The 63,848-nt window shown below is 45.4% G+C and overlaps 5 protein-coding genes and 3 pseudogenes across 9 annotated transcripts in view; 5 read left to right on the plus strand and 3 right to left on the minus strand.

Annotated features, from left to right (window-relative positions):
- Positions 1 to 12,517: 12,517 nt before the first annotated feature.
- LOC117841821 (U5 spliceosomal RNA) lies at positions 12,518 to 12,627 on the plus strand (annotated as a pseudogene).
- Positions 12,628 to 14,952: 2,325 nt separating this feature from the next.
- Positions 14,953 to 17,036, plus strand: LOC117844874 (4-hydroxyphenylpyruvate dioxygenase). Its single transcript, XM_034725699.2, has 2 exons — positions 14,953 to 16,146; positions 16,617 to 17,036. The coding sequence occupies exons 1-2, from the start codon at positions 15,008 to 15,010 to the stop codon at positions 16,801 to 16,803; spliced, it is 1,326 nt and encodes a 441-aa protein (XP_034581590.1). The 5' UTR covers positions 14,953 to 15,007; the 3' UTR covers positions 16,804 to 17,036.
- A 523-nt stretch (positions 17,037 to 17,559) lies between these two features.
- On the minus strand, positions 17,560 to 18,366 carry LOC117853324 (urease accessory protein F-like; annotated as a pseudogene).
- Positions 18,367 to 22,815: 4,449 nt separating this feature from the next.
- LOC117853335 (uncharacterized) lies at positions 22,816 to 26,675 on the plus strand (annotated as a pseudogene).
- Positions 26,676 to 28,888: 2,213 nt separating this feature from the next.
- LOC117843772 (urease accessory protein F) lies at positions 28,889 to 30,347 on the minus strand. Its single transcript, XM_034724477.2, has 2 exons — positions 30,153 to 30,347; positions 28,889 to 29,848 (listed from the first exon to the last, which is right to left on the minus strand). Exon 2 carries the CDS (start codon positions 29,815 to 29,817, stop codon positions 29,038 to 29,040), a length of 780 nt encoding a protein of 259 aa, XP_034580368.1. The 5' UTR covers positions 29,818 to 29,848; positions 30,153 to 30,347; the 3' UTR covers positions 28,889 to 29,037.
- A 213-nt stretch (positions 30,348 to 30,560) lies between these two features.
- LOC117848488 (cullin-associated NEDD8-dissociated protein 1) lies at positions 30,561 to 40,835 on the plus strand. The gene is made up of 29 exons (XM_034729921.2): positions 30,561 to 30,790; positions 31,825 to 31,910; positions 31,995 to 32,164; positions 32,783 to 32,990; positions 33,539 to 33,704; positions 33,837 to 33,966; positions 34,171 to 34,285; positions 34,369 to 34,526; positions 34,624 to 34,747; positions 34,948 to 34,998; positions 35,081 to 35,163; positions 35,247 to 35,331; positions 35,410 to 35,511; positions 35,606 to 35,704; positions 35,782 to 35,892; positions 35,970 to 36,053; positions 36,134 to 36,274; positions 36,730 to 36,822; positions 36,948 to 37,069; positions 37,150 to 37,312; positions 37,394 to 37,630; positions 38,152 to 38,400; positions 38,488 to 38,673; positions 38,765 to 38,911; positions 39,019 to 39,135; positions 39,271 to 39,439; positions 40,042 to 40,119; positions 40,200 to 40,338; positions 40,486 to 40,835. The coding sequence occupies exons 2-29, from the start codon at positions 31,875 to 31,877 to the stop codon at positions 40,580 to 40,582; spliced, it is 3,660 nt and encodes a 1,219-aa protein (XP_034585812.1). The 5' UTR covers positions 30,561 to 30,790; positions 31,825 to 31,874; the 3' UTR covers positions 40,583 to 40,835.
- Positions 40,836 to 43,294: 2,459 nt separating this feature from the next.
- Positions 43,295 to 44,891, minus strand: LOC117848499 (auxin-responsive protein SAUR71). Its single transcript, XM_034729932.2, has one exon. The coding sequence runs from the start codon at positions 44,009 to 44,011 to the stop codon at positions 43,634 to 43,636; it is 378 nt and encodes a 125-aa protein (XP_034585823.1). The 5' UTR covers positions 44,012 to 44,891; the 3' UTR covers positions 43,295 to 43,633.
- A 14,724-nt stretch (positions 44,892 to 59,615) lies between these two features.
- LOC117844460 (SUPPRESSOR OF ABI3-5) overlaps positions 59,616 to 63,848 on the plus strand; it is a 7,754-nt gene continuing 3,521 nt past the window's right edge. For 3 of the 5 annotated variants that reach the window (XM_034725161.2, XM_034725186.2, XM_034725179.2), the window contains exons 1-10: positions 59,616 to 59,877; positions 61,103 to 61,229; positions 61,425 to 61,465; positions 61,698 to 62,439; positions 62,530 to 62,601; positions 62,688 to 62,780; positions 62,860 to 62,939; positions 63,309 to 63,453; positions 63,592 to 63,676; positions 63,753 to 63,844. In XM_034725161.2, the coding sequence (XP_034581052.1) occupies positions 61,182 to 61,229; positions 61,425 to 61,465; positions 61,698 to 62,439; positions 62,530 to 62,601; positions 62,688 to 62,780; positions 62,860 to 62,939; positions 63,309 to 63,453; positions 63,592 to 63,676; positions 63,753 to 63,844 (1,398 nt within the window). In that variant the 5' untranslated portion in view covers positions 59,616 to 59,877; positions 61,103 to 61,181. The remainder of the gene's footprint in view (positions 59,878 to 61,102; positions 61,230 to 61,424; positions 61,466 to 61,697; positions 62,440 to 62,529; positions 62,602 to 62,687; positions 62,781 to 62,859; positions 62,940 to 63,308; positions 63,454 to 63,591; positions 63,677 to 63,752; positions 63,845 to 63,848) is intronic. The other 2 variants (XM_034725172.2, XM_034725167.2) reach the window with 2 other exon arrangements.

The raw sequence follows: 63,848 nt of genomic DNA on the forward strand, positions 1-63,848 counted from the left end.
GGTTGTACACCTGAGTGGCGGTGACATACTTCCCAGTCCATTCCCACAGTGCCTTGGCCACCTTGTTCACATGCACATCCTTTAAGCCCTTCTCAGGCCGCACACCAGTGCCAATGAGCTCACACATGCGACGTAGCACAAACCCGGAGGTGGTAGTGGTCCACCTCATAGGAGGGTGAGGCACACCACCAGCAACTCCACCACCCTGTCCCTGACCACCACCACTAGCAGCACCACCCACAAGTTCCGCAGGACCACCACCCCAAGAGCCTGAGCAACAGCAACACCCACACCAGCCACAGCACCAACACCACGACCAGGCAGACCCAGGCCCGAGGCAGCAGGAACAACACCTTGACCAACAAGTAGGTGACCAGCACTAGCAAACCCAGCAGCAGCAGAACCAAAGAACACGTTCTTCTCAGCCATTGGCCTAGATAACCAATAGTATAGATTGCACCACAAACCATTAAGTACCAGACATATTATAGGTTAGGTCATTGCATCCCTTGTGTCCCCAGAGTAATAGCAATTTAATAGGCAGCAGGGAAAATATCAAAGTAACTAGAAGGTGATGAAAACAAAATAGCAACAACAGATACGCAGAAACAAACAGAATTTAAACAACAATAGATGCAGGAAGAAAGCAAATTAAATTAAGTACAGTTGAGGTCTCAGCAAGTTCCAGCCAGCATCACATCACTGCCACACCACCATTATTTCTTATAGTTCCACTAAAGCACACAAGATACTACATCCTAGAAGACCCCTTGTTCTGCCACATAGCTAAAGCCCACTCATTCCTCTTAGCACCCCAGGCCCTAGCTTCCTGTGACATGGCTTGTTCTGCCACATAGCTAAAGCCCACTCATTCCTCTTAGCACCCCAGGTCCTAGCTTCCTGTGACATGGCTTGTTCTGCCACATAGCTAAAGCCCACTTATTCCTCTTAGCACCCCAGGCCCTAGCTTCCTGTGACATGGCTGCATGAGTGGGTGCAAGCTGTGTTTCTGAGGGTGGTGGGGAGAAATCCTCCACTAGGATAACTTCATCTACCCTAAGCCCTAAGATCCAGTTATGCAGAATATAACAAACAATGTATGGATGGTATGGCTTATTGTCTAGCATTCGAAACCTACCCTTAAGAGCTCCAAATGCCCTCTCAACTGTTGTCCGAAGGGACGAGTGCCTTAGGTTGAATAGTTCCTTAGCATTAATAGGGGTTCTCTTACCCTCGAACTCTGACATGTGGTACCTAACAGCCCGATACGGAGGAAGGAATCCAGGTCGCAAAGAGTAGCCAGCATCAGCAAGGTAGAATTTCCCTACACATGAATGGATTTACGGTACATGAGCTACCTAGTGGAACAAAATAAAATAACTTGTGCCTGTAACAAGCTGGGTGGGCAATATACCTTGTGGCACCCTCAACCCATCATCCCGCTCTAGCACATCAGCTAAGACCAACGCATCGTGTGCTGATCCTTCCCACCCAGCAAGGATATAGGTGAACCTCATATCGAAATGAACAGCAACTAGCACATTCTGTGTTGTGCTGCTCTTACAGTCTCTAAAAGCAGCCTGCATCTTAAATGGCACTCTAGTAAGAATATGGGTGCCATCAATAGCTCCAATACAGTCCTAAGAGAATTAACATGCATGCATCAGTGTACCATGTATTGTGTAAATAAAAGTGCAGCAACAACGTACAATATAAACTACCCAAATACCTTGAAGTGTGGATTCCATCTCTGGCTCCTAAGGATTTTAGGATGGGTGGCACCATCAGGGGCTCTGATAATCTCACCCCTCAACTCCCCATCTACATAAAGCACTTGTGCAAAGTACCTACTGACTCTATGGATCTCCTAAAAGTGTGATGGATCACCCTAAATCTCTGGTCGTGTCCCACAATGTGGAGGAATATGGCAACCTATTCCTCAACACTAGTGTGTATGCTATCCTGTAGGAGGTGCCTCTCCCTAAACAGGTTAACCAACTGAAAGAAAGGAGCTTTACGCATCCTTAGCATGCTTACAGACTCAACATCTATGCAATTATATATCTTATCTAGGTTTGCCTTCCTCTAAGAATCGACCACTGCCCTAGGAACCCAAATAGAGTTCTCTTCCTCATCTGAATCAAACCTGGCCCTCCTAAGCCTAGCGTACAGAAATACAATGCATACAACAACAAGAACAACAACTTGTGAAGCCATCCTGGCACGGTAGTCATGCAACTCCATCTACATTATGGCATGTTAATAAATAAATTTTAAAACTTGAGTACTGAAATGGAATTGAAGACATCCTAAGGTGTGGCAGTATACAGCAGCATGTGTCGGGGATAGATCCCCAGTACCTGCAAGGAAGGAAGAAGACAAACTCCTACTAGGGTTTCTCTATAATGTTATTAGGACTCATACCATGTAATCCTATTAGGACTCTTCCTTGTAACCGACTAGTAATCCTCCCCTTGAGTATATAAAGGAGGACAGGGGTACCTAGATCGGCAGCTTAGACCAACATAGCTCAGAACCATCATCAATAGCCAACAATTAGGCTACACAACACCCAAACGCAGGGCACAATATACAACACCTTAAACAGGACATAGGGTATTATCCTACTCTGGCGGCCCGAACCTGTATAAATCCGTGTCTTGTGTCCTCGCTTTTATCATCAAGTTCCAGATCCAGCGATCCCCCACTGAAGCGTCCCCACATAAGTAGAGACTAAATGTGTTGCAAATATCAGTCCCAGAAGTCTGATAGCACATTTATTCAATAGATAATTAAGTTACTGTACAACTCCCAGAGGAGTGGGCGTGAAAGCCACGCAGCGATAAGAAGCAAATAAATAACAGCGGCTAACCAAGCGACTGTCAAAAGACAGCACTCGGGACTACACAGCAGCAGAAGCATCTTGTGAAGGCCAACACCACAGACAGCGTTGGGTGCGGACACAACCTCCTACTCAAACTCCTCGGCGATGAAGTCTGGGTCTTCCTCTGTAGCAACGAAGCAAGGGTGAGTACAAAAGTACTCAACAAGTCCAACCCCATCCACGGAGGGGGATACAAACAAGTATATGCATAGGATATAACAAGGATAGGCTAAGGTTCATTTGCAGTAAAGCTAGATTTTCAACACATGCACGGGTTTATTTTCTAAAAGAGTTTTGTAAAGCTTTTCTTTAGTAACCGAAACATTGAGTGGGGTTGATCCTACACAAAGGATCCAAATTTTATTGCTATCAGACTTCCCGTCTGCCATAGCTCACGGCACAACTGCCGGACACTTCCAAAATCCAACACACGCCATGAAACCATCCATTCCCAAGTGCTAGTTATGTGACCAAGCCGTAACTCGTCCAATGCCATGGACACGGCTACCCGGATAGGTTTTAACTCTGCAGAGGTTGTACACTTTTCCCACAAGTAGGGTACCGCAGCACGATCACCTTAGTGCCGGTGCGGATCCTAACAAAGCGATTACCCACCTTAGCTAAGACTGACTAGTCCACACGGAAGCACCCAAGGGGTTAACGACTCATCCACGAGACCGTCACCGGGACCTAAGTCACCAAGATCTTACTCCTTTTCCATGGGCTCCCGTTGCTCACCAGCACACCCGAAGACTAACAGTCCAGCTAGTGGGATTTATGCTAAACCGTTGCCCATACAACGGTCGAGTGATTGCACGATGGTTGAATTAGGCAAGATGACACATCAACTCGGTCCTTAATCATGACAAGATGGATATCTCCCAACTCTGCTCAACCACTAAGGTACGAGCACAACATTCTGGCATTTCACACAAGAAACACCCATCCATCTCATCGACACATTCCTTGCCTTTGAACCCGAAAACCCATTTTTCCCATTTGAACACACTCACGCATTTATTCTCCAAATAAACCATTGTAATCATGATTGAAGTCGAGTGACGAATTCCTAAGCATTCTAGCAGTAGTTATCATCTAAATAAAGCAAGTCATATTTAGAGATAAACACAGGACAATAAGGAATGTTCGTAACAATCAAGGGGTGGCTATCCAACCATGTCTTGCAATAAAATAATATGCATTTTATAAAATAGGCCGATAGGTTGTGTTTGATGGTGGATAAATTTGGCCGATGAGGTCTATTCCCCACCCCCTGAACGGCCATGGCTTGATGATGGGATTCATAGCCGACGCGAGTGCACGTTGGACATCTCCAAACTTTTGACATTCCTGACAACCCTTATAATATTTGAAACAGTCTTCGAGGATCGTAGGCCAATAGTACCCGTTGTTCCTGATCATCCACTTCATCTTATGTGCCGATTGGTGTGCTCCGCATACCCCTTCATGGATCTCTCCCATTAGAGTCTTGGCTTCTTCTGTCCCAAGGCATTTAAGAAGGACCCCATCGATCGTTCGGTAGAACAGATCATCTTCGAGCAGCACGTACTTGGTGGCGTGAAAGCGTACTCGTCGCTCCACCTTTTTAGACGGATCCTTCAGGTAATCGGCAATTTCTTTACGCCAATCGTCGGCTGCAAGTTCTAAAGCCATGGCGCCCAGAATCGGCCGATACCCAGATGCGTGCTGGGCGAGTTTGTTTGCTTCCTCGTTGCGGTCTCTTGGAACATGCTCGATTACTGCCGATTTGAATTCTTTTAAAAGCTGTACGCAATCTTCGTGATAGATTCTTAATATATCATCTTTGCACTCAGCCCTTCCGGTTAGTTGATCCACAATTAGCATAGAATCCCCGAAGATCTCAACAGAATCGGCCTTGACTTCTCTCAATAATTGTAAGCCTTTCAATACAGCTCTGTACTCCGCTTGATTGTTAGTGGCGGCGGTTTCTATCGGCAGAGAAAAATCATAGCTTGCCCCCCGAGGCGATATGAGGACGATGCCGATTCCTGATCCGACCCCGCATGATGACCCGTCAAAAAATAATTGCCAAGGCGCTAGTTCCACGAGGGCGATCTCCGGTCCACAGTGCTGGGCGACGAAATCGGCCATGACTTGACCCTTGACGGCTTTTGCCGATTCATACCGTAGGTCAAATTCTGATAAAGCTAAGATCCATTTACCGATTCGTCCTTTCAATATCGGCAGTGATAGCATGTATTTCACTACATCATCTTTGCATACGACTACGCATTCTGCCGACAGTAGATAGTGCCTGAGTTTGGTGCACGAGAAGTAAAGACACAAACACAAACGCTCTACCGGAGGATATCTTGTTTCGGCATCCAGGAGTCTTCTACTGACGTAATAAATTACCCGTTCTTTGCCTTCAAACTCTTGGACTAGAGCCGACCCAATAGCTTTTTCATCGGCTGATAAATACAGTTTAAACGGCTTACCAGTTTGAGGGGGAACTAAGACTGGCGGCGAGACCAAGTACCGCTTAATATCCTCTAACGCCTGTTCTTCCCCCCATACAAATTCCTGGTCGGGCTTCAACTTCAGAAGTGGCGTGAACGCCTGGAGTCGTCCAGATAGATTAGATATAAACCTTCTGATGAAGTTTACCTTGCCGATTAGAGACTGTAGCTCAGTTTTGTTCTGTGGAGCAACGACTTTGTTGATGGCCGCTATGGTCTTCCGATTGACTTCTATACCTCGTTCGTGCACCATGAATCCTAAGAATTGTCCGGCGGAGACGCCGAAAGCGCATTTGTTGGGATTCATCTTAAGACCATGCTGTTTGGTACACTCTAGCACCCTTCGCAAATCGGCCAGGTGTTCCTCGTGGCTTTTGGACTTGACCACAACATCATCGATGTAGATCTCCACCAGGAGGCCAATGAGTTTGTGAAAAATGTAGTTCATGGCCCTTTGATATGTAGCGCCAGCATTCTTCAAGCCGAAAGTCATCACCACCCACTCGAATAAACCAAGATGTCCCGGACACCTGAAAGCCGTTTTGGGTATGTCTTCTTCGGCCATAAGTATTTGATTGTATCCGGCGTTTCCATCCATGAAGCTAATAATTTTGTGTCCCGCGGCGGCGTCGATCAGTACATCGGCCGTAGGCATGGGGTAACCATCCATCGGTGTGGCCTGATTAAGATTCCTGAAATCAACGCAAACGCGCAGCTTCCGTTTTTCTTGTACACTGGCACGATATTAGAAATCCACTCGGCATAACGACATTACCGAATAAATTTTGCTTCAATTAGCCGAGTTATTTCAGCTTTTATGTCTGGTAAAATTTTAGGATTGCATCGCCGTGCGGGTTGTTGGTACGGCCGATACCCTGGCTTTATGGGTAGCCGATGTTCAACAATAGATCGATCTAAACCGGGCATCTCGTGATACTCCCAAGCAAAACAATCCTTGAATTCTCTTAATAAATTCGTCAATTTACACTTATACTCTGGGTCTAAATTTGCACTAATAAAAGTCGGCCTTGGTTTGGTCCCGTCACCTAAGTCTATCATCTCCAATGAATCGACCGACGTGAATCCGTGCCCCAGCTTCCCGTCTTCTCGGGCGAACTGATCCATCTATTCCATCTCTTCGGAGCCGACTGCTCGGATCGGCTGTAGGCCAAAATCGGTGACCTTCAGGAAATCGGTTTCCCACACCCTACCTGATATGCACCTGACGGTTTCGCAGCTCCATTGCTATGCGTCGGCTGTTGCGATGCTGTACGCGGAGTCGGCTTTGACCACCTCGATGTTATCGCCGACCCATTGTACGAGGCACTGATGCATAGTTGACGGGATGCAGCAGTTTGCGTGTATCCAGTCTCGGCCAAGAAGCATATTATAGGACCCTTTGCCATTAATGACGAAAAACGTGGTAGGAAGGGTCTTACTGCCGATGGTGAGGTCGACGCAGAGAGCACCGCGAGCGTTTGACACCTTGCCTTCGAAGTCTTTGAGCATCATGTCTGTCCTGGTTAGGTCGTCGTCGCTTTTCCCCAGCTTTCGGAGTACGGTATACGGCATGATATTGACGGCAGCTCCTCCGTCGACCATCAATCTAGTGAGGGGACGACCGTCAACATGCCCTTTAAGGAACAATGCCTTCATGTGTTGTCGTTCGTCATCTTCGGGTCTTTCGAACGTGGCCATCATTGGTTCTAAAGCCAACCGTGCTGTTTGTTCCTCTATCGCCGATACGTCCTGTTGATCGGCAGGGGTCATGAACTCCATCGGCAATATGAAAACCATACCGATCTCGGCTGCCGATTCATCACCCGCCGACTCATTGTTTCCCTTGTCGTTTCTTTTGGGGCGCCACACCCGAGGCCTCCCTTCCTTCCTGTCCATCGCGCTTTCTTCTTCTTGCTGTTCCCATTGGCGGAGGCGTTGGATTCTTTGTTTTTGTGATTTGGTTAAACCATCGGGGCACCACCTGGGGTTTATTGGCCTCCCTTCTTTCCCGGCGCGTTCCCATTCCGGCTCGCGTCCTAACGGGTTCTCGTCCGTTACCCGAGCATCGGCCATGTCTTCGAGCCGGCTGTGAACGCTGGCTTTGCTATTTGATTGATCATGTCGATCGGCCCTGCCCCCCTGCCTATTATGGCTTCTATCTTCTGACCGATCATATCGGTCGCTTCTGCCCCCCAGCCGATTACGCATGGGAGGGCGCTGATCATCTGGGTTGCGCCAATTCCTGCTGATCGGTTCTGGCCTTCCGTCTCTGGAGCGAGACCTGGTGAACGGTCGATTGCCTCGATAGGGACCGTTGCACTCCGGGCAAGTATCGGCCGACGGTAGCCTGAGGTTATTTTCCCAACAATGAATGAAGAATGGGCATCTCCAGTGCTCCTCGTGCCGACGCGTCGCTTCCTCTCGAGACCTCGAACGTTCATATTGGCGTTGGTACTTTTGGAGCAGGAACTGGGAAGTAATACGTGGCCCTTCTGACTCACCATCATCGTCCTCCATTCGTCGCTTTCCTTTGACGTCTTCAGACGTAACTTGATTTCTGGGATCGACAGCGCCACTCTTTCTGGCCGACTCGGACGTCAACACTTTTGTTTGGAGGGAATTCTTTCCCGTATCAACCATATTGGTAGAAAAGGGGTGTTGGTCGATCTTCATTGGTTTGGCCGATTTTGCCGGCACTTCAAATTTGAGTCTGCCTTGCTCAATGGCCGACTGTATTTGTTGCCTGAAGATTTTGCACTCGTTGGTATCATGTGATGTGGCATTGTGCCACTTGCAATACTTCATTTTCTTCAATTGTTCGGCAGAGGGTATTGTATGGTAAGGCGAGAGTTTAATCTGCCCTTCCTGGAGTAGAAGATCGAAGATTTTATCCGCTTTAGTTGTATCGAAACCGAATGCTTCCGGCTCCTTCTTGCCGAACGGGCATGATATCGGCTTCTTTCCCTTAATCCACTCTGCAAGTCCGATTTCGGCATCTTCCTCGTCCTCTACTTCCTCCAAGAATGCTACTTTCTTCTGGAAATTCCTTCTCGGATCGAACGGACGCACTTCTTGTCCGGACAATCGGTGAACAATCTGGCTCAGGCTCTCGAATTCTTGCAAGGCATATTTCTCTTTAATGTGTGGCAAAAGGCCTTGGAAAGCTATATCGGCCAATTGCGCATCGGTCAGAGCCAGGGAGTAGCATTTGTTTCTGATTTCCCGAAACCTCTGTATATACGAGGGTATCGGCTTATCACTTCTTTGCCGAAGGCTAGTCAAATCGGACAGCTTCATTTCATGGACCCCAGCATAGAAGTATTTGTGGAATTGTCTTTCTAGATCGGCCCATGTAATAATTGAGTTTGGTGGTAGAGTCGTGAACCATTGAAAGGCCGATCCAGACAAGGATGACGAGAATAACCGTACCCGCAGGGCATCTTGCGTAGCTGCCTCCCCGCATTGGATGATGAATCTATTCACATGCTCTACGGTAGAAGTGTCATCCATCCCCGAAAACTTGGTAAAATCAGGGACCTTGTACCGATGGGGAAACGGCAACAAGTCATATGTAGATGGGTAGGGTGTTCTATAGGTATAAGTTTGCACTTTCGGCTTCAAGCCGAATTGTTCTTGCATTACCTCTGCAATTTGCGCCGACCAATCTGGTTGTGGCTGGCGAACAATTGGCGGCGGTATCGGCACGTGCTGATAAATCGGAGGCTGAATAAAAGGAGGTTGATGAAAAGGTGGTATCTGAGTATAAGCCGGTGGTGTAGTAAAGGACGGCTGCTTGTATGAACCACTTGTTTCATCATATAGCATGAGTTCTGACGTCTTGTTGACCTCCGGAGCGATAGGCTGGTATGGTGGTATGATCGGCCGAGTGGCCGTTTGGGAGGGTGTCTGGAACGGAGGATTTCCTTGACTGACCGATTGATTCAAACCGGTCGTATTTAAGGGTGTCCCCCAGGGTAAAGGGATGACTGGAGGGAGCGGTGCAGAGGACAGTTGGATAGAACCATATCCCAAAGGAGTTGATGACGCAGAAGCACCGGATCCTCCGACAGAAGATTGGATCGGCTGTGAAGCCTGATAAGCCTGATTTGGTGGAATCGGCTGAAAATACGTTGGTCCCTTGTACCCTTGAGGTATACCTCCGGCGAAGGAGTTGACAACAGCATTGTGCACCATGTTTGAAAGTACCGGGGATTGATTGATGAAGGCGTGATGAAGAGATTGTTGAATCATATCGGACATTTTATCCGAATCTTCAGAAATTGTGATCTGACGGGGGGTAGGGAAAGGAGTTTTTTTAACCGTCTCCCCGCTCCTGGAACGACTGAAGGATTTCAAGCAAGTTTTCCGGACTTGCTCCAAATAATTATTCAGATCTTCCTTTTGGTCGTCCTTTAGATCTGCTTCCGTCACTTCGATGACGTTTTCTTCGGAGACTTCAGCAGCTTTCGACATGATAGCGGTTGTATTGGTCCCACCAGGCGTGCCAAAAGTGTGTTGGCGCTAGAAATCGGTTAACCGAATCCCGGCGACCGACACACGACCCGGGAGAATCTGCTTAGCTCCTGTTCGGGTGAATGCCCTAGTGCGGTTCACGCGGCGTGCCAGCCAATCTGACCTGTTGATTGGCAAGGAAAAACACGTGTCAGGTTCAGAAACTACGATCGGCTGAGTTTCCGATCGAGAGAGCTTATCGGCGAATCGGCCGATTTACTGTGATAATGAAATCGGCTATAAGACAGCACGATCCCTGTAGCCTTGTAGACAGAAAAATACTAAAGTAATCGGTACAAAGCTTGTGATAACAACACTAGGAAAAGATCTAATCGGCAACGAATGGATCTAACAACGGAAAGTAATGAAAGCCGATACTACCGATTCCTAGCGGGATAACTGGTGATAAAAACTAGGAAAACAGGTAAAAACCTATGAATCTAGTTGATATCGATAACTGATGAATAAATCTAAACGAAACAACAGCGATGCGCCGGAAGTTAAAGCTTAGATATTACTCGATAAACGGAACTTACAGAATCGGCCGGAGATCAAGATGATGCAGCCCTGCCAACCCGCACGAACTCGTGAGAAGAAAAAGTAATGGCGAAGTCGCCTGCTCGAAAGTAAGTACGAAGAAGAAAGTAACTTGTTGTATTGATTGATTGTCGTGTTTACAGATTTACAAAGGTAGCTATTTATAGCCCCGTACAGATAACTTCTTAACCGACTAGAATTCTATCTCTAATTCAAACAGAAAACAAATATCTACAAGCACAATTCGTACTAGGTTAGCTACCCCACGATTCGTGGGCTGATCTCCACCTTATCCTTCCACCCCTTTCCAAGCCCATACAGGCCCAATTAGTCCATCCTCCTAATCGGCCGATTTCTCATCGGCAAAGGATTGCCGATTGGGAGTCTGGCGCATTCTCCCTGAAGCGAAGCAAAAGCTGCCAGCCGATTCCTCATTATAACACCATTTGACCGATTCCCAACTGTACTTCTTCGATTTCTTTTCTTCTTGACGCCGATTCTATTGGTGACGAAATCCGGCGTCAACAGGGCGTTACACCCACCAACCAATGTACTACCTCAGGATACCCTCGGTAGGTTGCTGGGTATAAAACACCGACACCATGGCAACAGAGGGGTCATTGCCTTGGCTGCTACCAAAGTAGCCTCCCAGAGGCTCCTCCTCAACACATCATTGACCAAAAACACCCAACAAATAAGTGAATAGGTCCAACAGGTATCACTGCCTTGGCTACTACCAAAGTAGCCCCCCAGAGGCTCCTCCTAAACACATCATCCCCCAAAACCAGCCAGCATACAAGGAAACAAGTCCAATATGTATCATTGCCCCGGCAGCTACGAAAAGTAACCTCCCAGAGGCTCCTCATCAACGTCATCGAACAAAGAAAATCCCACAACAACATCATTGCCACGGTTGCTACCCAAGGTAGCCTCCCAGAGGCTCATTATTTCATAGAACAACCATATTAGCCTCGAGCAGGCTCCTTGTCAGCAACACAAACCGACATTAGAGACAGGTTCATGGCAACAAGTCCACATCCATGCGGTAACTACACATGAATTGTAAATAACCTCATGAATCGACTGTAGACAACAAGCCAAGGCATAGAAGCCAGAACATTGCAGCAAATAGACATGCAGATTTGGCGAGGATACCCCACTAATCACACAAAGAAACCGTAATATCAGATCCACTCCATGGGAACCCTAACCCGAGGGATTCCACCCAACAAATCGTAAAAGATCGAACAACAATATGAAAACTCCACCGTAGGAGACCCTACCCCATCGCAAACAAGACGAACCTCCACCCTAACTGTAAGAGGATAGTGGATTCGGGCAATACCTACACGAAGATGAAGACAACTATCGTGGGGAAGATGAGGAAGTAGCGTGTGCTAGTGGACAAGCCGAGGGACGCCTAGAACAGCAAGTAGATGAGGCATATCTGCTTGGTGGAGAGGAAGAAGCAGGTCACACCGGGGATAAAGATGTTGCTCAAGTTGCCGGGGATGAAAAGATAGCAGATCTGCTCGGTGACAAAGACGAAGCACAGATCCAATGTTCGTTGCTGACGGAGACCCAGCGCTTGCCGGTGAAGAAGTACGCGCGGCCGCCGTTGCAGGCGACCATGGACACCTCCGGATCAGGCGTCCCGCAACCAGCCGTGCCGTCGCCTCCGCCCTAAAGTCGCCGGGATGAGATGAGAGGAGTGGAGGAGTTGAGTGCAAAAGGGAGACAGGAGAGAGGAGTGGAGGAGTTGGTGGAGGCGGCGCGTCTGCGAGGGAAGAGGGCGACACGCCCGGGAGGCCACCACTATATACCGGCGGTGGTAACCCTAGTTGGCCCAAATTATGGTGCCAGGCCACGTCTATCTCCCGACTTCCCTCCGCATGCGTGAAAACACGCTCGCACGGGCTTGCACCGCATAAAACGATCGATTTTTGCGTTCCACATGATGCAGGCTGGCAGGTCATTTTTGCACCGCATGAGTCTAGTCCGGAAGACCGACCAAGCTAGTAAACACAGCTGGTTACACCAGCTGGATCTGGCCCAATCTCAGCCGCGGCGTCCCAGCTCACACAGCTGCGTGGTGAGCACAAAGCCAACTATTCTTTCAAAAGAGTACCGTGCGCTCGCCACACAAAGCAGCATACGCTTGTTTTTGGAGGGTACCCTCTCTCGCGAGTGGGTGCACAACAATTCAAACTTAAATTTTCTTCCGCGTTTAAAATTCGGACTCTTTTTTAGTCATAGCTCGTGAAGTTCTACACTGCTCTGTTTTTGGCTTCTTGCAGCAGCAGCATCTTTGATGTTTTTGTCACTCACGGGACGTCTGTTATTTGTCTTCTCATCACAATAGTTTTTCTTGCTGTTCAGTTTTGGCATCTGCGCTGCGATGTTTTCGTTGTCGCTTTTGCGGATGGGCGTGATGACTCAGCTTACGTGCACGAAGAGTGCGTCTGGGTTTAGCAGAGGACGAGACGCTGAAGCCTCTGGTTGAGCAGAGACGGTCAAACAGGGAACTGGGCAGCACAGCATGGGCACAGGTCGGATGCATATCCTCACGGGTCTGGATCTCGGGACCATCTGTCGCGTCACTTATCCAAATCAAGCGACGCAAACGTTTCGGTACCTTCGTTCAGTAGCATGATGCAGCCATTTAGGCATGTTTTATGTTTGGTTACCCAAAGTACGTGACATTTATTGTGTTGTTTGGTGGAGAAGGGACTGCACGCAGCATGTGGCACAATTTGAACTACATTTTTAGTCTACGCGAGAAAATATTGATCTACAGGTCACATGCATGAGCACAAGGTTAACTCATCAGTGTCCCTGCTTGAGGATTTGTAAGGTATACTACTGTTTAAAATATAAGAGATTTAGTTTGTGTAAGTGAAACTCGTCTAATTTTATCTAAGCAAAGTTAAAAAAAATTGACTGCGGATAAAACTATAATCCCATTGGAACGGAGGGAGTAGCAATGTAACAAACTAAAATCAGTATCTCATTTCTGCCATAAGCCCTAGCTCAAACTTGGCATGTCACGACTATAGTTTCATCACTTGCAAGACATTTGCTTGAGCATTGTAAGAGGATCTGGCCTCTGAGGTGTCTAAAATAGTAAAATCTAAAACTAATTATAGGTATGAAAATATCACCCGTAAGAAACATCATTATTAGATTCATTTCTAGTCGTGGTAGGTGGATGAAAGCCCCCAACAACAACAAGGCGTCATTACTTATTGGAACCATAATACCATATCCATTGTAAACTAGCTAAGTATTGGAAACTTGAAAACTCTATCAAAAGTCGTAATTAAGATATTTCAAAAAATTTGAAAAACTAACTCACCGTTCCCGCGCAAATTTTTACGGCCAAACTCCATCCCATCCATGAGATGCAAAAACACACAAATGTCAAACATATATGCACAAAGGACAAAAATAACATACTTTATTATTTTTCTTTTAAACCCAAATTTACCCTTTTCATCTTCCAAATCATGTTGAGTTTGAATTTGAAAGTTTATATGGCTCATCTTTGAGATGGTGAGTTCTTCAAGATTTTATAGAACTTCCTTATATGGGTTTTAACGAGGGTTTTAACACACATGACAAGTATGTACATCTTCAGCCACTTCGTGTGAATTGATTGTACTTACCTTATGCACTCATTTATTACACAAAACCTACCTATTGCGCATTATCGAATCTACTCCATTCGTCCCATGAAACAAGTCACCCAAGTAATTTTAGGATAGATTAAGGAGGTAAAATGAGCCCAATTGCGTCTATTTGTTAGTCATATTTGGTGCTAATTGAACTGATGCATGACTATATGCACATGCACATATGAAAAATTGAGTATAATGACTTATTTTTTAGACAAATTTTGAATTTCAGAATGACTTTTTTTTATTAAGGGAGTATCCAATATCACGCAGGAAGAGCAAGGCAAGGGGGGAATGATAAGAGCAAGTATAATGACAGGTTGTAAGTAGGCTGAATGCTGAGGTGGAGGAGAGAGGAGAGAAGAGAGAGGAAAAGCATGTTGTAAACTTACAACCCGTTTAGACACAAGAATCAAAAAAATTTGTAAGAGAGATAAGTATGCCTTGTATTAATATTGAAGAACTCACTAGTATATGGATAGGCTGAGAGGATAAGTATGCTTTATATTAATGCAGCCAGCAGCCGGCTGTATTATTAGCCTTGCTCTAAAGCCACAAAATCATAGTCACGAAATATTACCGTTGCCTCTCCTAGTTTTCACAATTCACACTATTACTCATAGGCTCGGGCTGTTTCCTTTTTTTTTCCCTCGAGAAGATGATAGTACCGGCTGTTGGTCCCTAGGCCAGTCAGCAACTCACCCACTTCACAAATATCCACCCACCAACAATCATAAGAAGGCTAATCCCACCCGCCACCACAGAATCTTTTGCCCACGTGGCATCATCTCGACCCTTTATTTACCTCACCCACACGGTCACACCCACCCCAAGCCAAGCGCAACTGCTGCAAGCAGACGACGCCACCACGCCCCCACACCCTCCGAGAGCCACGCGCCATGCCCCCGACCCCGACCCCCGCCGCCGCCGCACCGGGCGCCGCCGCGGCGCCGGCAGCGGGGGATCAGGCGGCGTTCCGCCTCGTCGGCCACCGCGGCTTCGTCCGCGTCAACCCGCGCTCCGACCGCTTCCACACGCTGTCGTTCCACCACGTCGAGCTCTGGTGCGCCGACGCCACGTCCGCCGCCGGCCGCTTCTCCTTCGGGCTCGGCGCGCCGCTCGCCGCGCGGTCCGACCTCTCCACGGGGAACTCCGCGCACGCCTCGCTCCTGCTCCGCTCGGGCTCCCTCGCGTTCCTCTTCACCGCGCCATACGCGCACGGCGTCGACGCCGCAACCGCATCCCTGCCGTCCTTTTCCGCGCCCGCCGCGCGGAGCTTCGCGGCCGACCACGGCCTCGCGGTGCGCGCCATCGGGCTCCGCGTCGCCGACGCCGAGGACGCCTTCCGCGCCAGCGTCGCCGCCGGCGCGCGCCCCGCGTTCAAGCCCGTCGAGCTCGGCCTCGGGTTCCGCCTCGCCGAGGTCGAGCTCTACGGCGACGTCGTCCTCCGCTACGTGAGCTACCCGGACGCCGAGGACGCGCCCTTCCTGCCGGGCTTCGAGAACGTGAACAACCCCGGGGCGCTGAACTACGGGCTCAGGAGGTTCGACCACATCGTCGGCAACGTCCCGGAGCTGGCGCCGGTGGCCGCGTACGTCGCCGGGTTCACGGGGTTCCACGAATTCGCCGAGTTCACGGCGGAGGACGTGGGCACGGCGGAGAGCGGACTCAATTCGATGGTGCTCGCCAACAACTCCGAGACCGTGCTGATCCCGCTCAACGAGCCCGTCCACGGCACCAAGCGCCGCAGCCAGATACAGACGTTCCTGGACCACAACGGCGGCCCCGGCGTGCAGCACATCGCGCTGGCCAGCGACGACGTGCTCAGGACGCTGCGGGAGATGCAAGCACGCTCAGCCATGGGCGGATTCGAGTTCATGGCGGCTCCACCGCCCGACTATTACGAAGGTGTGAGGCGGCGCGCCGGGGACGTGCTCTCGGAGGCTCAGATTAAGGAGTGCCAGGAACTGGGGGTGCTGGTGGACAGGGATGACCAGGGGGTGTTGCTCCAAATCTTCACCAAGCCAGTGGGGGACAGGTAAAGAAAACTGAACTTTTCCAGTATTTGCATTGCATGCCTGCATGTCGAATTCCAAATCAATAGGAACAATTTCAGGTTTGTAGTAGTCAACTAATTGATTGACTGCATGCATACTGTACAGAAAAGGTATGGGACATAAGATTCTCTTGGAACTCCTTTTGTGCCCTGATGCATGATGCATCTTTATGGAGATTGTGACAACTAAAAGGGATTGAAAGAAGGATGTACTGAGTGAAAAATCAAATGTTTGATTCTTCTTGCAAGCACACCCTATCTCTCAACTGATTACATAAACTAATTATCAGCTGTGGTCATTTGCACTTAATTTTTGAAGATTTTGGTTTGAGATGTCAGGGTTAATGCTTTAATATGGAACCCTGTATTCTAGTGTTTTCTGACTGCATCGATTGCTAATTTCTCTACTTCTATACTATTCTGGATCTAATTGGATCAGCTATGTCATCCAGGCAAACATTGTTCTTGGAGATAATACAAAGGATTGGGTGCATGGAGAAGGACGAGCAGGGGCAGGAATACCAGAAGGGTGGTTGTGGCGGTTTTGGAAAGGGAAACTTCTCGCAGCTGTTCAAATCCATTGAGGACTATGAGAAGTCCCTTGAATCAAAGCAAGCTGCTGCGGTTCAGGGATCCTAAATTAGGAGCTAGAAGAAGTGCAACAGTTGTAGTGCTTTGTGTTATGGAGCAAAACAAAAGACGTTGCCAGAAATGGATGTTGTAATTGTTGAATATATGAAGAAAGATCCTACAGTAAGTGTAAAAGGTGGAAGAGAGGGCAAACACCATAATATTGATAATGCATTGTTTAGCGACTTTGTTGTACTACAAGTTTGCATGAAAATAAAATGAGCCATGAGGAATGATGATTCTGTGCCTGGAGTAGATGCTTGTAATCACTTGATGCTAGTTTTTGTTTATCTGAAGCCAGTTGACCTTTGCTTCTCCCGAGATAATCCTACTTTCATATCCACTACAGCAAATTGCATTCAGCAAACAGAATAAGGCCATCTAGACCTCTGGCTGGATTTATCAGGTATTCACGTGCTCATATTAAATTCTGTGAGCTTGAATTCTGCGACCTAACTGCATTTTTGCTAGTCATCACTCATCATGTGCCATTAGAGATGTTTCATTCATGCAGAGTAACACAAATCTCTATGAAGGTAACCAAATATTTACCAGAATGGTACCAAAGCATGTCCAATGTGGCATGTATGCTTGAATTCTGTTGGAAGAGAAATAAAAAAGGGAGATGGTAGCAGACCTTATCTTCAGGAACAAGTTTGCTTCAGCTTATTCAAGCGGCTTATCAGCCACCAAACAGTATTTTCCTCTCACAACAAATCAGCCGTTTCAGCTTTTCAGCCGGCTTATAAGCTGAAGCGAACAGGCTCAAGACAGCCTGGAGAACATGTAAGCATGGCAGCCCTCAGTGACATCAAGCGGCATGATCCGGTCCAGAGAGGCAGTCTGTGATGCCTCAGGGACATCATAGTCCCTTCATTTCTGCACCATACTTTCATGATCCTGTGCAACCTGGTGCAGTGGTGCTGGAGCACGGAAGCAGCCAGCGGTCCAATCAAACCGAGCCTTGTTGCGGCAGAGATCACATCTCTCATCATCACAAAGATTGCGCTGTCTCGCTGCTGAATCCAGCCGACCAGCCAGCCCACAGATCAATTCAAATATAGGCGCGTGGTGAAATGAAACTCCTTTTGAACTTAGGTGTACCTGCTGGAGATCCTGCAGGGCTTGAACCTCGGTGAAGACAGATGCAGCCACTCTCAACAGAGCTGAGCCTTGAGATGTCGACGCCTCCCAACTCCGTTCCTCATTGTAGCTTACAGCAACTGATCTAGCCACTAGCCTGACCCATGCTGCTGCATCAGGGACCTTGCTAGCACAGTACACGATTACACGAACGGAAGCAGTAGTCGGCCAGTGTTCTCCAGGAACAGGATGACAAATTACATCAGGTCTTCGTGGCTGTTCACCATGTGAGATTGCATCGCAGCTTCAAGACGGTACGAGTGCGCGAAACCCGCCGGTGGGAAGTTGAAGTCCAGTGTCTTCCACCATGTACAGTGCAGATTCTGATTTACACCTGCAGCCTTGGAGGGTGCCTCTTCCATTTCAGAGTCCATTAAGTAGAGCAACCTTGTTTCCATGGATACCAGATGATCCAACTCCATTAGCAAAAAATGGATTAGCCGGACCAATCTGTAGCACTGAAAAGAGTAAATAGTTTGTCGGATTAAATCACATTAACTCATAGATTATAGAAGTCCTAATTCTGTCATTTCTGGTCTTAGGAGGCTCTTATATCCTTCTGAATTTGTAGACTTGCGTGAACAGAAATGAAGATGTTACTAGCAGGATCATGGTAAGAAGGCTTATGATGCTCGAGGCAAACTTATGACTGAGTTAGGAGCACACAAGACCCAGAAAAACACTGCCCATCAGCACGCACGAAAGTTCACGATATCTGCAGCGCATCTTGATTCACATGCAATGCGACTGCTATTCTTTGACTGCGCCATTCAAGTGTGGGCTGGTTTAGCACAGCGTACAGGTTTGAGTGTAGTATCTGGCTTTGAGTCCCTTGCCAAATTATGGATATGTGATAAAAAAAAACAACATGGTGTGACTGTTAGAATTAGTTATGGTTGCATGTTATCTGTAAAGCAAAGGCTGTTATACTTGTCATGGACTCGGTTAGCTAGATAGAGTTGTCTATCTTTAATTTGTATGATGTAAACAACAACATTCCCGGCCCAATGTAATCTTGTGCCTCCAGGCTATATATTAACATGCAACCGTGGCCGGTCAAGTTAGGCACCCACGTTCTCCAATTTTACAGTGACAAATATGCTTTATGCAGCTGCTCTGTGGAGCATTTGGAAAATGGAACATGGAGCAGCTTGCAGCAACTCCAGCGACCAGTACTGTCTATGTTAAGGAACTGAGGAGTGACTGCTGTTGTGTCCAGGGAAGCAACTAGTAGTAGAGCGGCATGCTTGGCGAAGATTTGGAGCAAACACCCCACGAGCTTCGGCCCGGCCCGCTGTCTCCGTCTAGCTTTAGACGGCCTAATCAAAGAAGCACAATGGCCCATGACCCAACCAACCGACCACTGGAATGTGAAGGAAATTTTGAATTGTGCCCTCTTGGCGCCAACCACGTCGTGGTTGGAATATCCTCCTCTTTATTCGTCCCGCGCGCTCTCGCGTCGCCACGCGCCGCGCTGCTCCCGTGTGCGGTCGCCGGGTTGAGGAGCCGGTCGCGGGTTGCCGGCGATGCTGCCGGGCCGGGTGGGCGTGTTCTGTTGCCAGGCAGTAGTTGGACCAGCACAATCCAATCCCTGCACAGTGCACACCCTGCCTGCTGCTCTGTGAAGAGCATAGCCGCTCCTCGCATCGCGTCACCTCCGGATCACTGCCTTTAGTTTTCCATGTCCCGACTCCCAGAGCAATGAAGCATGCTGAGGGCTGAGGCATCACTTTGCATCCGAAATAGAGGCGCCCTTCCCCAGTTCATGCATCCGCGTGGTCAAGCCGAGAGCCGACAGCGGCGGATCGCTCTGCCAGCGCCGGCGCACTACCAACCAGCTTGTTTTATCTTCCGGCTGTCACGGCCTCCTTCCTTCTGTTGGAAAAATCACCCATGTCAAAGCTAAGATGCACCCGTACTGCTACTTTGAGATGGTGGAAGCTAAGAATACGCAAATAAATAAGAGAATGTGACTTAGGTTACACAAGGCACCGATCGCGCGTATTCACGTTCCTTTTCACGTAACCAACTGCATGACTCGTGACTTTTTGCTGTTTGTGTGTGCAACAGCCATTAGAGGTGATAATCACGCAGTCAATGCCTTACTCCGGAATTAAGTGGGCAGTTACTACTGCCAATTAGTGAGACGATTTTATAGTAGAAATGGTCAGCAAAAGGCTGCTATCTCTATAAAAAGTCCTGGAAACGTCCAAGGAAACACACACGAGACACCCACGAATTACTGCTCTTCTCCCTTTTTCCACCGGTGAAGTGTGCTATGGTACTGAGCTGCTGGATCTCGTCGGCTCTTCTCTTTGGCGTGCATCGAGGAGGAGGGTGAGCGATATCTCCGAGGTGTTGCCATCGTGAAGCATGCACGAGGGGCAGCGCAACTGCGCGACCGCTCGAATCGATCGACTACGTTCTACACTGCCACATCAACGATCTGAACTGCACCGAGTAACCCTGCAGCGAGTCTACACAAGGATGAAATGCTTGATTTGTAAGTCCACAAATTGGATCTGTTACAGTTTGGGTTACATCATGTGCAGGAAGGTTATGTGCTTAGAAGTTCTGGTTACATCTGTTTTGCTTATGCTGCTTTTACACACTGTTTAATGAGCATATTGCGGGTTACGCCTGTCTGTTTGAATCTAAAATTCGGTTACATAACAGTAGCAATAAGTTACGTAATATACCTCATGTTTATATCTGGTAGATTTAAACGCATATTTCCAACACCTTCACCTGCCATGGCAAGCAGCCCACCTCCACGATGCCACGTCGGCAAGGAGGCAAGGGAGGGTGACGCACGCGCGCTCCGAACGGTGGCCGGGCTGATGGAGCGCGGCAACGGCGCCCCAATGTCGTCATCCTTGGGCATGCTACGTCATTCCTTGACCATATCGCCCGCGCCCGTCAGAGCAAGAGGAGGAGGCAGCCGTCGTGGTCGGCGTCGACCGCGCCCGCCGGAGCAAGAGAAGGAGGTAGCCGCCGTGGTTGGCGTCGACTCCTGCAACTGCAACGTGCACCGCCTGCTCATCACCCGCAGTCCGCAGATACCAGGGTCAAGTGGTTGACAAACTTGTTTGGTTCCACGGACTAAAATTTAGTTCCTGTTACATCGAATGTTTAGATACTAATTAGAAGGACTAAATATGAGCTAATTATAGAACCAATTGCACAAATGGAGGCTAATTCGCGAGACGAATCTATTAAACCTAATTAGTCCATGATTTGACAATGTGATGCTACAGTAACTATGTGCTAATTATGAATTAATTGGACTTAATAGATTCGTCTTGCGAATTAAACTCCATCCGTGCAATTGGTTTCGTAATTAATCTATATTTAATACTCCTAATTAGTATCAAATATATGATGTCACGGGACTAAACTTTATTCTCCTGCCGCTCGCAACAGAACCACCGATCGGTGCTGCTCTGCCTGCCCGCGGCGAACAAGTTGCTGCCTCTCTTTAAAAAAAAAGTTGCTGCCCGAGACCTGTCGGCGTGGATGCCGTAGAATACAGAGCATTAAGGGCCTGTTTGGCTCCAACACTTGAAGTTTAATACCGATCACATCGGATGTTTAGAGGCTAATTAGAAGTATTAAATATAGACTAATTACAAAACTAATTGCACAGTTGGAGTGTAATTCGCGAGACGAATTTATTAAGTTTAATTAGTCTGTGATTTGACAATGTGGTGCTACAGTAATCATTTGCCAATGGTGGATTAATTAGACTTAATAGATTCGTCTCGCGAATTAGCACAGGGTTCTGCAATTAATTTTATAATTAGCTCATATTTAGTTCTCCTAATTAGCATCCGAATATCCGATGTGACACCGTTAAAATTTAGCACTTCGTATCCAAACACCTCCTAAGTTAAGCCGAGCCGTATCCTCTTCGTGGGTTCAGAACTCCAGATCATCGATTGACCCTGCTGCCCGCCGTGTACTTGATCTGGCAAAGCGATTGCATGGCAGCATGAGAACGGGGCTTCGATGATGCATAAGCTTGTATGTGCAGCAATCTTTTTTTAAAAAAAGAAATGGACTCGTGGAGTCGATCGAACAATGAATGTGTCCTCCGGGTTAGTTACGTCTATCCATTTTGTCCACTTAACCTTCTAAATAAAATTTTAGCTTATTTTACTTTCCTGAACTATTTCATTTGGTCCAATCTACCCCTGATTAGATTTCTCTTTTTAAATTTCTCTTTTTAGATTTCTCTTTTTTATTTCTTCGTGTATGACTTGAATTTTGAGTTCAAATTTTGTGAGCATATGTTTTTGCCTTAGAAAATTATACTAAGAATTTTTCATGATTATTTTCATAGGTTAGGAATATATAATACTAAATTGATCTTAGATATACAAAACTGTACGAAAAGTAATCATGAAAAAATTTTAATATATTTTTTAACCTATAGCATCATGTTATAAGTCAACTGACAAAATCTGAAATTAAAATTCAATTTGTACGCGAAGAAAAAAAAAGAGAAATCTAATTAGGGGTAGATTGGACAATGAAATAGTTTGCGGGAGCTAAGTGAGCCCAAATTTTGCTTAGGGGTTAAGTGGACAAAGTAAATAGACGAGGAGAGTAAAATAGATTTTTTCCAATAAAAAAAAGGTTATAATTCAAAGGCAATCGGCTAAAAATAGCCGTTTTATTCTTTAGAAGGAAAAAAAACAATCGATGCACCCGTCCGATCATGCTTCTGCCTTCAATCTTGAACCAGTCAACATCGACTCACAGGCGAGCTAACTACCGGTCCTCCTTGTTCAGCGGCCCAACGGACAGCCCGGGACCCCAAGAGCCAAGAAGCGGTTCGGTTTGCTTCGCTCTGCCGCGTCCCGAAAACCCTCCGGCATGGTGCCGCCCGCGGCCCCGCCGCCGCAGGAGGGCGCTGCGATCGACGACATTTCGGAAGGTGGCGTCGACGAGGAGGAGGATCCAGAGGAGGTGGAGCCGTGGGCCCTATCCTCCGACTCGGAGCCGGACGCGGATGGTCCGGTGCTTGAGCCGCCTCCCGCCGGACCCTTCCCCCACGCGCCGTGGTTGAGCCAGAGCTTCAGGCGGCGCAGATGGCGGTGGCGGAGAGGAAGACCAAGGAGGAGGTGAGGCAGCGGTGGCGCCGGTGGGCCGGCGCGAGCGTGTTCCGGCAGGTGGTGCCGACGGACAAGGTCGCCAGCGTCATCGGGCGCCGTGGTAACATGTCGCACCCGTGGCCACCGACGATCGCTTGCGACGTGAGAAGAACAATCGGATCGAGAGATGGGAATTTGGGACCGGGCGAGGAAAGTTCCTCTGCTCGTTCGGTATTTTCAAACGGATAATAGTGTTACCGGTTACAGACTCCTCTCCTCTCTAAAGAGTTCTCGCTACCTCACTGCCAACAGGGGCCCACCCATACTCACGCGACACACACACATAACAGCTAACACTCGCTACGCTCGAGACATGTCGTTGGCACCTTCTTCAGTGAACGTTCCCTCCTCAGCTTCATTAGTCTCTAGTCCGGGCGTCACATAACACCATCAAGAGCCTCTGCGATGAGACCCGTGCTCGCGTCCTCAAGCATGCCTTGGTACGGTCTCATTTTTATCTCCACCAAGTTGAGGGATTAATTAACTCAATAAGAAACTGGATTGCTCTTGCAATCGTGCCTGTTGATTGTAAACACTAGAGATATAAACTATACCTCGTGTGTTCATTCTGCGTAGCATTGGTTTTGGTAGGACGAATTTTAAATTTATTCCCGAACTTCAGAAATTGACACTTCAAATAATTTGTGTTACGCTGCTCGTTGCAATGTGCTGCTACATTCTGGAGGCAACCATACTGTGTCTTATGAATAAGAGGCTGATATCTGCGGCACTGTTAAGTTTTGAACCTTGACTTGCTTAGGAAATGGATATTTAAATGGTAACAAATTGCATGCATGATATTCTGTAATTGCGTAATTAAATGGTACAAAACTAATGTATCATGTAAAGGTATCAGGATTGAATGTGATATCTGCATGAATTCTTCAATTATGATATTCAAGCATATAATTAAGCGGGAATAGAAGAGATCAATTCTGATGGAACTTTATCTGCTTCTGCACCAGTAATATTTTCTGTCAGTAGTTCCAGCTGCACAAGCTGTCAGTAGTCACAATAAAGTCAATCCAAGAAAGTACTGGTGCTACAATAAGGATTATAGTTGAAGGTATGTTGTTAAGTATCTTCATCAAAAATGTTCAGTTAAAGGTTGTATTCATTAGTGGTTGGTCGTTAGATGGGTTATGTGCAGTCTAATAAGTATTAGTGTACTGTTTTTTTAACTACGGTATGACAACGTTACTTCACTGTTGGAATATCGACAACGAATGTGACTTCAACCAACGTCTTTCCCTTAGCTTTTTTTTCTTTTCTAAAATATAGTACTTCACCTTTTCAATTTCTGATTCAAGACATCCATGGTGCACATTTATTTTCTGGTCTCAGTTTTTCTAAATTACATGCATCCACAATTGCAATTTTATTATACGTTTTTAAGTCCTCTTACAATTTGTTGTGCTTTTTCATAGTTTTTTTTACAGCACCTGACTTTTTCTCATAAAAAAGTAGGACCAATCTTGTCACAAGACTTGCACTAGCTCTATTTGCTTGAATATCTCCTGTTCCACAAATGAAAAATTGGAAATAGAAAGGATTCTTACTTGTCTCTTGATTGATTTGGTTGTTCAAATTACAAAATACTAAATTTTGTTGGTACATATTAATCAGTCAACCAAAAAATTTCACCCTAGTTCTCAATGCTGGTTTTATATCCGGTTTAGGCTTGTGATAAAGGGTTGAGTTTGAATTCCATGCTCGTGAACATCTTATATTTTCCATTGCAATCAAGTTTTATGCTATATAGATTTCAAGAGTCCAGCTGTAACACTTTCTGCTCCATGTGTTCTTCTAGATGAGCTATTGAGTTGTGAGACCCTAGATGAAAGAATTGTGGAGATACATGGTGCTTCTCTCAAGGTTTGCAATGCCCTAAAATCACTGACTTCTCTGGAAGTTCCTAGTTGATCATGGTGTGCTCCATCTATTTGAAAGAAAGGTATATTTCTGCCTGCTCTCCTTTGCATAAATATTTCAGCATCTTGTAGTATTCTAATGCAATTGATGTTTATTTTGCTCATTTCAGAACCAAGGAGTAACCCAGCCACAGGATACTTCTAAAGAAAATCAATTTATTGATGTTTATCCTCTTGCCGTAAACCAGGTTTTTTGGTTATCTGATCAACAAAGTTATAGTAAACAATAGGCAGTAGACTATTGTATGGACATGGCTTATCTTTCTGTGACCCTTACTCCTTGATGACACACAACTGATTCCTTGATGACACAGGTCGTGTGCTAAAACAATATACTCTGTAGGTAGTAGCGACAGCCTAAATCTTTTGTCAGTTTCCTTGCCTGATTGCATTCAAATTTCAACTGTTATACCCATTCTTCTTTGCACTTGATTTTTCCATATTTTTTTGTATGATCAGCTGGGTCATACTAATCCAAAAGGCAATAGATTCTTATATGGATGCAATCCATCTTTTCATGACACGTACTCTCCAGATTTGAGCCAACAAACTGATCCGTTAACAACACAGGTCTTATTATCATCTGGTTTGTATGTTTTGGTTAAAATTTCAGCTATTATGCCCAGTATCTTTTGAATCTAATCTTTTCCATGTCATTTTTCCTTTTCAGTAAATATAAGCTAAAGGATCATGTTTCCAACAGTCACACTTCTTCAGACCTTGCTCTTTCATAACATTTTGGCTTTCAGATTACGCAGACAATGAAGACCCCACTGCCATATGTTGATGAGATAATTGGCATGAGGGGATAAAACATTGAGTTTATTTGTTCTGGTAGTGGAGCAATTTTCGTTCTTGAGGAAATCGAAGATTATCTAGGCAAGGTTCTAGTTATCATCAAAGCCCATTCTTCGTAAGTTCAAATTGCACATCAACTATTACAGGTTATCTACATTTCATATCTCTTGCATTCTTGTCTTGTACTTGGTTGCTGAGTTAAACTGGGATGCTATATCACTATTGTAGCACTGTTGAAGTCCAAGAACTAAGCTTACATAGTCAGTTGATGGGTGAAACTTTGTTTGTAATGTCATGTTTTGAGATTGCAGGTGTTTGTTGTGTACTTTTTAAAATCGTATGTCATACGTTTAGTTTTATTGGAACGAAGACAAAGTGCTAAAGCTTGTTGATTTTTCTCATGAAAAGCATGGAAGGGATCACATAAAATCTCTCATTCCTGTCTAGAACCTTATTTGACGCTTGGTAGCGATTTTAACCAGCTCACAATTAGCAAAACCTCAGAATTCCTGCCTCCTATCTGGTATCTGGCACACAACACCTTATAAATTGTCATTGAAACTATAAAACACTTGCTAAGCGTGAGGCTGGTGGCAAATGTCTCTGAATATATGAGTACTACATACAAACTTAAAATTATCTTATACAGATGAATCGTCCAGTCATGCGCCATCAAATTTTTCTGAATGATGTAATCGTGTGTTGATGAATGCACTGCTCATTGTAATTGTTGCAGGAGGTTCTTTCAGGCAATAGAAAGCCACCACCATCAAGGAGCTGTTACCGCGACACTGAAGCTGGCCCACGGCTGCTGAGCTCCTCTCATGCTGCCATGCTGGCGCAATGCTGCTGAACTCCCCAGTTCCCACATATACAGGCCCCGTCGCCCCAGGTGGCTGCACTCCCCACATGCCATTGCAACAAGTTGGTACTACGAAGATTAAACACCTCGTGACCACTGGAGATACCCTACTTACCATCATCACAGGGGCTACTACAGGCCATAACAAGGCAAAATCACGGCTGTGCTCCTGACGCTGGCGTCTAGACGATGTCCCCTGACCAAGCTAGCTAATTAATTTGTATGAGAAGTATAGCCCTTATAAACTTGCTAGACTCGCTTAATCTCAGCACTATGACAGTATGGTTAACTGAGAGTGAATAACCTAGCCTCTGTCCTGAGATGAGGAGTGTATGATGTTTATACTTGTGAACTACAGTATTTCGTGGAATTATTCACTGTTAGAACATTCCATTTTATTAATAATGACTTGAACACAGAATAATTCACACACAGATGCCACGGGGGATGGAACCACTGAAATCATTCTTTGAGAGATCAAAATAGTTCAGATAATTGAGTTTGGTTCGGCAGTGCAGATAGCAAGCTTGCGGTGAGGCTATTACTGTGGTATGTGGATACTGAGAGTAGACGGTTGTCTGGAATTTGCCATAGGCTGATTTGTACACAAAATAATTCACACACAGAGTAAGCTTGCATTGAAGAAGGCTCTTGCTGCGATGCATTATAGTTAAACTTGCTGAGATAGACCTGCAGGGTAGACTAGTCATAAAAATGCATCGCTGGACAAGCTTACAATTGGAATTTTGGGAAGCATACGGCCTACCTCAGCAGCAATATTGCCATAGTTATTAGACAGAAAAAAGGCTCTGCAGGGTGAGCAATAATGTAGACCAAGGAAACATAGGTCCAACTAGATAATGCATTAAAAGAGAGATATCAGTAATTCTAAGATTATTCAGCTAACCAATTTCTTGAACATTAGATCCATTCAGCAAGCTAAAACAACTCCTGAATACCACGATCGATGGTGGGGTACGACCAGTCAACCACTCACATGATAGATCGAGCTAAAGTCAAAAGCTCCTAACAACGATCACCAACAACAGAAAAATCACAAATAGAAAGCAACATCTGTTTGCATTCTTTGGGTGCTGAGCCCTCCTCCTTGGTGGCGCCCTCTCCATCCTCAAACTCATTTTTGGCATCCTTGTCGTCATCCTTGGAGTCTGCATCAACAACAGGTTCTTTGCCTCTACATCCGCTGCATCCACCACCACCCTCGGCTTCGGCTTTAGCTTGTTGCGCACTACGTTGATAGCCGCGAAGGCATCACTGTATGTGAGGTAGCGAAAGATTGGCTTGAACGCGGCAGGGCCTGCGAGAACAGTCTTGCTCGTCGTGCTCCAGCATGTTCAGCATCCAAGTGTTCACTTCCTTCTAGCCTCGCATCTTTGAAGAAACGCCATTTGTTGTGGCTAACATCTAGAAATCCCAACAGGTACAGATCCTCCAGTGAAAATACAAACATCACATCTTGCTGCTGGATAGGAGAAACGAACTCCGGAGGGAGGCGCATGATCAATACCGGATTCTATGGACGTGAGACAGAATAGAAAGAAGGAGCCCTTGCATTGGATATATGTAATTTTCTCACAATGTCATATTTTGATACTTATTAAATAATATGAAATCTACATTATGCATCTAAAGTATAACTATATATTGATTATTTTCTATTTTAAAACATTGCGACAAACTTTTAGTTTCATAGCTATACAAACCAAATGCTTAATTAAATTTAATATATCAGCTGCTAATATATACTTACGGATATCAAATTTACTTTCCTCAATCTGTCTGGATGTAGAATATGGAAAGATGCAGACAGAATGTCCTAATCCACTCTATGTGAAAGATTATATCATATAAAACAACATGGCGAGTCCCTGATCTACGCTATGTCATGCAATGGGTAATCAGTAATGCATACAGAAACCAGAAAAAAGGTGAGAAGAAGCATCATAAGGCCATCAAGATTCAAGACATCGTTTGGATGTATCTCACATGTTCCATCTTGTTTTCTGTGACTTTGGATTGTACGAAAAGGGCTTGGCAAGCCTATAATCTGCTTCATCTTAAAGATTAATAATTTACACAGGCCCACAGCAGGATTAGGTAAAAGTAAAATGAAATGCTCATCAGGTCCCTGGATTCATCTGAAGCTTTTCCTCACTCAACTGCATTGCATTAGTAACCATTCGTCGCATTGGTTAACTGAATTCATCAGAATAATACCAAAGCACTACTGGTGCATTTATCATAAAACTGATCCATGTGCTGCCTGTGTTTGAAGATCATTTGATCAAGTGAAAAGGGAATAAAGGAGAAGAAATAATAGTACATCTCATTGTCAAGAGCAAAACAGCCTGGAGAACATGTAAGCATGGCAGCCCTGCAAAGCATCAAGCAGAGGGGCAGTCTGTGATGCCTCAGCGACATCACGGTCCCTCCATTTCTGCACCATCCTTTCAGCATCCGGTGCAACCTGGTGCTGCAGCACTGAAGCAGCCAGCGGCCCGATCAGATTGAGCCTTGTTGCAGCAGAGAACACATCCCTCATCGTCACGAACATGTAAGCACGCTGCGCTGTCTCGCTGTCGAATCCGACCAGACCACATATCAACCCAAATATAGGTGCATGGTGAAATGATACGATCTTAGAACCAAGGAATGTCCGCCGGAGATCCTGCAGCGCTTGAATCTCAGTGAAGACAGACGCAGCCACTCTCAGCAGAGCTGAGCCTTGAGATGCAGATGCCTTCCTGCTGACTTCGTTCGTCAATGTAGCTTCCAGCAACTGATCAAGCTTGACCCATGCCCCTGCATCAGGGAACTTGCTAGCACAGTACACAAACGGAAGCAGAAGGCTGCCAGTGTTCTCCAGGACCTGGATGACAAATGACCTCAAGTCTTCCTGGTCATTCACCATGCGAGATTGCATAGCAGCTTCAAGACCGTAGGAGTGTGCGAAACCGCCAGTGGGGAGAATGGAGTCCAGTATCTGCCATTGGGTCCAATGCAGACTCTGATTCACACCCACTGCATTGGAAGGTGCTTCCTCCATTGCACAATCCACTGATTGGAGCAATCTTGATTTCTTCGAAACTGGGCTATCTGACTCCATTAGCATCAAAATAGAGTGGATGGGCCAATCTTCAGTACTGAAAAGGAGCAAAATCATAATATGGTTAGGTCACAGCCAGAAAACATTGGCAATTTGCACGCAAGAATCTACAAACTATCTGGACTGTAGACGTTTCCCACAGGCAATATATTTGCCATTGAGTCATCCAATCAAGAATGAACTCGCAGCCGGGCATTTCATCAAACACCCTGGGAGCGTCAGTCATATAGCACAGTAATATGCACGAACATGATCTAGAATTGGGTCGCACGTACGCAAGCTTTGCAGCACAGATAGAACCTTTGGAACCAGATGGCAGATGAACAAGAATTGGCGAGTACCTTAGTTGTTTGGACAGAGATATTTGCTCCAAGACGTCGAAGGTCGCCGGCGAGCGGCTGAGAGGGCTAGCTCGGCTTAGAGGTCTCCGCGGGGAACCAAGAGGTCGCTGCGTCGATCCGCCGGACAGGGAGTCCCTCGAGGTCGAGGTCGACGACGGGGGTTGACCCTCCCGCAGCGGTGCCGCGAACGCGGGGGTTGGGGGGGGGGGGGGGGGGGGGGGGGGGGGGGGGGGGGGGCGGGGACGCAAGAGAATAGTTTTTTAGAGGACGCATGGGCCTCTACCAGCCTATGAAACCATCATGGCCCGATCCAATCCATCCTTAACCCATCACAACCCACACGGACTCATCAGGCTTCTGAGTTCTGACCCATTTAGCCGACGACGGCTCACCACCTTCCAAGGCTCCTCTTAAGCCCAGACCCTAGGCTTCCCCGAATCCCCATTAGTGTAGCGGAGCACACACCGCCGCCGGCATCTTCCCTGGCCCGCTCGGCCGTCACGCCGCGCCGGAGCCGGATCCTCGCTCCACCCGCCGCGCCCCACTCCGCCGTGAGCCCGCTCAACCCTCGCTCCAGTGGGGTGGAGTTGAGCGGAGCGGAGATCCGTTCGGGCGTGCACTGATTTCGTCATTCGCCGGTGAGTAACCCTAGCTCTCTCGCTTGGTTTGATGCCCTTGTTCGGAGGGGGTGCTCATCTGCTCTCCTCAGTGGAATCTACATCTCTCCGCATGCAGTTTGTTGTGGATTTGAGCGCTGCGTGACGCCGTGCACTGCTAGTGTAGTTCAATCCAATCTATCAGTGTTTCGATCAGGTGTTCTTCACCCGTGCGCGAGATCGGCATTAGATTCTATGCATAGTAGAATACCTGCTGGTACCCTAGATGTAGTTGCAATTTACTTTCCACTAATTATTTTGGGGGTGAACCCCTAGACCACATTCAGTTTGTACCTGCTGTGTTAGGGTGGCCATGCTGTAGTTTGTATTTATTTCTCCTGTAGATCATTTGCGTGGCCGCTAGGAATCCGTCCTGCCTACTCCCATGCGGTAACGTAAGGCGTTACGGACACCTGGCAGCAGTGAAAAGCGTTACGGATATCTGGCAGTAACGTAGGCGTTACGGATGCCTGGCAGTAACGTAAGGCGTTACGAACACCTGGCGGTAACGTTAGGCGTTGCCAACTTACCATGATTGCATACTTGTACTATGTTAATTTTGGTTGGTTGCCCACTGGCATATCTACAAAAAGACAATTGTCAATGTCTCGCCGCTTCTGCTTCATGCATAGTATAAGTATCTTCTTTGGCGCTCTCTACAAATAATATGATTATAGGTTAATTTTGTTTCAATTATCGAAGTTTAGATTGCCACTGTAATGATATTGTCTGTACAAGTAACAGTACTCTGTGGCTAAAAGGAGCATAGCGTTGCAAATTTGCAATGAAACCTTTTTCTCTGGGTACCGCGCATCACTGTGGAGTTAAATTATTGTTATCCTCATTAGGATTTCCTGTACCAAAAAAAGGTTATTCCCATTAGGATCATATAATTAATTTAACCATTGTTCAATGTCTCCTGCCACTACCGAGTGCTATATGTATACCAGCAGATGAACATTCAACAATGAAGATATGTTCTTTTAGGCTGTCTGCTTACCCAATTTGTTTTCCAGCAGGACATTGGTGAATACTCTGAAGAGCGCTTTGGACAGACTTGCAAAAAATGGCAAATTTAAACATAACCAACATCTTGGAGAAGGTAACCACTAAACTAATTTGCATGAAGTAGGTTTAGACTGGATATCCGTTGACTTCTAATAAACTTTGTTAAATGCTCTTTCAGATGACAGGGAAGGATAAAGACTACAGATATATGGCAACATCAGATCTGCTTAGCGAATTGAATAAAGAGAGCTTCAAAGCTGATCAAGACCTTGAGCCGAAGTTAACGAGTACTGTTCTTCAGCAACTGGAAGATGCTTCAGGGGATGTTTCTGGTTTAGCTGTAAAATGGTATGCCTTCTGCATTTATTTGCTCCAACCCCTCCACTTCCTGGCCACAATATATCATCTCATTACTCAATACTATTTTTTGGTATTTTTTTCGAGTCTGTTCAATGTATCTTGTATAAAACAATAAATTCGCATTTGGTTATGTTGTCTGTGGTTGGTTTGCAATCATGCATGCTAAAGATATTCCTGTTGTAGACTATCCTCTTTAACAGAGGCGGAGCTTAGTGGAGGCCATAGTGGGCCACGTCCCCCCTGTGAAACACAATTTTCTACTTATACAGTAGCAAAATGGCTACTGTCAATGTATTGAGAGCTTAATTACTTAGGCTGGCCCCTCCTGTAGCTTTGCTCAAGCTCCGCTACTGCTCTTTAATGCTAGAATTTGGTGGCATTTTGATGTTGCTACTCACAGTGTAGAATTACTCTCAGCTGTGTATTAAGGTGACTTTTTTCAATGAAAGAACATACATTTGCTGTACTTCTGGCATGCCTCCGTAATTGCATTTTGCAAGCTTCGATGCATAGAATTTTGCTTTTAATAGTTTTAGGTTGTTTTCCCACAGTTCTTTGCTATCTGCTTGTGGCGTTTGTTGATACCCTGTAATGCCATCTTTGTAGCTTGGCTCCACTTGTCAAGAAGGTTGGTGAGGACAAGGTAGTGGAGATGACCAACAAACTTTGTGATAAATTGATCAATGGAAAGGAGCAGCATCGAGATACTGCTAGTATAGCCCTGAAGACAATCATTGCAGAAGTTACTACATCATCACTTGCTGAAAAGATTTTGCTTTCTCTTGCCCCGCAGCTCATAAAGGGTGTCAATTCTGTAAGCTTTCTACTTCGCTTCTTAGTATCAAAATTGTGCATTTTCAGGCCTCTATTTTCTCAGATCCAATCGATGTGTTCATTGTGCTGTTTAAGCTTTTGATTTCTGACCTTTCTAACTCATAGGTTGTATGCATGACTGTCCTGTAGTTCATTCATTTGTTCTGCATCTTTTGCAACGAAAATTTACTATCTGGGTTGTTCAAATCGACAGCAACATAAGTATTGCAACACAATGTTGAAGCTATTGTAGTTATCTTCCAGTTAGGAATCTTAATCATCATTGTTAACGGCAGTGCTACCTAATGGTTGTGCCTTTTCAAATCTTTATTTTAAGTTGCTTTTCTAAAAATAGGATTTATTTCAAGTTGAGCTGAGCCTGTAAGGTTTTCAGTTTGATTATCATGGCGAAACTACAGAAATTTTCAAATTCTACCTGTTTAATTCAGTATTACCAGATTTTCTAGATTTTAGCCACTACAATGAAGGTTGTATTTGACCATTTCTTGATTTTACAGCGTATAAATGTAATTCTTCGTTTGTTGGCAGGCAAAAGGTGCTGAAATTAAATGTGAATGCCTTGATATATTGGGGGATGTGCTTCATAGATTTGGCAACTTGATCACAAAAGATCATGAGTATATGCTCACTGCACTTTTATCCCAGTTGGGTTCCAACCAAGCAAGCGTCAGAAAAAAGTCTGTTTCTTGTATTGGTAAGTCAACTCACTTCTGAATTTGCTGTATTTATTATTCTTTTTATCTCCTGCAAATGATTTCTGTAGGTTTTATGACCTAGCAGGTCTAGGTATATAAAACCACCAGTAACACTTTACTCTGTTTTGCAGCATCGCTTGCCCCAAGTTTATCTGATGATTTGTTAGCAAAGACAACTTTGCAAGTTGTCCAATTGCTTAAAAATAGAAGTGCAAAATCTGAAATCACCCGAACAAATATCCAAATGATTGGTTCTCTAAGGTACATGTTTTATCTTGAAACTTTTGTAGGCAAGGAGTCCTTAATAATGTTAGGGAATACATTATGTTCATTTGTTCAGGTTAGCTTTTGAGGAAAATATTTGGTTAAGTTTGAATGTTAGTGGGTTGTACTTGTACATGCTTTTAGATTACTAATTTTGCCAATCTTATCTGTCTTCAAACCCTGTGCATTTTTGACTTGCAGCCGTTCTGTTGGATACCGTTTTGGGCCACATCTTGGTGAAACTGTTCCTTTGCTTATAAGCTATTGTAGAAGTGCATCCGAAAATGATGAAGAGCTGCGTGAATACAGCTTGCAGGTGGGAAGCTGTTTTTATTTTTTGAACATTTGTTTTGTATGAGTGTCCTTTGAATTTGCTCTGACTCCCCCCCTGCCGTACAGGCTCTCGAGAGCTTTATGCTCAGGTGCCCAAGGGATATATCACCATATTGTGAGGGCATTTTGAATCTTGCTTTGGAATATGTGAGCTATGATCCTAATTTCACTGATAGCATGGAGGAGGATACCGATGAGGAAGGCCTGGAAGAGGATGATGATGAGTATGTCACTAGTATGCTTAGTTGCTTACAGAACCACCCTATAGATCAATTGGCTCAAGTTCACATAATTAATGCTGTTTTAACACGTTTGCTCCAGTGAGAGTGCGAATGAGTACACAGATGATGAGGATGCGAGTTGGAAAGTCCGTAGGGCATCAGCGAAGTGCCTATCTGCAGTTATAGTATCTCGTCCTGAAATGTTGTCAAAGATGTATCTGGAGGTTGGTTGGCATCATAAATTAAACCAACATGTGATCATTTGACATTTTTTTTCTATGAAGCATCTTTCCATTTATGCCCTGTTGTTTACAATGTTTTGGAGATACTGTTTACCAGCTGCAAAAATGACTTAGATAATCTGTCTTCAATACTATCAAGTTTGCCTGCATTTAGTTTGACAAGTATATTTTGTTTTCTGCAGGCTTGCCCGAAGTTAATTGAACGGTTTAGGGAAAGAGAGGAGAATGTAAAGGTAAATACAAGGCATTTAATTTGTATATAAAATCTGAGCTGTCTTAATTGCCAATTCTTATGAAGCTTCCATCTGATTCTAGATGGACATATTCAACACCTTCATTGAGTTGTTACGCCAAACTGGTAATGTAACAAAAGGACAAGGTGACATCGATGAGTCGAGGTGAGGCTGTTGCAGAAAAGTTATGCATTTAGACTGTATGCTCTATGTTCTGTCCCCATGCATCAATCTGTTTTGCTTTGCAGTCCTCGATGGTTGCTGAAACAAGAGGTGCCAAAAGTTGTCAAGTCTATCAACAGGCAGTTACGTGAAAAATCGATCAAGACAAAGGTTTGTTTTTCAACTATCCTGCGACTCATAGTTCTGGGATGATAGATCTGATTCTGATTTTATTACCAACATTTTCAGGTTGGAGCATTTTCTGTGTTGAAGGAGCTTGTTGTTGTACTACCAGACTGTCTTGCTGATCATTTTGGCTCACTTGTTCCTGGGATTGAGAAGGCTTTGACTGTTAGTGTCTTTCATTCGCTTAGATTTTCTTTGTGAAAACATACCCTTATGATTTTTTTTTGAAACGTTCGTTAACTTACCACTAATTTGACAGGATAAATCTTCTACCTCCAACCTGAAGATTGAAGCCCTTGTATTTACAAGGCTTGTTATGGCTTCACATTTTCCATCTGTGTTTCATCCATATATCCAGGTACAGTAGCTTCTATCAGTATACAATGATCTTTAAAGACAGTCGGAGCGGTTGCTGATTTCAAATCAAATTATCAGGCATTTTCTGCCCCTATATTATCTGCTATTGGAGATAGATATTATAAAGTCACTGCTGAGGCTTTGCGGGTGTGTGGAGAACTAGTCCGTGTCCTTCGTCCAAATCTCGAGGTCAATCTTGTATTCTTTGCTTTGCAGACATGAAGCGCCCTGTTATTTTATTTTAACTTCGTTATTTTGTGATGCAGGCAAGTGCTGTGGATTTCAGGCCATATATTGGTCCAATCTATAACGCTATACTGGGACGTTTGGCTAATCAAGATCAGGACCAGGTTTGACCAAATTCCCTGCCCCTCTCATGTGTTTGTGGTGCACGTGCATCCACTTATGCAAATTTTATATATTCTCCCAGGAGGTTAAGGAATGTGCCATATCATGCATGAGTCTGGTGGTCTCCACTTTTGGTGATGGCCTTCAAAGAGAATTACCAGCATGCCTTCCCATACTTGTTGATAGGATGGGTAATGAAATAACAAGACTTACAGCTGTCAAGGTAAGCTTCTGAAATTCAGATTTAACATTGTGAACTGCTAGTTTATGACGTTTTTATTTAATATTAAAGATCATATGCTGAAACACTGTTTTGAGGATTGTATAGTAGAGAAATAATTTAGTTACAACCCTCATCAATAAAGAATCAATGTATTCTGGTCAATGCAAGAATAAATGCAAATGTTCTGATCAGTCCTTGAGTCTCACATCTGCATGGAAGAGAAATGGTTCCATACTGGCTATGTTTCTTTACTCAATCATTGCTGGAGTAAAGTTAATTTAGTTATTTTTGTTTGGACCTTGGTAACACACTTTATCTTTTGTATCTTATATTGCTTGATGCCTACGCCTGGGAATTTACTGACTATTATATTTATCTGTTACCTATTTTTGTGAACCATTTCACATTTCATTGATATCACTTGTAGTATACTCAAAATATTTTTTACTTTACAGGCATTCTCAGTTATTGCGAATTCACCCCTCCGTATTGATCTCTCATGTGTCCTGGACCATGTTGTTTCTGAGCTCACAGCTTTCCTTCGTAAGGTGATGATATACATACATGAACCTTTATTGACTTTATTTTGATTTATTTTCCCCCTCCGAATAAGATTAGCTTTGGCAGTGAACTGCGAGACTGCACCTTAGTCGTTTTCTTTCTTATGTAACAGGCCAACAGAGCTCTTAGGCAGGCAACACTGGGAACACTTAATTCTTTGGTTGTCACATATGGTGGTCAAATTGGCTCTTCTTCGTATGAGACAATAATTGCTGAACTTTCTACCCTCATAAGGTTTGTTTTATAGCTTTCTTCTTCAACCCTTATATGCCCTTCCATTACAACCTACATTGACTTATTTTTAATTGTGGCAGTGACATGGATTTGCATATGACTGCTCTTGCACTGGAACTTTGCTGCACAATAATGGTTGACAGGAAATCAATTCAAAATGTTGGTTTAGCTGTGAGGAACAAGGTTTTGCCTCAGGCACTTATTTTGATTAGGAGTGCCCTTTTGCAAGGGCAAGCACTGCAGGTAACCCACCCCCAACACTACCGTGGCCAGCAGCAGCAGCAGCAGACTTGAAATGTTTTTTACATATGATGTTTTTTACAGGCCCTTCAAAGGTTTTTTGCTTCGCTAGTCCAATCTGCAAATACTAGCTTCGATGCTTTGTTGGATTCCCTTATTTCTGTTGCTAAGCCGTCACAGTCAGGTGGTCTTGCCAAGCAAGCACTGTCTTCCATTGCTAAGTGTGTTGCTGTTCTATGCTTAGCAGCTGGTGACCAGAAGTGCGCGGCTACAATTGAAATGCTTAAAGGCATTTTAAAAGATGACAGCGCTTCTAACTCTGTAAGTCTTAGTTGCTCCTGATAAAGGGGATATATTCCTTTTTCAGCAGATTTACTTGTTTTCATCCACGTCATGCATGTGCCGTTTGGTGTAAAGATGTGTTTGTCTTCATTCTCAGTTAAGTATTTTAGAAGTTTTATCCATAGGAATAACTAGGTGGACCTCTTATTTGTTTCAGATATTGATTGGGTTTTGAAAATTACTATGGTGCTAAGTTGCTGTCCTGAGGGATCTTTGTTTCTGTGAGGTCAAAAAACAATCTTTATTGCATAATTTATAAGCAAATTCTTGCTGATGATCTGCCATCTGCCAATCTTACTCCTTTATTTGGTAATTGGGAAATTCATAAAAACTTTGGTAGTAGTGCATTAGCCGTTATGAACATTACTAAATTATAGACATTAGATTTATTAGCCTTGATGGCCATCATAACTATTAGTTGCATAGGTTGATTGCATGGTTTTGTGGATGTAAATAATAATAATTCTCATCTGCTAATTTTGTATGATCTTGATCTTCAGGCTAAACAACACATGGCCTTGTTATGTTTGGGTGAAATTGGAAGGAGGAAGGACCTCAGCAATCATGTTCAGATTGAGAACATTGTCATTGAATCATTTCAATCACCTTTTGAGGAGATTAAATCTGCAGCATCCTATGCACTTGGAAACATTGCTGTTGGCAACCTGTCCAAGTATTTACCATTTATTTTGGATCAGATTGACAATCAACAGAAGAAGCAATATCTGTTGCTTCATTCGCTTAAAGAGGTCAGTTGCTATTGGAATTTGGAGTGTAAGATGTGTTCCCCATCTAACTGCTGCCTAACCTGTGTGCTCATATTCAAAACCTTTCAGGTAATTGTGCGGCAAACTGTTGATCATAATGGCCAGAGCGAGCTCCAGGATTCAAACATTGAGAAGATATTGGCATTGCTCTTTAATCACTGTGAAAGTGAAGAGGAGGGAGTTCGGAATGTTGTTGCAGAGTGTTTAGGAAAAATTGCACTGATCGAACCAAAAAAATTAATCCCTGCTTTGAAGGTGTGACATGGATAGCCATGCTATTATCCATTTAGAAGTTACTTTGCTTTGATTTCCTAATGGATTCTCTTTTTGTTTATTGGGTGCTTAGGTGCGCACGTCTAGCCCAGCAGCAAACACAAGATCTACAGTTGCAATTGCTATCAAATACTCAATTGTTGAACGGCCTGAAAAAATAGATGAAATCATGTACTCTGAGATATCTACTTTCCTGATGTTGATTAAAGACAGTGATAGGGTAATGATACTTCTTTACATAATTAAATAGCATCATATCGAGATGGTGGCATGAATGCATGATGTGCAACTCATTTTCTTTTTTGATCTTCTGTTTGCCTTTTACAGCATGTGAGACGAGCAGCGGTTCTGGCTTTGAGCACAGCTGCCCACAACAAGCCAAGTTTGATTAAAGGTCTTCTTCCAGAATTACTACCTCTTCTGTATGACCAAACTGTTATAAAGGTATTTTCTCATCTGATAGTTGTATTATATTTTTAAGCTCTTCGTAACAGAGGAAGTCTGCATCATAATATGCATCCTACTTCATGTTACCCTGTATCTAATCCATCCTAAAAGTAATGATGTCCTTCTTTGCAGCAAGAATTGATCAGGACAGTTGATCTTGGGCCTTTTAAACATGTTGTAGATGATGGTCTTGAACTTAGGAAAGCTGCCTTTGAATGTGTGGACACGTTGCTGGACAGTTGTCTTGATCAAGTGAATCCGTCGTCCTTTATTGTACCTTTCCTCCTATCTGGCTTAGGGGGTAAGTACAGATTTGTCACTTTACACAATCCATAACTGCATTTTGAATTCAAGTCAACCAGGTGCAGTCCCCAATTAGTAGACATGCCTTGTCAGGTGGTACCATTGTTGGCCTTTTAGATTTTGTGTGTATCACAAGAAAGGACTGTTTGTCTTTTGTTACTTTTAGCAGCATGATAGAAGGAACAACTTGACTGTTATATGTTCCCCCTGTATAGGATATAATTGGGCCCAGTATCTAGTTGTTTCACCTGTTGGTAAATTGATTCAGCATAAACATTCCTTGGTGATCTTTCCCGAATTTTCCTGTACCACTTGTTGCCTGAAATATTTCATCCTTAGAAATTATTCTTGCACTCGTAATCTGTTTGTTCTATCTATATTACAGCACTGAGATGTGTTTACTTTCTGTTTAAACATACAACCTGCATGTTAGTACAATCATCGACATATATTGGGATTTCTTCACTGAACCTACCCAAACTTGCATTTGTTTCATCTTTTTACCCCTTTCCTGAATTAGCTTCTTTGGCTCTGTATTTCTCAGCATGAGCTTGTCATGTGCATTTCCTTTAGTGAGGCTTACTTCAATGCTAACTGCAGATCATTATGATGTAAAGATGCCTTGCCATTTGATTCTCTCAAAGCTTGCAGACAAGTGCCCTTCTGCTGTTCTTGCAGGTCTGCTGTAATCTATAACCTTTAAGTGTTGTTTCACATGTCGCAGCTGCTCTTCTAATATTGGTGTGTTGCTGTTTCAGTTTTGGACTCCATAGTGGAACCTATTGAGAAAACTATTAACCACAAACCCAAGGGCGATGCAGTGAAGCAGGAGGTTGATCGGAATGAAGACATGATTCGTAGTGCTCTTCGAGCCATATCTTCTTTGAGCCGTATAAGGTCAAAGTCTTGATTCAATCCTATCATCCTATCTTAGCTTTTATCCTATCTTAGCTTTTAAGACCTGATTTAACTACATCATTCCAGAACCGTTATATCTTTGCACATTATCATTTTTTTAAAAAATATCTATATTATGTTATGCAGTGGCAGCGACTACAGTATACGGTTCAAGAATCTGATGAACAAGATCGTGTCTACTCCTGCACTCGCTGAGAAGTACAACTCGGTGCGCAGTGAATAAAATCCGGATTTTGTACATGTTAGAAGATAGGTTAAACTCAGAGTGGTACATGCTCGTCGGTCCTGCCTTGCTCCTTCCCGTAAGTTCGTCCTGGGACAGCCCGGGATGCCAGCTAGGAGGTTTATACATTCCTTTGCCCCTTTCCGCATGATTGCGAGGATTTCTGATATCGGTGGTTGTCTTTGAATGCTGGGCATTGTGTCTGTACAAAATCTGGTGGTAATTTAGTAGAGATAAGACTTTGACATTGACATTTGCTTTTGTGCTTTGAGGCCTTGCAGGTGCAAGTTCTGTTGCCCTACGCGTGATGCGAAACTTGCAACGGCACATCTGTTGCATCGACGTATCTAACCTTTTGCTCGGCTAATTGTAGCATAATGTAGGGATGAGTCGTCAAGTTTCGGCTATCCACACTCCCTCTTACACTTCCCATCTCGAGTCCTACACTTCCCTGAACAAGTTGCCTCCGCCTGCTGCCACAACATAACCTTTCACGATTCATCTCCGGTCGCCGCTCCGTCTCTCCGACCCGCTGCCCTGCCTGCTCTCCCGCGACGGGGATGCTGCCCGCCCTGCGACGCGTCCATCCCTTGGCCGCCCACGGGCCACGGCGCAGGCGCAGTCACGCCATGAGCTCTTGCTGCGCCGCGCTTAGGCCTGCGCTGCGCTTGCACGTGACCTGAACCTACCTGCCTGGGCTACGTGCTAGCCCGCAGCGGCTGCAGCAGTTCCTTCCTCTTCTCCCCTCACGCGCCATGGCCGGCAAGGTTCGCCCGTCTCCTTCGAATTTCCCTTCTCATCAGTCCTTGGCCCATGCCCATACCTCCATTTCTGGCTTTCTGCTCTTGCGCAAGCGCAGCGGGAAGCACCAGGCTGCGAGGAGCTACGGATTGGGAGGAGAAACTTCCTGGCGCGCGCCATGTGACAACGGAGGTAGGAACCAGCGGTGGACTAGTCCTTCCTCCTTTCGGTCGTCCACACAACAATCAGAGAGCACTTGTCAACATCAAGTTGTAGAACACTTGGTTGGTGATAAAACTTGCATTTTTTATAAAAAAAAATCTCGTCTGTTCAAACCTGAGGAAATGAAAAAAAAATACTTTTATGTGCAGCTGCTCACCTGCTGTGCACTACATGATGGCGTACGGCAGCAGCATGATTAGTTTATCCGGGCAGGGAGATTCAGGGGCAGGTTGGTTCACGCTGGTGGCCTCTGGCACAATGATTCGGAAGCTACGCTCGCTGAATCTTCTTCCCCTCCGAGCCAGGAGACCACAGTTATGCAGCAGTTGTTAGTTGCCATTGCCAACCCGTACTGGTCAATATGTCTCCTCTGCTGCACATGGGGCTGCTTGTGCGAGGAAGGCAATCCACCCCAAGCCATCAGATGCTGCCTTGTTCGTTTTCGTCTCTTGAATCCTGAATCCTTGATGCAATGCCACACGTTTTCCACTGTTCCCCCGTGGCGATGCAACACGTCTTGGGTCCCTGAAATTTCAGTAAAGCCTCCGATCCATTGGCAAATTTGGAGCACCGCTGACCCTTTCATTATTTGCCGCACTCGATGGAGATTAGAAGGCTCGATACTCTGAGGTCTGTTTGGAACGCAGGAATGCCCTTCCGATTTTCCGGAGAAATCGAACCGCTTCCTAGGAAATCCTAGGGTTCCCCAGGTTCCTTAGCACTTAGCAGTGGGGTGCATCTGGGATTATTTGAGGTGTCAGCTCGACCGCCTTCGCGTCAGGGGGGCCTTGACACCGATGTCCCGTGGCCTGATGCGGGAAAGGTAATCAGGCCGTGCCTTTTCTGTTTCAGTTGCGCCAAACAAAACCGTCCCTGTCGATGTTGTCATGACAGCCTGACGCCCAGTTCAATGCCGTGCCAACAAGGGACTACGGTTCGGCCGGACGCTCGCTCTGCTACTATCTGGGCCATCCGTATCTTCTGCCAAGTATTCCAGGATGTCATTCTTATGAAAGCGCTCTCTGGTCTTTTTTTTTTTGAAGGAAAATCAACTCAGTTACTGTATTAAACTGAAGAACGTGCCTTTCTTTGTTTGAAAAGCAGAACGTGCCTTTCTTAATCATACATTTCTAATTACTTGCACGATCTTTATGACTTCAAGTGTTTGCCATTTGCACTGGCAGATCTTGATAAGCAATTCGTGTCAGTTTGTTAACCTTATTTTTATTGGCAGGTTCTTCAGAGTAGAATTCAGAATTTCGAGATGCTGCTTGCTGCAACATCCATCTGTCCTCGCGAATTTTCAAACTCCATGGAAGCTTCGAGCCGAGCCTGTCAAATATCTCGCTCAACGGAACTAGTATAGGTGTACGACTGGCTGAGACGCGGTTGTCTTGACGCAATGAAATTGTGTTTTTGTACTGTTGCCCGGGACGCCTGTGTGGACCGATGCGGCAACGCACCAGTGCCCGGCTTCCTTTAGGAATTTTGCTCGGATCGGTAGGTTTGCTTGCTATCTTTGCCCGGACCACCATTACCGTCTTGGCATACCAGCTTTAATCACGGGTAACCTTTTATGTTCACCCCAAAAAAATGTGCAGTGGAGTAGAGATGAAAAATGCATGAGTGTGCATGGTTTCTCATAAAATTTGTTCGAAATTCGAGCGTTCCAAAATCCAAATCGATGAGATGTCAGACGAAACAAGGTGGATTGCAAAGGAAAAGAAAGGATTTTGAATGGTGTAGTGGTAAAGAAAAATAGAATTCGCTACCTCCATAATATCACATGAAACTAGCCTCAATCGAGGATTACATGTATGGTTAATGCCGAATTCACCGAATTCTCTAGCACAACACACTGCGAAGTCCTAGAACTAGAAGGGGGTAAAAAAAAGGAAACCCGTAGTTCTACCATCAAGCAGCTACCGCTACAGTGCTACTAGTACTAGCTACTAGCTAGTGGTAAAAAAAATCAAGAGCACCAGCAGGCAAATCCCCGTCCTGCCCTCGACCCTGCCTCAGCCTCTGTACATTCTACCCCAGGGGTAAAACCGTAAAAACGGACATGGCAAAGCCGTAATATCGCGGCTAGCAGGTGGTGGCGGCGGCGGAAGAGGAGGAGGGGTTGTCGTCGGAGAGGCGGAGCAGGAGGCGGCGGAACTCGGCGGCGGGGCAGGGGATGCGGAGCGCGCCGGGGTGGGCGTAGCCGTACTCCTGCGCGGCGCGGCGGAGGAGCGCCGCGAAGGCCGGCTCGCCCAGCAGCTCGGCGCGCACGGCGAAGCGCTCGACGGGACCGCCCTCCTCGCCGACGCACACGGGGACGTGGCCCTCCGGCACCACCGCCGCAGACGCCGACGCCGCGCCCTTGCCCTTCTTCTGGCGCAGGTGGCCGCGCGCCGCCGCCGGGCCGGCGCCGTCCTCCGCCGCCGCCACGGTGCGGGAGAGCCGCCTCAGGAGCCGCTTCATGGCCGGTGGAGCTGGAGCTGGAGGGAGAAAGGCGGTTTCTCGGAGGTCGAGGGGGGAGAGGCTAGAGGAGCTCGAGGACAGAGGCGGGTGGCTGCGGCTTGGACTGGGCGAGTGAGCGAGCGGTGGCGACCGGTGCGGGTGGAGCTCCGGGCTGCGCGCTTTATAAAAGGAAGCCGGGGGGAGGCGGGGCCGCGGGGGAGGAGGAGACGGAGGGCCGGAGAGGGGTCGTGTCGTACAAGGTGGTGGTACCGGCTGTACCCGGCGGGGTACGGGGGGCGGGCGACAGAAAGCCGGTGGGCCGGGCCCAACTTGTCGCTCTGACCCTGGCCGGGCGGCCGGCCCTTTAACCGAGCCACCCACCAGCGGTCACTCGCTCGCTGCCCCTTGTCAGTGGTCTGGTCCCCCACTGCCAGGCCACCACCAGCTTCGGGCGGTGCATGGGCGCGTGGCCCAGCCGGCAGCCGGAGCCGGAGCCCGACCGGTGGGACGGCCATGGGTCCCGCCGTTCCGATGAATTCCGGTGCCGTGAGCCACCGCCAGCGGCCGTGCCGCTTCCGTGGTCCGGCGCGTACGGCCGGGGAAGCTGCGGCGGCCGAGCGGGACGTGCCGCGACCGTGACAGGCGAGGCAAGAGGCAGCAGGTCCTAGCTGGAGCTGGGCATGGGATCGTATCAGAGAAGGGAGTGAAGCCGGACGGGGCCCACGTGGACTGCATGCATGGGCCAGTTGGTGCAATTCTTCGTACCCCTCGTTTCCTCTTTTCTTTTTCTTTTTCTTTTTCCTTTTATTGTCGGTCGGAAAGTAAACGTCAATGCTGTACCAAGCGCATGCTGTAGATTTTTTTTCCCCGTTGCGAACTTTTTTTCTACGGCGACGTACATACGTGTCGGAGTACATGTTCGCATCGCACGTATACGTCGTTACAGCGTGGCTGGCAAAATCGTCAATGTGGATACGGACCGGTTGGAGAGCGATCCTGCGTCCATGCCCCGACTTTTTCAGGACAGGCATCTCGATCATATCGGTGAATCAATGCTGCTGTCTGTTCAGAACCGGAAGCAGCTAGATAGCCCTTCATGTGCGACGACCGGTCGCCTTCTCCGTCGCCTGATGCTACCAGCAAGAACATGGAACGATACATATCGTGATTGGGCTGTCCCTCCACTAGATATATGTCTTTTCTGATAAGAAGGTATGCATATGTCATTTCGTTCAATCATTTGTCTTTTAAGTTCAAAAAACCTTTTTAAGTTATTTGAAAATGGTCGATCTGGAACTCAGTCTCGTACAAATTTCCTGCCGGTCAAACCTTTTTAATTTACTAGTTACCATTATTGAAAATGTCATTTTTTTCATAGAAATTATAGGTGAAAGCAACGTCGCTAGCTATATATGCTAAGTAGTTTTTTTTTCCTGTCTACCGCGCGCTCGAGTGCTATGCCTGTTCCTGACACTCGATTTTTTATAGCTGTCTTATCTCTTTCCGTCCCCTTCCTCATTTGCTAGGCCCCGAAACACCCCCCCCCCCCCCCTCCCCCCCTGCGGCTCCCGCGACGGCGGCGCGAGTGCGCAGCACGCTCGGGATCACTTCCCTCCCGACTCCGGCCCTAAATCCTATCCCGACGTTGCTCCTACCCCGATTATCTTCTTCCTCAAATTCGTCCGTGCTCAACAAGAAGCTGTCGTGGCATGAAATCGTTGAGCAGCTAAAATCAAGTGTGGGGAGGAGTAGAAACACTTGAGTGTGATTTAGCAATCTTTTTTTCTGGAAAAAAAATATATGCTACTGCTAGCATGGCCCGAGATCCGTTGAGATTGGAATTGAAGGTGAACCATCGCGCGCGTTGCGTGCGCCCCAACAGCTCGACACCCGTGCATGGATATCGCATCATCCAAAACCTCATCACACAAAGGCAAGTGGGAGCACCGCTGCAGCTATAGCCCGGAGCAATCAACGTCAAGGCCGGTTCACCGTGCGTATGTTACATGTACATATACGTCAAAATATACTGCGTCCGGATTGATCGTACATTCTCATCGCGTACTGGCACGAAGCAGGATACACATTTTACTCCTCCAATTTCTATACCTCGGTGACTTCTCGTTATCGATGTTGTATATTGTCCACGTTAATGGCAAACGTGACTATCATTTGTGAAAATTTAATTTTTGAAAATGTATATGAGAATGGAGGGTCTTCTCTTTTTTTTTTCCAAACCGCATGCGGCGTGGAGATTGCAAGTCTGCAACAGCACGCGAGTAGAAAAGCTTATTAGTTATTAGCCCACACACCTGACCTCCCTCTCGACACGTAACGTAACGCGTCCTCGCGGCCTAGCTGTCCGCCTCCGGACAGCGCCACACGAGGCCGGGGCCGGCGGGGCGCGCGGCGACCCAGTCTCGCGCGCGCGCCCGACACGTGGGGCCCCCACCCCCTTCCCTACCCCGATCCGACGCACAGCTAGCGGGCCGTACAGGGTACCCCGGCCGGGGCATCCGTACGCGCATCCGCGCACTGCTCCCGTACGCGCGCGCGTGGACGTCGAGCTGGAGCGTGCGCTGGATCAGCGGATCACCGTCGCGGCGCATTCATGCCTCATTCATTGCGTGCTGGCCCGGCCAGTGTGCTTCTAGTGGAGTTCTAGTTGCTGCCGAGCTGATCGAGCCGGCCGGGCCGGTACCCATGCATGCACGGCACGTACGTCCTCGATGGCATGGAGCTCAGGAGCTCTCCCTGACCGTATTCTGAAAATTCCAACAACACGTTGCTGTGTCAGAGTACTTAAATTAATCTTAGCTCCTCCCCGTCACGCGTATACACGCCTTAATGATTAAAAAAAATACTAACTCTCCCTGAACCGAAAAAAAAAACGTATTGTGTGTGAATGTTTCGAGGTGACACGATAATAGGTCGGTCTTGAAAAATATCCTCTTTCGGGGGGGCCGTAGTAGTAGCTGGCCGGATTCAAGTCTGAGCGTGACGAGCGGCGACTTGTTGCTGTGGCCTGTGGACTGTGGTGCATGGATGTGAAGTTGGGACCCCACATGGAAGCGAGCATGGGCCCTTCCTCACCTGCAGACACCCGGGGCCCACCTAGCCTCGGCAAGCAGCAGGACTGCCAGCACGGCAGCGACTGCCCTTCTGTGCCCAAGACCCAATCACCCAGGTCCATGCGGGCTCGTGCCGTACTGTCCGGAATCACGGACGAGTACCCTCAAGCACGGCAGAGTAGTTTTTCTGCCCGAGCAGCAGTAGTACAAGTGCACAACCTTCCATGCATGCGTGTCCCGTGGCCAAACCTAGGAACAGCCGGCCTTTTTTTCATGTCTGTGCTTGCTTGGTCTTCTGGACCGAGGACCGGTTCACCTTTCTCCATTCTCGACGCCCCGTCATGGAAAGTTTGGCTTCGCGTGCTCCTCCGGCCATGCGTGCTTAATTAAACAAGGTTATCACTTACTCCGTTATGCGAGTATCCCAAAAGTCTCTTTAAGCAGCTCGATCGCGACGCATGATGGTAGAAGAATACTTTGAGTTCTCACGAAGTACGCGTGGGAAAAAAAAAACGCTTTTGGACGCGCTTATAGTAGTAGGAGGAGGAGCACTTGTTTTTCTAGCCTTGATAGGTGCCTCGTGCCTGGATCGATCACTCGTCTTACTGATCAGCAGCAGCCGGATTCGCCACGTTTTTTGACTTGTGTGTGGTCCAGCGACACCCGACGCAGTCGTGCACGAAATCCTCGTCCAGAATCTCTCTTTTTTTTGTTTCTTTTTATGAAATGTTTACAATCTTGTTGCGTATCTTAGACTTGGACCTATGTACACGTCTCACAAGCGAAGAGTATACGTAAAAAGGAAAAGAAATGGAAAACATCACGCCAGCTAGGTTAGCTGAGTAATGTTAAGTTTCCCGACGGCGACGTACGACGGGATTGCACGGTGACGATGCCGGTGGTCCGCGAGTCTTGGCCGGTGACCGAACAAGCATCTGTCGTCGCAGCATGCATGCAGACGACGTACGTACGTCCCCCCGGCGGGAGAGTGACCGCTGGGGCCACCTGGAATATTGCTGCCATGCATGGTGTTGCATGCGTTCTTCCGAGGACGTACTGATAGCAGGTGCTTCATTTGGTCGGTGAGCGGATCCGTATCAGATTCGCGGCGAAATCTGATGGTGCCCTGCTGCTGGTCCAGCCTCGCGCTCCATCAGACGCGTGGAAACCGATCGTTGTCCGCGCGATATACACAATCCATCCAGACAATGTAGTGTTTATTTGGACCTGGAGTCGTGGACGACAGGACGAACGTATATTGTATACATACGAGGCGTTTTAATTCCTCAGTTTGACTCGCTCAAGGACATCAACGAATGGGACACATCGATCATGCACCGACCGACCCATCTGTTGATTCGAGTTTTCCTTCATCAGTTCAGTCCTGCGTGCCTGTACATGTTGGGCAGGCAAGGCCTAAACAAGCTTACAAGCTTACGTGCTACTGCCTTCGTTCCAAATTACTATTTGTTTTGGCATTTCTACGTACGTAGATTTTATTATACATCTATATAGTATGTCATGTAGCAAATACTATGCATTTATAGAAATCAAAATGAATAGTAATTTAGAACAAAGGAGTATCAGATTGGCTGGCTGCGTTACCTCGCTTGTTATGTTACGTCGACCTCGCTCAGTCGCTCGTACTTGGAACTCCATCTGCGCCGAACTTTTGAGCAAAAGTCCCGACGAGGTGACAGGAGAAAAGGAGAACTCCGGCGCTCTCTAGCTTCTCCGTACCACCGCGTGTACGAAATTCAACTCGCTAGTCCTATCCCTCGAAAATGACGCACGACTTTTGGAGCTCAAATTAGCCTCCCCCCCCCCCCCCCCCCCCCCAAGCGTCGTGTCGGTGCCTCGATGGTTCGCTGCCCATCGTGTCAAAAACCATGCAGGGGACAATCTTCTTCTCCATTTTTTTTTATAACTCGGAACAACAATCTTCTATCTTCTTGATCGGAACGACAGAGAGAGCTGACGATCAAAGTGCAATAGCTGTCAGGTGGTAGCAGCTTCCAACGCGCTCATATAATTTCCACTCGTAGCACTGTGCCTTTTTTTTTTCCAACCCCGCTTGGGCGATCGGTGTCCGGACTGATGGACCAGTCGACCTCTTCGATCGATTCAGTAGTATCGGATTCGTGGCAGGAATTCCCGCCCGCCTCGTCTTTTCGACTGGCGTGTGCTTAGTCCTCCGTCGGCCTCCCGACGCGACCCATCTTTTCTGCGATTTGGGACTTTGCTGTTACGCAAACTTTAACCTTTCGGTCTTTTCCACTTCTGGTCCGTATCTACTGTAGTAGCCATCTTTTTTTTCTTTTTCCTTTGTCAAAAGCTAACTTTTTTCCAGAAGCGATTGAAATAGCATTTTTAGGAGCAGGCGCGCTACCCGCTTCTAACTTTCGCAGCTACAAATAGCTATTTGCATGAGTGGGTAACAGACCCTGTACCAGGGGTCATCCGTCCCTGCAAATGTCGTTGCCGCTAAAATTCTATACCATTTTCATGCTAAATTTTTAAAATGTAGTTCTCAATCAACCCATTCAGATCCAACACTCAAAGAATACTGTATATGCAATAAAGTTATATAACCAATTTCTACATCAATAAGGTAGATGTACATCCACACCACAATACAATACAACCATCGGTTCTGATAATAGTGCAAGTTCGTACATCAATACTTAAGGTATTAGAGAGAACAAGTTCAAATCCATAAGAAAAAGCGCAGGGGTACATCCCTGCATGTTACATATTTTATTCTAATCCGGCTCGCTTACTTAGATATGGAACATAGTTAAGGTCTCCAATCATCCAGCCTAGAACTTCATCAAAATAAGTTAGAGCACGGATGACTGCACTCTCCTTCGCTTCACATGAACGGTCACATACACTACTATAAATCTCGAATAATGGAGAGGTTAACTGATGGGGCCTATAAAAAATGAGATGAGCCTAGAACTTCCAATCTCCAGTGAATATTAGGTTTTCACCCAAGTAAATCAAATCAAACACATCCAACACTTGATCGTGTCATCTCATCACGTGTGGCCCATTCACAGGCTCACAACTTGAAATTAAGCTTATGGATAATTAGCCCTTTAGTCCTAACTAGTGAGCTCACTAGGTATACGAATTTAAAAGATGTGGTTACACTTGTTAGTATATCCATTAATCTATATGTGTACCTGCACGTACGGATAGTAATACTTTAGGCAATATATTACATGATTTATGATCTATATAGTTGTCTTAAATGACTATGCTTCTGTTAACCATGTTCTGTTCCTGTACATCTAGCAAACTAATCTATAGTTTTCCTCATGATCGAGAATTCATTATATACCCTTGTTCATCCATGGCTTAGTGTTTCTATATCTTTTCTTTAGTTTGGCCTCTAAACTTCACCACATAATATGAGAGAGACCTAACTTTTAGGTAAAGTAATATATTAATAAAAAGATGCAATTTAGATGCAAATATTGAAGCGCTTTGACTTATTTTTTCTAATGACAAATGTAGCAGTAGAAATTTAGGTACTTTGGTTAACTTTTTTGGGGTTATTTAGAAACATATTTTAGGGATAATTTAAGCTAGTTTTTCATAATGGCTTGGTGGGTATAATTTAGATGTACTTTAGTCTATTTGCTTCATAATGGCATGGTGGGTAATTTAGAAACAAATTGTGCCCAATGATTATTGTTGTCAATTAGTATTGTAAGCAACCTAATGGAGGCTCAATGTTTTTCATCTTTCTTGTGAGAGCTTCTAGGATTGTTTGTTTTTGTAGTGCTTTTCGTAAGGATTCACCGAAAGGCTCAAAAGGATCTTCCAGCTAGCAATAATAAGGTTGTCTTTATATATTTTCACTTCTGAAATTGTGATCACTTCCCTAATCAAAATCCTAACTGTTCCCTTGTATATTATTGTCCGCTTGGCTAGCATGTTTTTACTTATTTGCGAATTATAACTAGAATAATGAATGAGTTGCATGTCTTTATGATATATGGGATACAGGCCTGTTCGCTTCAGCTTATAAGCCGGCTAAAAAGTTGAAATGGCTGATTTGTTGTGAGAGGAAAACACTGTTTGGTGGCTAATAAGCCGGCTGAATAATCTGAAGCGAACAAGCCGAATAATCTGAAGCGAACAGGCCGAATCATTATTTGCGAATTATTCTATGGAAGAACATTTGGCTCATAAGATTGTTCTAGTCAATTTTTTGAAGTGTCTAAAAAGATTTTGAAGGTGGAGGTATCCCATTAGCTATCATTACCACGTCCAGTTTGCTTGCTAATAAAACAGGGAATATAAACGAGTGGTATGATGTGTGCAACTCAATTTGGTCAGGGACTTGGAAACAACCCCGGTATGAGGAAGATACTATTGCTCAGCTATAATGATCTGCCTTCTCATTTGAAGACATGTTTATTGTATCTAAGCATATTTTCAGAAGATTAGGAGATTAGAAAGGGTCGGTTGATATCGAGATGGCTAGCTGAAGGTTTTGTCCATCACGGATAGGAAGGTCAAAATTTACTATTTGTTTTAACATTTCTATGTACATAGGTTTTGTTATACATCTATATTACGTAGCAAATACTGTGTATTTATAAAAATCAAAATAAAAATGAATAATAATTTGGAATCGGAGGAGTGTAGATTGGCCGGCTGCGTTACTCTACTCCTAGCTCGCTTATTATGTTACGTCGACCTCGCTCAGTCGTCCGTACTTGGAACTCCATCTGCGCCGAACTTTTGAGCAAAAGTTCCCGACGAGGTGACCGGAGAAAAGGAGAACTCCGGCGCTCTCTAGCTTCTCCGTACTACCGCGTGTACGAAATTCAACTCGGTAGTCCTATCCCTTGAAAAATGACGCACGACTTTTGGAGCTCAAATTAGCCTGCCCCCCCCCCCCCCCCCCCCCCCCCCCGATGCGTCGATGGTTCGCTGCCCATCGTGTCAAAACCAATAAACCATGCATGGAACAATCTTCTTCTCCATTTTTTTTATAACTCGGAACAACAATCTTCTTGATCGGAACGAGAGAGAGATCCGACGATCAAAGTGCAATAGCAGTCAGGTGGTAGCAGCTTCCAACACGCTTATATATAATTTCCACTCGTGTCCCGCTTGGGCGATCGGTGTCCGGACTGATAGACCAGTCGACCTCTTCGATCGATTCAGTAGTATCGGATTCGTGGCAGGAATTCCCGGCCGCCTCGTCTTTTCAACTGGCGTGTGCTTGGTCCTCCGCCGGCCTCCCGACGCGACAGATCTTTTCCGCGATTTGGGACTTTGCTGCTAACCTTTCGATATGTTCCACCTCTGGTCCGTATCTACTGTAGTGGCCATCTTTTTTATATTTTGCTTTTTCTTTGTAAAAAAACTGGCAGCGAAATAGCTACGCACTATAAAAATAGTTTCCAGGGATGGTTGAAATAGCATTTTTAGAGACGGGCACGCTATCCGCTCCTAGTTTTCGCAACTACAAATAGTTGTTTGTAGGAGTGGGTAACAGACATGCCCCTGTAAAACTCTTTCCACGGGCGGTTGACGCCATCACCCGCTCTTGAAAATGTTGTTCCCGCCAAACTTTTGTACCATTTTTGCGCTAAATTTTAAAATGTGGTTCTCAATCAACCCATTCAGATCCAACACTCAAAGAACACTGTATATGCAATAAAGTTATATAACTAGTTTCTACATCAATAAGGAAAGAGTAGGGGTACATCCATACCACAGTACAATATAACTAGTTGTTCTGACAATAGTGCAAGTTCGTACATCAATATTTAAGGTCTTAGAGAGAATAAGTTCAAATCCATAAGAAAAATATAGGGGTACATTCATGCATGTTACGTATTTCATTATAATCCGGCTCGCTTCCTTAGATATGGAACATAGTTAAGGTCTCTAATTATCCAGCTAAAACTTCATCAAAATAAGTTAGAGCACGGATGACTGCACTCTTTTTCACTTCACATGGACGGTCACATACACTACTATAAATATCGAACAATGGAGAGGTTAACTGATGTGGCCTATAGAAAATGAGATGAGCCTAGAACTTCCAATCTCCAGTGAATATCGGGTTTCTACCCATGTAAATCAAATCAAACATCCAAGACTCCAGTGCATATCGGATTTCCACCCATGTAAATTAAATCAAACACATCCGAGACTTGATTGTGTCATCTCATCACGGTCCGAGTGTCCCTTTTCTTAGTTGTGTTACCTGTTCATTATACATGCCCACGCGTGGCGGAGCCCATTCACAGGCTCACAAATTGAAATTAAGCTTATGGATAATTAGCCCTTTAGTCCTAACTAGCTCACTAGGTATACGAATTTAAAAGATGTGGTTACACTTGTTAGTATATCCATTAATCTATAGGTGTACCTGCACGTACGGATAGTAATACTTTAGGCAATATATGACATGATTTATGATCTATATAGTTGTCTTAAATGACTATGCTTCTGTAAACCATGTTCTGTTCCTGTACATCTAGCAAACTAATCTATAGTTTTCCTCATGATCGAGGATTCATTATATACCCTTAGTGTTTCTATGTCTTTTCTTTAGTTTGGCCTCTAAACTTCACCACATAATATGAAAGAGAGACCTGACTTTTAGGTAAAGTTGTATTAAAAAGATGCAATTTAGAGGCAAATATTGAAGCGCTTTGACTTATTTTTTCTAATGCCAAATGTAGCAGTAGAAATTTAGGTACTTTGGTTAACTTTTTTGGGGTTATTTAGAAGCATATTTTAGGGATAATTTAGGCTAGTTTTTCATAATGGCTTGGTGGGTTTAATTTAGATGTACTTTAGTCTATTTGCTTTATAATGGCATGGTGGGTAATTTAGAAACAAATTGTGCCCAATGATTATTGTTGTCAATTAGTATTGTAAGCAACCAAATGGAGGCTCAATGTTTTTGTTTTTTGCGGTGAGAGTTTCTAAGATTGTTTCTTTTTGTAGTGCTTCTCGTGAGGATTAACCGAAAGGCTCAAAAGGATCTTCCAGCTAGCAATAATAAGGTTGTCTTTATATATTTTCACTTCTGAAGTTGTGATCACTTCCCTAATCAAAATCCTAACTGTTCCCTTGTATATTCTTGTCCACTTGGCTAGCATGTTTTTACTTATTTGCGAATTATAACTAGAATAATGAATGAGATGTCTTATCAATTGCCATACCCATAGGTACCTCATTGTTCTTGATGATATATGGGATATAGAACCATGGAATATAATGGGATGTGCTCTTATCGAGAATAACAAGGGAAGTACAATAATTACAACCACCCGCATTATTGGTGTTGCTGATCAAATCGGTGGTTGCTATAAGCTCCAGACACTTTCCGATAAGAACTCTGAAATATTATTCTATGGAAGAACATTTGGCTCACAAGATTGTGCTAGTCAATTTTTTGAAGTGTCTAAAAAGATTTTGAAGAAATGTGGAGGTGTCCCATTAGCTATCATTACCACATCCAGTTTGCTTGCTAATAAAACAGGGAATATAAACGAGTGGTATGATATGTGCAACTCAATTGGTCAGGGACTTGAAAACAACCCCGGTATGAGGAAGATACTATTGCTCAGCTATAATGATCTGCCTTCTCATTTGAAGACATGTTTATTGTATCTAAGCATATTTCCAGAAGACTACGAGATTAGAAAGGGTCGGTTGATATCGAGATGGCTAGCTGAAGGTTTTGTCCATCACGGATAGGGAGGCCAAAATTTATTTGAGATTGGAGAGAATTACTTGAATGAGCTTGTAAATAGAAGCTTGATCCAGCCCAGAGACATGGATATGGAAGGTACACCTCATGCTTGCCGTGTGCATGATACAGTGCTCGATCTCATTATTATTCCCTTGTCAGTAGAAGAATGTTTTGCCACCATTGTATTAGGTGATGGGAAGCATTCTTTGGACAGCAAGGTTCGTAGGTTATCTCTGCTTAATACTACTACTTGGCCTACTGTGGACATGCCGAAACTGAGGTCCATTACCATCTTTGAACCTTCTGCTGTAGTAACTGATCTGATGCCCTCCCTTTCATGTTGTAACCTTTTGGGTGTATTGGATCTAGGAGGTTGCAAACTGAAGGACCTTGCAGGCTTGGGTTTTGTATCTCACCTACGGTATCTAGGTCTGTCAAGTACTAGAAATGGTGGAAGTGATAAATATGGTAGTTATAGGCTCCCAATGGAGATAGGGAAGCTACAGTTTTTGCAGGCGTACCCTAGATTTATCTGAAACTGATGTAGGAGAGCTGCCATTGAGTATTACAGGGCCAAGACAATTGATGTGCCAGAAGGTTTGAAGAACCTAACCTCCCTTGAAGTTCTAGAGTCGGCGACTATAACATCTAAGGGCGTGTTTGGTAGGGCTCCAGCTCCGGCTTTGCTGGAGCCCTACCAAAGCGCAACGCACGAAATAGCTCCGCGAGTGGAGCACCCATGGAGCCGGAGCTCTTTTTTACTGCCAGGGAGCAGCCAAAATGCATTGCTGAAGAGCTGAGCTATCTGACCCATGAGAGTACTTAAAGGTTACGCTCAGTTTACCTCAACCAGATGATGGTTGGGGAATCCCTAGGCAAACCGAAGAAACTTGAATCTCTACACATTTATTATAATTATGAGAAGCAACGTGGTGCCGGAATGGATTAAACCTGCATATATTGCTCCCCATCCTCTCCTACCTGGACATACTTGTGGATCACGTGCAAAGTGAGGACATCCAAGTCCTCGGCACGCTGCCTGCTCTTCGTCATCTCAAAGTTTTTGCGCATAGTTGCAGCAAGCTGAAAATGTCTGTATGCTTTCCCGTTTCTGGTAAAGTGTGAATGAGAGAATTTCTACTCGGGAGGAGCTATGCCCATGCTCTCCAAGACTTGAGGTTCATTGTGCCGACCAGTATGTGCCGCGGTGGTCGACGACTTGGCCCTAGCCCACCTCCCATCCCTTCGGAACGTGAATGTTGGCTTCACCTCGAGTTTGAATTTGATATGAAGACGAGAGTGAGAGAGAAGCTAGCTTATGCACGGGGCGGCTGTCAAACCCAAGCGTCCTCGGATTAATTTTGAGTGGCGAATCATCTACGAGACAGTGCTCTGTGCCCCATATCTTTCTTAGCTTGTCTGGTACTAGTAGCTAGGTTCTTCGATGGATAATCGACCTCCTTTAGTACCGGGCGTCTCACCAGTATCGCTTGTTTGGTATGATCAAAATATCTATGGACGACGTTGTACCTGCACCTGCTGGAGCGATGGAGGTTTTCCGTCCACTACGAAGTGGTCGAAATACCGTCGTGCACCTGCATCTGAGGACGGCCTTGTACTGCACTGCACCGTCCAGAGCTGAAGCAAAAGCCATCATCATGCTACTGCCAGGTACTACTCACTCCTCTTTCCTTTGTTAGCTTAAATCCGTTGCATATCTTTGTAAATACGTACTTGCATGTGTTGAGTCGCATCAGGTCGTTAGCTGGTAGGAACGAGTCGTGTGTGGGCTGGAGTCGTGCGTAGCTCGTGGCATAGCCAAGTGCTGTGTCTGGTCAGCGCCACAACATCTTTGGCGGGCACGTCATGTGGCGTCGCAAGGAAATAGCACGTCGCGCACCTGGGACTCGACCATGTATTCCAAATAAAGAGGAACGGAAAAACAGAAAACGCTGCGACGTTGGTAGCACCAAAATATCCACTTTCTCGCGTGCGTATCTGCGTTCTCACCTCGCCGGCAGCGACGCCGTTCAAGCTGGGGTACCGCCCGGTTTCAACATCCTTCCCTGCTGCTTCTTGCTTACCAGCCCCAAAATTATAGGATCCGTTTGCAAAAATAATTAAGAAATGCTTCAACTAACTGTTCCCCTTATTCCTTATTCCTTCCATTTAGGAGCCCTCGGATTTCCAGTTTCCCATCTCCATTCGCTGGGTTCCACAAGATAGAAGTGTTGTGTCTGGTTAGTGCCACAGCGCCTTTGGCGGGCACGTCGTGTGGCGTCGCAAGGAAATAGCCTGTCGCGCACCTGGGCGGTGTGGCATGAGACTCGGTCATGTATTCCAAATAAAGAGGAATAGAAAAACAGAAAACGCTACGACGTTGGCAACACCAAAACATCCACTTTCTCGCATGCATATCCGCGTTCTCGCCTCGCCGGCAGCGACGCCGTTCAAGCCGGGGTACCGCCCGGTTTCAACATCCTTCTCTGCTGCTTCTTGCTTACCAGCCTAAAATTATAGGATCCGTTTGCAAAAATAATTAAGAAATGCTTCAACTAACTGTTCCCCCTTATTCCTTCCATTTAGGAGCCCTCGCTCCATTCGCTGGGTTCCGCAAGATAGAAGCGCCCTCGACGACCCACGCCGTCCACGAACTCCTGGCGTCGTCGGCGTGGCGCAGCAGCCGGCAAACCATCGGTGGAGCGCCTCATGTGTTTAGACATTGCAGTAGCAATTCTACCTTTCCTCAGAGTATGCACGTTCATAGTTCCATTATTTGTGCTCGGATGCGCTCCTACTTCTTGCACTTGTGTTAACTGAGATGACGTGGCTTCAATTTTATGACTTCTGAACTTATATCTTCAGACCAAACTGACAACTGGATGGCTCAATATCAGAAAACGAAAAACCTTTAATTCTCAGTATAAGGATAGTTGCAATATTTGTTGACTGTACTACAATTGTTGGGAAAGACTATGATAATTCAGTCACATAGTCACATTAGCTGCAAATATGCAATAGTAGAACTAATAAATTTCATAACAGGATTCAATGGTTTTCTTCATGAAGAAGAAAACAGAAGTTTCATATGTAATGTAATTGATGTGTTAACAACTCCAATTGTGTGGCATGTTCCCTTGAGTGCCATGGGCCAGGATACTGAATTTTCTAGTAAGGAATCAAAGAGAAGCCCTTGTGAAGCCCCCATGCGGCAATTCAAAGCAAATGGAGAACCATTGTGTCACACAATTTCGGTCAGTGTTGTCTCAGGTTGCGGTTTCATTTTTTGGCACGTGTATGACAAGCAAGCTCAAATGTTCTTGCCTATAGTGCATCTGCTGATGGTGCTAACCTTCTTGCTTTTAGTTTAGAAGGTGTGTCACACGTCTACTCCTGATCGAGTTGTCTTCCCAATCCGACTGCTGGTTCTCGTTTTGTTCGAGACTTTGTGTTCTGGTCTAAAGATTGTTTGATGGTCTTGATATTCTTACCTTGTGGTGCTAGGATTTTGCCAATTGCTGTGTAGTCCAGTCGCCTCCAGCCCCCAACCTGTGAAGGTCTTTACTGGATCTGCACGTCACCTGACCAAAGGTTCCAGATTTGCAATCCTCGAGGCACTGTATAATTTTTCCCTCAATGTTACGAAATCTGAAGGAAATAACAATGAATTATGTGTGTGGTGCAGGTTAAATTGCTCTGAGGATTTGTGCTGCAGTGAACCAGCTGATTACACAGTAGGAGGGTTGAATTGGCCTCGCATTTCAAGGTAAAGCTCTTCTTTATAGCATATATAAACAATCAAGTTTTGTTATTTTGGTATGCATCTGTGTCTTCTGTTCTGGAATGATAGGACAAGCTTAGTATTATGTTTGAAATACAGAGATAACTGAAATGTCACGAACATGGATGTATAGTGGCTGGCAACGTGGTAAAGCTCCCTCTAATGAATGGATTGATCAAACAACTGAATTCTTGAATTTTGCATTCTCTTTACTTGATGTGGCTGAAAATGGTACCGTTAAATGTCCCTGTGCCTTGTGTCGGAACTACTTTAGACACAAAAGGCATACTATGGAGCTTCACTTGTGCAAATATGGTTTTAGAGAAGGTTACGAAACATGGACAGAACATGGTGAGAATCTTGTTAGTCTCGATGAGTGTAGCCCTGCAGCTAATGATGAGGGTTTAAATGAAGTTGATCATATGGATCGTATGCTGTCTGATTTGGCTGGAGAATGTTCACCAGTGCTAGATGATGAGCCAACATCCTCTACCCAACGGCTTTGCCTGCATAACCCATTGGAGAAAAAGGTAAGGCAGCATGGTCGTTCTGCCTCCTGAGCGTTATGGAGGCTACAGCCTTGGCGCGGCCCTGGAGGCGGACGAGGTGCACGAGCTCAATGGCACCCATCATTCTGGGCGAACATCGTCAGGACGGCAGGTGCGACTCCTGCGAGGAGTACTGAATAGGGGAGGATGTGTGGATGACCCACGTCTCCGTCCGGAGCGAGACATCCGATCCAACGCTCGAGTCGTAGCGTCATCTTTGTCGCTGGACCATTTGCCGACGAAATAATATGGTTCTTCTGCATCATTCTTGTAATGCCGCTGCAAAAATAGGACCGCCCGGAAGCGCAAATATTGCTGCATGTATTGCGAAATACTATACATCGTGCTATTTATTTTTTCTAAAACAATCGTGCATATTGCGCAAATACTACTTTCTCTTGGTGGAATAAAGAAATATTCGAGCTTGGGGCCCAAGCATGTCGGGCCCACGAAAACTAATTTATGCCAGCCAGCTCGTGTTCGTAAGCATCCCGCACACGCAGACACAGAAAGGGGGAAAAAACCCTGCCCCAATCCCCCGTCCTCTTCCTCGTCAGCGCCCCTCGCCGCCGCCAAACCGCCTCCCGCTCTAGCCACCGAAGCGCCCCAGCCACCCCCCTACCAACTCCCCCCAACGCCGCCGCTGCCACAATCCTCTTCCCCACTCCGCCCCTCCCTCGCGCCTGTATTCGATTGGCGCGAACCGCGAAGCGGAGATCCATCCGGATTTGAATCAATTTCTCCCGTCGGTAAGGAACCCTAGCTCGCTCCGTTGGAATTTTCTCGATCGGTTTAGGTCAGGGAGATCTCTCTCCTAGCTGCGAGGAATCAAATTCGAATTGCTGTTTATTTATCCGCTGCACGGGAGTAGCATATCTAGTCCACGCCGCGGTTCTGATTCGGTTCGATTAGGTCGTTGCGCGGGAGGTCGATCGATCGCGCCTTAGGGGCTTGCGACCCCGAGGTGCGAGCGCAGTTTATTCTTTGCGGAGTCCTCCCCCCGGTAATTTTGCTTTATTCCTCTTGCTAGGGTTTCACGATTCGCTTGCGGTATTGCTTTTGCCCATCAGTTTTGCAGCATTTACTGGTTTATTAGATTGTCAGTGTACGTGCTGTTTCTGTGGATTGCATTATTGAACGACAAGGGCCGTGCTAATTGCTACATTTCATGATGTAACATGTTAGCTTTGCATATGTGAATCAATTTAAGTTGTTAAGACCTGCTGTGAAACAGAAGGGGCATTTATTCAATCTGCATATGCTTATCTTTTCGCCCATGCCCAACTTGAAATTGAAATGTCAAGATATGTTTGCTGTCAAGGATTGACTGTATTTTTATTCTCCTTGACAGATTAGCATTTCCTGAGATATATTATTTAGCTATCGGTGGATTGCTAGCACTTAGCTGAATCCACTTACTCCTTATCTTTTGTGCAGTAGGAGGATATAATAACCCCAAAGACATATTAGTTATAACCTTTGTGTTGGAGCCAGCCATATGCTTCCATATTTTTATGCTTTATTTCTGAATAGTTGTATGAATTGTATTACTACTGTATCAACTAATACTAATAATCCGGTAAAGTTCCATTACCTGTAAGATTGCTCTTGTTTTAGTGATGATGGTATACTTCTGGTTTTGTTCTGTGCTCTGTAGCAACAAATGCTAGCATTTTATAACGATGCTTAGACCGACCTGAATTAAGCAATCTCATGAGAATTTTTACTATTTCTTTTTATTTCCAATAAAAATATTCCAGTCCAGGGCCTAAATATCTCATAGCTAATAATTTCATGCCAGAAGTCATAATTTGAAAATTTAGCAGTTGCTTTTAGTGATGTTGGGTAATTTAGCTCAATGAATGTTTTTTGGATGGATTAAACAGCTCAAACTTGAGACTACTATTGGTGGCCATATGTTGGGGTTCCTTTTGGTTATGTGCTTATCTCTATATGTCATGCATTTCTTTACAGGCTACTGAAAAAGTCTGCACCCAAAAGTTTAAAAGGTCACCTAGAACCTGCAGGATAACACAAGTGCTGAATTTTGGAAATGGATCATGGGCGCTATGCTCCACATCATGGATGGGAGAACAACAGTGTAATTGCAGCCTTTTCCTTTACTAACTACCAAGGATGATGAAAATAGCAGATTTATGGCCATGTGGTTGGTCTCTGTGTAACCAGTGTTAGATGTAAAGGAGTTCAAGAAGAGGCCGTTGCTTAAATGGAATGGATTTACCTGCCTGTTCTGTAGGATTTCTTGCTGACTCAACTTATTCTGTTGAATCTACAGGCACCGGATGGGTATGGTGTAATCAATGAGCCAGAATATAGGTAAGCCTAGTCATCCTAATGCTGTCTTAGCTTGTGGTATTCATGTCCTTTGTTCCTGTAAAATGTGTGGTCATAACCCTCTGTATCTAATTTCTCTATTGAGCTTAGATACGTTTTAGTATTGGATTAACTCCTCGACATTATTTTGTTTACCTGTTGTGATTTATGGGCATGCATTTTATATCTTTAGTGCTTTTCCATATCACTATCTTTCTATTAACTTAATTTGCAGGGCTGGTGGGTCCTACAATGGTAGGAGGCCTGTGGATGAAGGCTTTTCTAGAGATTCATATGGAAAGGGTGCATTCTATCAGGATGTACATGACAGAAATATGTATCCACCACCAGCCTCTGTTGGTGCTATGTGGTCTCAGCCTCGGAGGAATCATGACGAGGAATATGCAACTGCCAGAGATCACAGAAGGCATGGCACTGATTATCACAATGATGGAAAACATCATGAGTTTGATTCATACAGAGGAGTTGACAAACTCCGTAATAACTATCATGCTGCTGACAACTACTATGAATCTGGCAGTCGCCGTGATTTTGGTGTTGATAGGAGCAAAAGGATTGGGAGCAGAGAACGTGCGGAGTTTCATGGTGAGTTTGAAGACCGCTACCGCAGTTCTCACCAAAGCAGAGAGAACAGCTATGAGAGAGATCATGAGTATGGGCGCCACAGCTATGATTCGGACTATGAGAGAGGCAGGAGAGATAGTAACTGGAGAAGGCACGACGAGGGTGAACGTGAAAGAAGAGATTTAAGCCGTGAAAGGGACGAAAGTCCATACATGCGCCATAGCCGTTCTCGGTCACGTGGCCATGATGACCGATCAAGATCACGGTCTAGATCAAGATCTCCTCGTGCAAGAAGTCGTGGTCGGAACCAAAGAGATGGTTTTTATGATGATAACCGCTTTGACAGAAGAAGGGAATATGACTGGGATGAAAGGAGGCGTGGTGATTCAGTGGTATGACTATATTAGATACTAGTTACATACATTTGTAGAATTCTGTGTTTTGACTTTACAAAGCCATGATTTTTTCATTCATGCTTGCAGGCCCCATCTGCCACTGTTGTTGTCAAGGGATTGTCCCTGAAGACTAATGATGATGACCTATATCAGATTCTTGTACAAGTTCCTCTTCATAAATTGTTACAATGGTTGAAAGTGTATTGTCTGGTTCGTTTTAATCATTCGGGTCTGATCTCTTATAGGCTCAGTGGGGCCCTCTACGCAGTGTGCGTGTGATCAAGGAGCGGAATTCTGGCATGTCTAGGGGATTTGCTTTTATTGACTTCCCTACTGTGGTACTAACCAAACAAGTGTTATTTACATTACTCATTCAGACTTCCATGTACTGTTAACAAAGCTGTATCCTCTCCACAGGAAGCTGCTCGTAGAATGATGGAAGGTACTGCAGAGAATGGCCTTGAAATCGATGGTAGGAATGTGTTCTTTGAGTATAGGTATGTGTGCTTTTCTATTTTGAAACATTGCAAGTTCCTCCTTATATAAAATTGTTCACTGTCAATAAATGAGTATGCAAAGCACAGCTACAATAATTTCTGTTACCACTGTCTCTTAAACAGTTGTGCTTGTGGAACTGCTGTCTTTTCTTGTATCCTTTGTAACCATACCTTTTTAACTTATAACTATACTAGTTAAATTTCTTGTGGGTGGGGTTGATGAAATTGAATAAAACAATTTCCTGTGCTTGAATGAATCCTCTTGAGCAGTTTTAGTCTCATTCCTTTTGTTGCTTTGTATGTAACCTGGTCATCTATTTATAGATATTGCTTCCAGCTCAATTAATTCTAACACTGTCTTGACTGCAGTAGTAAACCAACTGGGGGGCCTTCTCTTGGACAAGAAAATTTTTCAAGGCCTACATATGGGCACAGGACTGTTGCTGCACCATGTGACTGGATTTGCACTATATGTGGATGTATGAATTTTGCCCGCCGGACCTCCTGTTTTCAGGTTGTGTAGGGCTGCTATTTTTCATACACGCTTCTATTCCCCCCTCTGCCCGCTTCTATCTCATCGCATCTTTTAATCTCCTGACCATCCTGGTATGCAATGCTCTGGCTAATTGCATGTTTGTTTGTATTTTCTTAGTGCAATGAGCCTCGTACTGAGGATGCTCTACCAGCTGATGCGACAGGTACCACTCCACAGTTTGGGAGAAGGGGATCTGAACTAGGCAAGTTCTGTGCTTCTAATATGGAATTCTGTGAAATGTGTATTGTGCTGCTTTATTTAGATGCTGTTGTTTGCAGGTCCAACTCATGTTTTAGTTGTTCGTGGCCTGGATGAAAATGCTGATGAAGAAATGCTTCGTTATGAATTCGCTAAGCACGCACCAATAAAGGTGA

The sequence above is a fragment of the Setaria viridis genome, chromosome 1, assembly GCF_005286985.2.
Source record: "Setaria viridis chromosome 1, Setaria_viridis_v4.0, whole genome shotgun sequence".
Classification (NCBI taxonomy): Eukaryota; Viridiplantae; Streptophyta; class Magnoliopsida; order Poales; family Poaceae; genus Setaria; species Setaria viridis.

Bases quoted from the DNA above. Each gene is read 5' to 3' on its own strand.
- LOC117844874 (XM_034725699.2), top strand. From the start codon at position 15,008: ATGCCCCCGACCCCGACCCCCGCCGCCGCCGCACCGGGCGCCGCCGCG. The intron at 16,147-16,616 runs GTAAAGAAAACT...TATGTCATCCAG, and splicing joins ACCAAGCCAGTGGGGGACAG to GCAAACATTGTTCTTGGAGA.
- LOC117843772 (XM_034724477.2), bottom strand. From the start codon at position 29,817: ATGCTAATGGAGTCAGATAGCCCAGTTTCGAAGAAATCAAGATTGCTC.
- LOC117848488 (XM_034729921.2), top strand. From the start codon at position 31,875: ATGGCAAATTTAAACATAACCAACATCTTGGAGAAG. The intron at 33,705-33,836 runs GTAAGTCAACTC...TCTGTTTTGCAG, and splicing joins AAAGTCTGTTTCTTGTATTG to CATCGCTTGCCCCAAGTTTA. The intron at 37,070-37,149 runs GTTTGTTTTATA...TAATTGTGGCAG, and splicing joins GAACTTTCTACCCTCATAAG to TGACATGGATTTGCATATGA.
- LOC117848499 (XM_034729932.2), bottom strand. From the start codon at position 44,011: ATGAAGCGGCTCCTGAGGCGGCTCTCCCGCACCGTGGCGGCGGCGGAG.